This window comes from Sminthopsis crassicaudata, chromosome 2 (assembly GCF_048593235.1).
Source record: "Sminthopsis crassicaudata isolate SCR6 chromosome 2, ASM4859323v1, whole genome shotgun sequence".
NCBI lineage: Eukaryota > Metazoa > Chordata > Mammalia > Dasyuromorphia > Dasyuridae > Sminthopsis > Sminthopsis crassicaudata.
This window is the reverse complement of record NC_133618.1, coordinates 226894880-226955827: the sequence shown is the minus strand read 5'-3', so window position 1 is coordinate 226955827 and position 60948 is coordinate 226894880. Positions and strand designations below refer to the sequence as shown.

The following is a 60948-nucleotide window of genomic DNA, read 5'->3' as shown; positions in this document are numbered from 1 at the left end:
GGGAAATCTATTATCAGCTGATTTGGAAGCAACTCTGCCCTCCCTTTCCACTTGCTAACTGGTTCCCACAGACCCAATAGCCACAGTGGCTCCTCCTCCTCTTCCCTCTCCTGGGATGCTAGAGGGAGGGAAGGAAGAGAAAGAAAAAGAGAGAAAGATGAATAAAGCAAATGCTTGGGTTAGGGGACATCTTCCAGTGAGAAAGAGCCAGCTTTTCATTCTAACTGCTGGAAGTAGAAGAATAAATATCTGTAACATCTGGAAAGAAGCTTCCCATGAGTTCTGCAGTCTCTGGGCAGTCACAGGAAAATTGATCTCCTTGCAAAACTTCACTAGCCATTCTGGATGCTGAGCCAACAACCCAGAGAAAAAAACCAGCACACAATTGGATTTGATTATTTCTAGTGTTCTTCCTACCTTGCTTCTTTCCAGACCCAAACCCCTGTTCTCTCACCATTTGATGCTTTGGGGAAAGAAGAGATCTTCCAACAAACATCCGCCTCTTAGAAGAACTTTCAGCATCAGTCTAGAAGGCTCCTGCCAGACAGGTCATTGATAATCTCTAAGTGACCAGCTCTCTTTGATGTCCCCAGGTAAGAATGACACTCAGCCTAGGTCCCCTTTCCTTTTGGAAAGAGATGGGTCTGCTATCAGTAGAATATTCACAGTTCTCCAGCTTCCAGCTGCTGAGGAGTAAGTATGTCAGCTGGGGTTCAGTATCAGGGGGATAGCAGCCGTACTCTCTGGCCTCTAGCTAAATAGGAGATAGGGATGTTATGGGGCAAGATATAAGCCAGCTTCATGCTGTCTACTCCTAGCAAAATGTCAGAATGTTTGTATGATGGTACCTTTCTTATGACCAAACTGTACTATTCACCTTCAGGGACTGCATTTCCCCTTCACTGCATTTGTCTTTTAATTAATGTTTTCCATTGCACTTTAATGAAAACAAATAGATGTTGGCTAATTAATTGAACATGATTGGTGCATGGATGTAGAACAGATGAAGACCTTAGAGATCCAATACCCATATTTTACAGATAAGGAAACTGATGAAGTCCTACAAAATAAAGTAATATGTTCCAGGTCACATAGCTAAGAACCAGAAGAGATAGAATTTGAACCCAGAACCTCTCACTCTGGATCTAATATTCTTTCCTTGATACCACACTTTTTCCTTGTCCCCAAGGTGTCAATTGAACAAAATAAGATGGAAAAGTAAGGCTCTTTTTTTCTCCAACATAGGGGGATTGCCTTTGGTTTCTATAAGCAGACTGGAAACTGGGGAAGAATTAGGTTAAATCATGCTCTGAGGGAGGGTTATATTATTGCCTTGTCCTTCACTTTAAGCAGGCTTCTTGGGAGAAATGGAATCAGAGGGCAGTGTTAAATCAAAGCAGAATGTGGCTTAGCAACACAGTGGAAAGTAAGGGAGGGAGGGAGGGAGGGAGGGAGGAAGGAAGGAAGGAAGGAAGGAAGGAAGGAAGGAAGGAAGGAAGGAAGGAAGGAAGGAAGGAAGGAAGGAAGGAAGGAAGGAAGGAAGGAAGGAAGGAAGGAAGGAAGGAAGGAAGGAAGGAAGGAAGGAAGGAAGGAAGGAAGGAAAGAAGGAAGGAAGGAAGGAAGGAAGAAAGAAGGAAGGAAAGAAGGAAGGAAGGAAGGATGTGTTTATTAAGGACCTACTATGTGGTAGCCATTATGATACGCATTTTACAAATATTTCATTTGATCCTCAAAACAACCCTGGGAGGTAGGTATTATTATCTCCATTTAACAGTTGAGGAAAATGGGTTAAACAAAAGTCAAGTGACTTTTCTGGGGCCTCACAACTGGTATCTGTTTGAGACCATATTTGAACTCAGGTCTTCCTAACATTTATAGCTAGTATTTCTATATAGCTTACCATGTACCAGGCACTGTGCTAAATGCTTTACAGATATTATCTCTCTCAATCCTCACAACAACCCTGAGAGGAAGGTGTTAATAATTATTATGCTATTATTATTCCTGACTTCAGACCAGAATTCCATCTCTAGTGAAGTTCAGTTTAGAACCAGAGGACCTGAGTTCAAATCTAAGTACTGTTACTTTACTCTCTTGGGTCTGTTTCCTCATCTATAAGTTGGGGGTGAGAATCATAGAGAAGGTGGATTGAACTAGGTGATCCCTGAGGTTCCTTTTAATTCTAAATCTGTGATCCTATGAAGAAATAAAGATTATATTGCAATGTAGGCCAGTGTGAGAGAATACAAAAAGGCTAGAATTAAAGAAAAGTAGAAATCAAGAGGAAAATAATTTGACTAGAATAAAACTAGGATACCAGAGTAATGGACTAGGGGGTAAGGGTAGGATGGAGATCACTGAAACTCAAGTATGGAAGGTGATGTCTGAAAAACATACTCACACTCAGTAAGGACCTTATTTTGATCATATAAAGTGTTATGTGTACTAACATTCATATTCTTCATCCACTTTATTTAGTTTTATTTTTGGACTAGGTGAAAGAGGAGACTCTTTTCTCAATTGCTGCCTAATATTAATCACTGAATAGGTGCAGCTTCAGTCAAACTGAGACCTGTTGAAAACCTTAGCTTAAAAAGGCCACGGTCTCCCATTGCATCCAAGACCAACTCCAGTCAGCTTGATCCATATCTGATCCCTGCATCACAGATGGCTCTGGAGGGGAAAATGAGGTAGGTGACTTTACACAGACCTCCCTCACTTAAATCCAATTCACTTGCCTATCATGGAATCATCTCCCTAATGTCATGATCCTTTTGAGAATGAAGCACAAACAGTAGCAACAGCATATTCCTCATCCATACATATGCAGAAAATAGTCAATCAAGATTCTCTCCTTGAAGGATCAAAGGAAAGTGTCCTAATCCTTCTCATATTTTTTTTGCTAAATGCAAGAAATGAAAAGGGCAGCTTTAATTACTGCCAAAGATCTGGAACAATTTCCACTTTGAGTTTCCAGTTATAATTTAATTAATTTGCCCTCATTGGTTAATCATTTGAGACTGGAGAGGGAGAAGATTTGACTAATACGTTCTATATATACATTAGCTTCCTCATTTGTAAAAAGAAGAGGTTGGATGGGGTGATTTCTAAAGTTCCTTTGAACTCTGTTCAAATATTCTGGGAGTCCACAATTTTCAGACTGAGATTACTCTGGTGTGAACAGAAGTTTGATTCCTTATTAATCCTCTTGAAGTGCCTGAACTTTTTACTTTTGCTGGTTCTCCTTGGAGCATAATTTAACTTATTCGGCTGTTAGTCCTCATCTCACCTCACCCCCCATGACAAGTTCAACCCCATCTTCCAACATACAGAAATGGAAGGAAACCAACATTCTAATCTAGCTGCCATAGCAGCTGGTCTTAGAATCAGAAAGCTTGGGAGGGAGTTCCCAGGTTTATTGTTAACTCTCTTAATTGCTGAGTAGCTGTGAGCAAGTTATTTCCTCAGCATCATAATCTTGAGGGTGAAGGTGAGAATGAAGGGAAGAAGTGAGTTAAATGAATTGAAGTTATATGATCCAGCTCTGACAGGTCCAGCCCCCTCATTTTATAGATGAGTAAATTGACACACAGGGAGGTAGTCTTTTATCCTAGGATATACAGGTGTAAGATGCAGAATTAAGATTGGAACCAGGTCCTAGAAGTAAAACTTTATCATACAGAAGGAGGATACATTCACTGCTCACTTACAGCTTCAGCCAACATGGTAGGGGATTCTGGAATCTCTTTCCTTCAAGGTAGCTAAAGGAACAGGTCACTAACTCCATTTTCAAGGAGAAAATAAGAGAGGGGAAGAGAGGGAAGGGGGAGACAGGAGAGAAGAGGAGGAGTGGGTAGGAGAGAAGGAAGGGAGAGGAGTGGAAAAGATTAGTGAGAAAGGGAGGGGAAGGGAGAATAAAGAAGAGGAGAGAAAAACAAGGTAGAGGAGAAGAAAAGAGAAGGGAAAAGAGAGGAAGAGAAAAAAGAAGAGGAGGGGAGGAGAGAGAAAAGAAGAAGAAGGGAGGAGAGGAAGAGAGAGCAGGGGAAGGGAGTAGAGAGGAAAGGAGAGGAAAGAAATGGAGAAAAGGGTAGGGGTAGAGTGAGAAGGGAAAGAGAGAGAAAGGAAGAGGAGAGGAAAGAAGAGAGAAGGAAAGGAGAGAGGAGAAGAGGGGAAAGATTTAGAAAGAAAGGGAGAGAAGAAGAGAAGAAGGGGAGGAGAAAGAAGAGAAAGAGAAGGAAGCAAGAGAGAAAGAAGGGAATGGGGGTGATGACAAGAGAGGAGAGAGCTTCCAATTCTGAGAAATTTCAGGCAATCCATCAACAATCTATTTGTCCATCTATTCATTGATCCATCAATGCATTCCAGGCACTGTGTTATATGCTGAGGAGACAAAGACAAAATACACTTGTCATTGCTTTTAAGGACTTTCATCAACTAATATCAGCAAATTTTCCTTGAACAGCTATTAAATGCTGTAGTAGGCATGCAAAGGCACTATTCCTGTCCTCTACAAGCTTACAGTCTAGTTAGATAGAAAGGATCTCTTCCCATGAAAAGATGTTTTATGGGAGGATGACAAAAAAAGTGATGCTATCCAGGTTTGGCGCTAGATTGGTCAAAAGCCTAATGGAACAGGAAGGACTTCAATTGGGTCTCGAAGGATGAGTAGCCATCAGGATGATAGCATAGGAGAACATTTCAGCATGGGATGAATAATATAAGCAAAGGCTTGAAGGGAGGAATGTGTACAAAACTTCCTAACTAAAAAAAAAAACAAAACAACCTAAAATCTAACCTATTCTATTGATGTATCTAATGCTATTCCAAGAATTCTCTGAGGAAAAAAAAAGTCATTCTCTCATTTTCCTTGGTGTTCTATTTCAGCATCTCCAGTTTGGTGTGGTGAAAAGAGAGATGAATATGGAGTTAGTGAACCTGGGCTAAGGTTGCACCTCCAGCTCTTCTTACTTGGATGATCCCTGGCAGGGCTAGTTGATCTCTTTTGGTCCTTCTAGTTCTAAACCTCTGGTTCTATAATAACCTACTCTGTCTGAAACCTGTTCAATTAAAGACTTGTTCCTTAAACAAAATGTGGGGAAAATATAGATTTCATAGAGAGCTAGAAAAAGACAAACCTCCTTATTTGCAAGTTAAGGAAACTGAGGCTGAAACTCACCCAATATAATGCTACTGGTAGTCAATGAAAGAGGCAGGATTTGAATGCAGGTCCCCTACCTCCATGTATACACCATAGTATTTGCTTGTATCTTGCATACCTGGTTGCCTATAGACAAGTGATCTGAGAGTCTGTGGTTTTCTTCCTCATTTGAATTTTCTTGACCTAAGAGAAAACAGATGAAGAATATGTTGACTTTCCACAAGTTTAAATAAAAATTGTGGTCAAAGCCTTTTAGGGCAAACAGTCATCCTGCAGGATTCAGGGAAATCTTTAAACAGGAACTTGAGGGCCTTGTCTTAGGACATAAGCTAGTTGCAAAAGATTTCCATCCACTTCACCATTATTTGAATTTTTACCATTAAATTTATTGCTCTGAGTCAAGTTTTGTCCTCGCCACTCACTGCTCTTTGAAAAGACAAATAAATGACACATTGAGTCACTTACACTTTACTATGAATTAAGAGAGCTTTGACAATCCTCCTCTGAAGCAGGGAGAAGGAAAGCAGTGAAAGAATGTGGAAAAAGAAGAGAGGAATGTTAGACTGCATCTCCTTAGATTTAGAATTCGAAGGAACTTGAAAAACCATTTTGGCTGATTCTCTAATTTCACAGATATGCTGAGACCAAGTGAGATTAAATGATTTGTTTACCCATCTACTAAGCATCTGAATGGGGGTGGGGTGATTAAATCCAGTTTCTCTTGACTTCAGGCCTTGTGTTCTGACCATTATTGCATACTTACCTTTCTCTATTTAATCCTAGCTCTGGGTATCAGAAAAATTAATCATTCCAATTCCATTTTGAGGTATATAATTCCAGAAGGTGTAGTCTGAGAAGATACAGACAGAAAAGGAATGAAAGAGATAGGAGAGACAGAAAGGGATTTCACAAAATCTATTTTTCATATTAATTCTCTGAATCATGTTGCTTATTTGCTTGAATCCAAGTGTAGGACTTTGGATTTCCTTACTCCAAATGTAATTGTGGAAGGATAAGAAATCTAGATGGACATGATCAAAAATGCAGATTAGTTATAGACAAGCCCTTAATTAAATTAGAAGGAATAAAGGCGAAATGAAGGAAGGGAATAAACATATTTAACAACTACTAAATGCCAGGAACTTACAAATTTTCTCATTTGATCTTCAAACAACCCTGCAAAGTATATGCTTTTATTATACCAATATTACAGTTGGGAAAACTGAGGTGCATAGAGTTTTCATGACTTGCCAGAGTATATAGCTAGTAAGTGTCAGAAATTGAATTTGAACTAGAGTCTCCCTGACTCTAGGCCCAGCAATCTCTCCTTCAACACTTAGGTGCCTCTTGTCTTTGATAACTAGATGAAGACAAAGAAGACACACAAGAAACATCTTTTGACTGGCTGAAAGAATCAGACTGGTCTCTAGGTCAATGTATATAACACAGCAATTCAATTTGAAATCATGCAGATAAGTCTAGTAATGGTCAAATCCAACAGGGAAGATGGCTGAGTAGGAATTATCCTTTCAGGGATTGAGGTGGGGGAAGCTTACAGGAAAGGGAGGAAAAAGGAGAAATAACTTCACCCGCCCCTTCCTGCCTCACTATTGACTAGGTGATCCCCTTGTGTATTTCCAAAGATGATACCTATGAGCAGCAGTGACTGGCATCAGGGTCTACATTGGGAACTAAAATCATTGAAGAAAACTAGTTTTGGGGCTCTCATCTTGGAATCCAGTAGAGAACTAGACTTAAGGAGAACTTCTATGAGAATTTTATTAAGGGAGAAAAGGACTTTTAATATCCCCAAATTGTTTACTCTTTGAAAATTGAACCTATTTTCCAGGGAATCTTGTATGGAAAGGAAGGATGTATCCAATTTGAATAGGATATTTATTTTTTTTATTTTAACTTTTTAATTTTATATTTTAATTTAACTTTTTCAATGAACAAAAATCTATTCTTTCTACCTCCCACCTCCCTCCTCTCCCAACAACAAAATCTTCATAACTAATATGTATAGTCCAGTCAAACAAATTTAGGGGAAAAGTTCCATAAACACCATTCTAGCTATACTTGCTTAGTAAAATAACCTTTTAAAAAACTAATTAATTTTGGCTGATTATCATCAGGTGGCATATCAGTCGGGAGCTCCTGAGGAATATTATTAAAAATCCCAATTTCTCAAGGTGACCTTTATATCTCTGAGGGAAGTAGTGGTCATTGCCTTTTGAAGATTTGAGCTGTTAATGCTTTTGGGAATTGGGTCAGTGATCCAAGAAGAGGGCACCCAAGTAATCTCTGTTCTCTAAGTTTGGTATTCTTTCCACCACACCCCATGTTTTCAGTCTTTTGGAGAAAGCTCATGCTTCAGTTAAAGTCAGATCCTCAGAGACCTCTTACTCTGCCTATGAGTTTCCTCATACCTAGGTTGAAAGAAATGACATGGATTCCTAAGGAAACTTGAGAGCTCCATGGAAATCTTTAGAACTATCTTAAATGCTTGGATGAAATATTACCTCCCAGTAAGGCGAAGAATTAAATGATTAGAAAGGAGAATTTAGGGAGGACCTTGCCAAGTATATCCCTTCCTGTGACCTGTTGTTTACCCAGTTCTGTTTCTCAACAGTTTTGTTTTGCTTCTTCCTCTGAAAAAGGCATCTCAATTACCAATAGAGTTTCTCTGCCATATCCTTATTTGCTTCTGAAATAGAACTTGGCATGTTATATCAGGATCTCAATCAGACTTCCCAAGAAGGGGCAAATTAATAGCTGACATTTGTGTAAGATTTAAGGCTTGCAAAGCACTTAGTAGTCAAAAATTTAGAGCTGGAAAAGGCCTTAGAGGTCATCAGATCCCACTTCTCCATGTGGATTAGCTTCTCCATGGCACTGCCCAATGGTCCTGATATCTTTTTTTCAGTCTATAGCTAACAATTGTCAGTTGGATGAATAGCTCCACAAATAGCTCTCAGGTGGGAATGGAGAGAGAGTTTTCTAGTGATAATGCAACTTACTTTGATCAAGTCCTTTCTAAGAAGATTAGAAGTCAGGTTGATGAACAGAGGTTATGACCATATTCACATTCAGGTGTGTCCTCAACCATCAAAACAGACCACAATGCAATTAAAATTACATTTAATAAAAAAGCCAGGGGAAAATAGACCAATAAAATAATTGGAAACTAAATTAATCTTATACTAAAGAATGATTGGGTCAAACAGCAAATCATAGACATAATTAATAACTTCACCCAAGAAAATGACAATAATAAGACATCATACCAAAATGTGTGGGATACAGCCAAAGCAGTAATAAGGGGAAGTTTTATATCTCTTCAGGCCTACTTGCATAAAATAGAGAAAGAGAGGGTCAACCAATTGGACTCACAAGTAAAATTGCTAGAAAAGGAACAAATTAAAAACCCCCAGACAAACACAAAACTTGAAATTCTAAAAATAAAAGGTGAGATTAATAAAATTGAAAGTAAAAAAAAAAAACTATTGAATTAATTAATAAAACTAAGAGTTGGTTCTATGAAAAAACCAACAAAATAGACAAACCCTTAGTAAACCTGATTAAAAAAAGGAAAAAGAAAAAGCAAATTGTTAGTCTTGAAAATGAAAAGGGAGAACTCACCACTAATGAAGAGGAAATTAGAACAATAGTTAGAAGCTACTTTGCTCAACTTTATGCCAATCAATTTGATAACTTAAATGAAATGGAAGAGTACCTTCAAAAATATAGCTTGCCCAGATTAACAAAGGAAGAAGTAAGCAGTCTAAATAGTCCTATCTCAGAAAAAGAAATAGAACAAGCTATTTACCAACTGCCTAAGAAAAAATCTCCAGAACCAAATGGATTTACATGTGAATTCTACCAAACATTTAAAGAACAACTAACTCCAATGCTATATAAACTATGTGAAAAATTAGGGATTGAAGAAGTCCTACCAAATTCCTTTTATGACACAAACATGGTACTTATACCTAAACCAGGTAGATCAAAAACTGAGAAAGAAAACTATAGACCAATCTCCTTAATGAACTTTGATGCTAAAATCTTAAATAAGATATTAGCAAAAAGACTTCAGAAAATCATCCCCAGGATAATACACTATGACCAAGTGGGATTTATACCAGGAATGCAGGGCTGGTTTAATATTAGGAAAACTATTAGTATAATTGACCATATTAATAATCAAATTAATAAAAACCATATGATCATCTCAATAGATGCAGAAAAGGCATTTGATAAAATCCAACACCCATTCCTACTAAAAACGCTTGAGAGCATAGGAATAAATGGATTATTCCTTAAAATAATAAGGAGTATATATTTAAAACTGTCAGTAAATTTCATATGTAATGGCGATAAACTGAAACCTTTCCCTGTAAGAGCAGGAGTGAAACAAGGTTACCCACTATCACCATTACTATTCAATACAGTACTAGAAACACTAGCCTCAGCAATAAGAGCCCAGAAAGAGATTCAAGGAATTAGAGTAGGAAATGAGGAAATCAAACTATCACTCTTTGCAGATGACATGATGGTATACTTAGAGAACCCCAAAGACTCTGCCAAAAAGCTATTAGAAATAATTCAGAACTTTAGCAAAGTTGCAGGATACAAAATAAATCCACATAAATCCTCAGCATTTTTATACATTACCAACACAATCCAACAGCAAGAGATACAAAGAGAAATTCCATTCAAAATAACTGTCAATAGTATAAAATATTTGGGAATATATCTACCAAAGGAAAGCCAGGAATTATATGAGCAAAATTATGAAACACTTGCCACAAAAATAGTCAGATTTAAATAATTGGAAAGACATTGAGTGCTCTTGGATAGGCCGAGCGAATATAATTAAGATGACAAGACTCCCTAAACTAATCTATTTATTTAGTGCTATACCAATCAGACTCCCAAGAAACTATTTTAATGACCTAGGAAAAATAACAACAGAATTCATATGGAACAACAAAAGGTTGAGAATTTCAAGGGAAGTAATGAAAAAAAAAAATTAAATGAAGGTGGTCTAGCTGTACCTGATCTAGAACTATATTATAAAGCAACAGTCACCAAAACCATTTGGTATTGGCTAAGAAATAGACCAGTTGATCAGTGGAATAGGTTAGGTTCACAGGGCAAGATAGTAAATAAAAATAGCAATCTAGTGTTTGACAAACTCAAAGATCCCAACTTTTGGGATAAGAATTCATTATTTGACAAAAACTGCTGGGAAAACTGGAAATTAGTATGGCAAAAACTAGGCATGGACCCACATTTAACACCACATACTAAAATAAGATCAAAATGGGTCCAAGATTTAAGCATAAAGAACGAAATCATAAATAAATTAGAGGAACATAGGATAGTTTACCTCTCAGACTTGTGGAGGAAGAAGGAATTTGTGTCTAAAGGAGAACTAGAGATCATTATTGATCACAAAATAGAAAATTTTGATTACACCAAATTAAAAAGGTTTTGCACAAACAAAACTAATGCAAACAAGATTAGAAGGGAAGTAACAAATTGGGAAAACATTTTTACAGTTAAAGGTTCTGATAAAGGCCTCATCTCCAAAATATACAGAGAATTGACTTTAATTTATAAGAAATCAAGCCATTCTCCAATTGATAAATGGTCAAAGGATATGAACAGACAATTTTCAGATGATGAAATTGAAACTATTTCCACTCATATGAAAGTGTGTTCCAAATCACTATTGATCAGAGAAATGCAAATTAAGACAACTCTGAGATATCATTACACACCTGTCAGATTGGCTAAGATGACAGGGACAAATAATGATGAATGTTGGAGGGGCTGTGGGAAAACTGGGACACTGATGCATTGTTGGTGGAGTTGTGAAAGAATCCAAGCATTCTGGAGAGCAATCTGGAATTATGTCCAAAAAGTTATCAAAATGTGCATACCCTTTGACCCAGAAGTGCCACTACTAGGATTATATCCCAAGGAAATACTAAAGAAGGGAAAGGGACCTGTATGTGCCAAAATGTTTGTGGCAGCCCTTTTCATAGTGGCTAGAAACTGGAAAATGAATGGATGCCCATCAATTGGAGAATGGTTGGGTAAATTATGGTATATGAATGTTATGGAATATTATTGTTCTGCAAGAAATGACAAACAGGATGAATACAGAGAGGCTTAGAGAGACTTACATCAACTGATGCTGAGTGAAACGAGCAGAACTAGGAGATCATTTTACACTTCAACAATGATACTGTATGAGGATGTATTCTGATGGAAGTGGATATCTTCAATATAGAGAAGAGCTAATCCAATTCCAATTGATCAATGATGGACAAAATCAGCTACACCCAGAAAAGGAACACTGGGAAATGAGTGTAAACTGTGAGCATTTTTTTTTCTTCCCATATTATTTTTACCTTCCAAATACAATTCTTCCTTTGCAATAACAACAACAAAATTCGGTTCTGCACATATACATTGTACCCAGGATATACTATAAGATATTTAATATGTATTGGAATGCCTGCCATCTAGGAAAGGGGGTGGAGGGAAGGAGGGGAAAAAATCAGAACAGAAGGGAGTACAAGGGATAATGTTGTAAAAAAAATTACCTATGCATATGTACTGTCAAAAAATGTTATAATTATAAAATTAATTTAAAAAAAGAAAATAAAAGTCCATAGTTAAAAAAAAAAGAAAGAATGAAAGAGATGGTATCAGAAAATCTTGGGGGCACTTGCATGAACTGATGCAAGGTGAAATGAGTAGAATCAGAAAAAAACAATTTATAGTACACAATGACTGCAATATTATAAAAGAAACCAACTTTAAAGACTTAAGGATTCTGAATTATGCAATGACTAGTCATAACTCCAGAAGACTGATGATGAAGCTGCTTCCCACTTCCTTACAGAAAGAAGTTGAACTATAGGTGCAGTGTGAGCCAGATGTATTTAGAAAAGATTATGGGCAAATTTGTTTTCGCTACTATTTCTACTTGTTACAAGGAAAGGTTTCCATGTTTTCAGGGAAGAGCTGTGAAGGAGTACTAGGGAAGATATTGATAGACCAAAAAAAATCCATATATTAATTGTTATGCTAGTTCTATTTTATTGTTCTGACTCAGTTTCCCTAAATTGTCCTGCCTCAGTTACCCTGAATTGTTCTGCCTCAGTTTATAATTGTTCTGCTCAACCACCCTTCCCTCCTCATCATGATGATCCAGATAAGGAGAAAGACCTTCTATTTTAGGTACCATCAGAATGTTGGGTGCCTTTCCTCACTCTAATCCCAATTATCAGATGTGCCCCATGCCTCCTCTCACCCTGTTAGAACCGGATTGTTAGTCTCAGATATAGGGGGCAGATCGAGGCAGGGGCAGAGTCAGGATGCTGAGAGAGGGACTCTGCCCCTGCCTCGATCTGCCCCCTATATCTGAGTCATATGTATATATGTCATTGAGAACTCTCATCGTTTGCTGGATTCTTGGAGATCTTAGTCTCATTCAGCCCGGGGACCAAACCATGGATCCATTTAGTCTCAGTAAATCTCTCCCTTTCAAATAAAATATTAAAAAATCTCTAATATCTATCTTGCCTCAGTTTCTCCGGCATTACATAATGAAGCATTTAAAATGCATAATAAAGAACAAAAGGCAGTTCAGAAGGGGACAGAGGAAAGCTGGGTTTAACTTGATATACTCTTTACTTCTGTTTATATGTATGTGTACGTAAATATATGTATGTATATATATATATATGTGTGTGTGTGAGTATATATGTACATATACATATATAAAATTTCCAGATACATGTAAAATAATTTTCTTTACTTTTTTTTTCTGCTGAGGCAATTGGGGTTAAGTGATTTGTCTAGGATCACACAGCTACAAAGTATTATTAAGTATCTGAGGCCAAATTTGAAAGTAGGTCCTCCTGACTTCAGGGCTGGTGGTTTATCCACTGCACCACCTAGCTGCTCCTACATTTGTTTTCAGACTTTGAGTTCTAGATTTTCTCCCTTCATCCCTTCCCAACTCCCCTTGAGAAGGTACATGTGAAGTGATGAAAAAAAATTTCTATATAAGTCATGTTGCAAAAGGAAATATATCTCCCCTCAAAAAAAAAAACCCTTAAGAAAAGTAAGGTTGTATTTTTAAAAGTATGTTTCAATCAGTACTCAAATCCATTTAATTCTTTCTCTGAGTATGGATAGCATTTTTCATCATAAGTCCTCAGAACAGTCTTCAATCACTGTATCACTGAGAATAGCAAATTCATTCACAACTAGTCATCTCACAACATTACTATTATTTATACTCAGTACATTCATTTTGTATAAATTCATAGAGGACTTTCCAGATTTTTCTAGAGCATCTTGCTCATTCTTTTCTATAGAAAAGTAATATTCCATCATAACCACATATCACAGTTTTTCAGCCACTCCCCTATTAATGGGCATCCCCTCAATTTCCAATTCTTTGCCCCGAGAAAAAAGCAGTTAAAAATACATTTGTACATACAGGTTTTTTTAACATACTCTTTAAAACAAACAAGCTATATATAATAGATTCACAGTTCACATAGTGTTTTTATTATTCTTTTATATAGAAGTGTTCATGCTGTCAACTTTTTAATTTAAAAAAAAGGAAATTTGGACAAAAATCAGCATGAGATTTTAAAATACCAAGTTTGAGGAGTTTGTATTTTATTCAAGATGCATTAGAGACCTGCAGAAGCTTTTTGCTTAGGGGAAATGACATAATCAGAACTATAAAAATATCAATTTTGTCACTATTTGGAGAATGGGCTGGAGTAGGCAAGACTTGAGGCAGTATGACCAATTACAAAGAGATGATAAAGGTCTGAACAAAGGCAGTGAATAGAGACTAGACAGCAGGTGATACAGTCAAGAGATGTTAGCTAAAATGTGGCTTCTGGATTTTTCAGGAAGATCTTTTTGCCCTTCTGGAAAACTGAGTCACCCCTAGCCTGACCCTTGGGATCGCTGCAGAGGCAGCCTTGCTCTGGAGAGTTTCTCAAAGACTACCCAGGAAAGTTAGACTCAAGCATAGGCCATCAGCAAAGACCTAGCCATCCAACAATTCATGTATTTTCTGATCTTCCAGAGAAACCAGCTCTCTGACCTTCCAAAGTATGGATCACCTCACCTTTAGACTCCCATCCATCATGAAACTTGTGTTCTGGTGTGTCCTTTTGACTTCCCATTGCTTGGCAGGTAAGAGGTCTTAATGAGCTTACATTTCAGAGACATGTATTCTATAATATAAAGTAAGCTGGCTTCAGGGTCAGGAAGACCTGAATTAAAATTCCACTTACAACATAAATTACCTCTGTGCGCTGGACAAACCAGGGCCTTCACCTTTCGCTGCTTCTAGAAAACTCTGAGAATATAATATAGAGAATGGCTATATACATTCTTTGATAGAGGAGTTTTCTCACTGAAAACTTATATGGAACACTGAAATTCAGGAGTATGTGAAATCATTAATATGAACAAACCAAATATACAGAATTGTGTTTGTTTGTTTTCCCACCCTTCTCCCTGATCTTGTGAAGTAGGTAGGGGACAAGAATTATAATCCACATTTTACATTTGAGCAAACTAAGTCTCATTGAAGTTGGATGATTTACCTGTGATCACCCTTCCAATAAGTATCTGAAGAAGGATTTGAAAATTAACTTCATTCTTCTCACTATTCTAGTATAACTGCCTTTACTTAACAAAATACTGAGATTTCCAGAAGCACAGTGTGGAATAGCTAAGAGCCACCCCTAAATACAGGATAGCTGAGGTCCAAGTCCTGTCTGTGAGTCAGACTGATAAAGACATACTGGTGAAGTCACTTAACCCTTCAGTGGTCCAGACAATCCTTGGAGATTTAAATTTACAGTATCTATATCTCTTCATTGGTAGAGGTGCTATGCCTTGAATAAAATTATTATGGCCAACCCCAGCTCCTTGCCATTAAGCCTGAGATAATTAACACCTTGAAGCTCTGGCCACTTTACATTTAATTGTATCATAAAACCCCAGGTGGCTTATCTCAAATTCTTGTTGGGATAATCTCCCCTCTATTTGAGTATTGTCCCTTGCCCTACTGTCTCCTAACCTCAATCTTCTTATCTTGTCTGCTCACCCAGTATTCTCGCCCCTCTTACCCTTATCCTGTCAGGACTAAGTTATGATACTTTCCTGGAACTATGGCTTTTCTGCTCACTCAGTATTCTCTCCCCCTGCTTTTGTTTCCCCTTCAGCTAGAGCCCTATAAAAGTCTTCTGCATTCGTTGCTGGCTGCTGAATGTTTTGAGATAAGAGTCCCATGTAGCCAGTTAGTCCCAGCTAGTCTAAATTCTCCATAATTAAAATATTAAAAACCAATATCTGTCTTGACTCAGTTTCTCCAGCATTACAGAGGGAATTTCTTTTCTAGGAGGGATGAAATCACAGGTGTAGACAAAATGTGTGTGTGTGTGTGTGTGTATACTCACAGAGAATCAAATATTTTTTCTCTAGAGCTACCTACAAAGATTTAGTTAACATATTTATCAGTGTCAGATTTGGTCTGTAGCTAACTAGTAACCATCTGGAGGCTGACAACATATTGACCCAAACAATGAAGAATACCTAGAGCTCTACAGAGTGTAAAGCATTTATCTTTGTTAAGGATCAATCAGTCAACAGCAACAATCTTTGCAATGAGTACCTATTCTCTTTGTGCCTGGAAGAAAGTACCCTTTAGCCCAGTGCCTGGTGTATTTCTTGTTGCTATTTTTCAGCTTTCAGTCGTGCCCAATTCTCTGTGACTCCATTTGGGGTTTTCTTGGCAAAGTTACTGGAGTGGATTGCCATTTCCTTCTTTAGCTCATTTTACAGATGAGGAAACTAGGGTAAAGACCAAAGCAAAAACCAAAATCACACAGCTAGTGTGTGTCTGAATAAGATTTGAACTCAGGTCTTTTGGCTCTGGGCCTAGTGCTCTATCCATTTGGCAGCCTAGCTGCCCTACCTAGCATACAGTAGGTGCTTAATAAATGTTTATTAACTGACAATTAGTCTTTCTGAGCCACTTTTTCACATCTACAAAAGAGGCTGATGATTTCCATGCTATTTACTTCTCAAAGTTGTTGAGAAACATAAACTTTGTTGAACTATAATGTAGCTATTCCCTTATCATTTACTCTTGAGAAGTTTAATATATTCAAAATAATGATGATCCCAAACTTAGATATTTAGGGTTTGAAAAAGTCAGTCATTTTTAATATTTTGATAGACCTATCTATGCCTAAGGGAGATAGTTTTGACTGCTTCATGGAGAATGTATTCATGAGGGGAGAAGATGAAAGCAAGGATACCAATAGGAGATTGATGCAAATAGTCCAGGGGAGAAATGAGAAGGAAAAAAAAAAGATCTGAGATGGGGTCATGGTCACATGAGAGGAGACTATATACAAGAGATATGGAGGACATAGAACCAACAAGATTTGGCAACCAATTAAATGTGGGGATGGAGGTAGTACTAAAGGACAGAGAGGATAGTGTATAAGACAACTTCAAAAGAATGGATTTGCTTGAATAAAAGAATGGCAATGCCTTCAACATCTACAGGGAGGGAAAGCAAGATTTTTAGGGGAAGAAATTAAATTTCATTTGATCATTTGAGTGTATGGTGCTTATAAGTCATCTAGGAAGGGATATCCAATAGATAAATAATGATGTAGAATTGAAATTGAGGAAAAAAATGAAAATCTAAAACTAAAAGTAGCCTGGGTCTAGGTAATACTTACACCCATGGGAATATATGATATTATTAAGTTAGTGAAGAAAAGAAGATCCTGGGGGAGCTCTAAGGTATACCCACACTAAGGAGGGAGGAGAAAGTGGGTGCTAAACTAGAGAGATGGTGGAGAAGAAAGGAAAACCCTCAAGATCTAGGATTTCCTTTGTAAAATTAAGGAGTTGAACTATTAAAGTTTCTTCCCGCTCTAAGCCTATGCTTTCCTCTTCCTTCCCTTATAGCTCCAGGAAAGCATAGCTACCATGCTCCTGCTGAAGACCGCCTCTTCAAAAACCTCTTTAAGGGTTACAATCGCTGGTCCCGCCCAGTTCGGAACACTTCTGATGTGGTGATCATCCGCTTTGGGCTCTCCATTGCCCAGCTCATTGATGTGGTGAGTCTCCTATCACAACACAGGACTCTCTTGCCCAGCCTTACCAGACTGGCCTTCTACTTTGAACCTAAATGAATTCTCTGCTCTCATCCATATAGTTCTTCCTCTTCCATTCTGGCTTTTTTCTTTTCTTTTTAGTTCTTCCCATACTCATTCAACCTAGACCCTTATCCCTACTCCAATTCTACCCACTGGCAACTAACTTTACAACTCAGTGTCAGTAGCTTGGATTCCTTCCCCCTAAAAATGTAACAGACTGTTGAGAAATCATCTCTTTTCCTTCTTTTTTTTATTGCTATTTCTACAGATGTTGTACTTTTTTATTACATTTGTTAATTGTGTTAAATTGTTTTTCTATTTTTTTAATTCTTTATTATAAAGTGGAAGGGGAAGAAGGTAATGGATAAACTATGGCATATAGGTGATATAAAAACATATAAATAATTTTTTAAAAGATATAACACATGGAAACATACTTTAGGAAGGCAAAGAAGGCAGACGATCATATGAATGAGGAAGAAACTTAAAAATAAATGGCATAGAAGTCATGATACTTCATGGCAACCACTCCTGTTGGATGTACTCATTAATAGAATAGAAAACATTGCCATTGTGTTCACAGGAGATATGAAGAATTAGCAGTATTGATCAGGTTGAAGGTGAGGGAATCTGTTATTAGCAATTATACCCCTTTTCTTAGTTTGGTTCAATCACCTCACACTGAATAAGCTCTCTTGTTTCTTCTCACCTAAAACTAGGACGAGAAGAATCAGATGATGACGACCAATGTGTGGCTGAAACAGGTGAGAATCTGTCCTTTGCAGAGGTCAGTTTATCCTGCTAGGGAATAAACCCAAAAGAAAGAGCCAAGAATCCCCAAACAAAGCTTTTGGAGTTCTCAAGAATCTCATGGACAGTCATCATGCAGGCCTATTCTTCATTTTTCAATTCAGTTCAAAAGTATTTATTAAGCATCTGTTATGTACTAAAATACTGTATTAGTTCTGCTGATACAAGACCAAAACTCCATTTTAATTAGTTCCCTCGTCTGTGACTTCTAGATAAGGAAGGAAATGTCTTCCAGAGAAGGAAGAAGACATCCCAACCTTCCTGGGCTGGCCATTCCCTTTCATTCCCTCCCTTCACCCTCTCTAGCTTCCTATCATCCCACAAATTGCTTTGTTTTTGTCTGCCCTAGAGCTCCCCTTTCCAGATACACACTGCTGCCTGATATCCTGGAATGACTTTGCCTCTTAGAGATAAGCTACATGAACTCATCTCTCAAAATCAACAACCTCCCACCCTGCCATACCCTCCCCATTGCCATGATTCAGAACCCCTAGATATTATTATTCCAGTCCTATTCTCTTTTCCACTTTAACTGCTCCCTTATTACTATTACCTTCAACCCAGCCTCTCCCTGTCTAATATCCTATTCTAAAGTTTCCCATCCTTTCCACGGTGGTCTCTGGAATGCCTGCTCCATGGGTAACAAACTTATTTTCATCTTTTCCTTTCTAATTCCTGCTATTTCTTGTACTCACTAAGACCTCACTTTCTCCTGAAAGCAGTTCTCCTGACCATCCTTTTCAGTACTGGTTGGAATAGACCTTGTTCCTTATTGCCACTTCCAGCCTCAACCCAACTGTGTCACTCACTCTCTCCTTCTCTGAAGTTCATGCAAATCTACATTTATCACCCAATTAAGATTCTTATAGCCTTTGTCTACTAACTTCCAGGATGCTCTCCTTCAGGAATCCAGGACATGGATCACAGTCTCTCTCCTTCACAATTCTTCCCTTCATACTAGGGGATTATTTGACATATGGGTGATATTCTGACCTTCTTGCTGCTCAATATATTCATTTTCTAAGATGCATTGGTCATACCCATAATCTTGCCATTCATCATTCACAAGTGTTTCATGTTTATGAATTCTGAAATTCCTGTATCTTCTCATAATCTGTTGTCATTCTATTGTTTTCTCTCCCTCAAAATTCCAAACTCTTCTTTATCCTTACTGCATCTTCTAATACCTTGATCTTTTAGTTCTTTCCCAATGCATTGGCTATACTATCCTTCCTACCTCATCTTGACCCTTGGATGAACCAGTTCTTCTCTACAATGTTCTCTTCTCTTGAATTCCTCCTCTCTATTATTTCCCAGATATGTGTTGCATATTAAGCCTCAAATTTGAGATTTACTTCTATCATCTGCTTCCTCTAATCCTATTCATGTACTACTGAATGAAGCTGGAGAAAATCACAAAACCATGCTGACAGGGCTCACCGCAAATTTGTATATGATCCCAACTGAGATCTCATTGAGACAAGGCAATGTAATCATACTTCCCTAATCAACTTGCTAATCACAACAGCAGTTCTAAAATTTTTCATTTCTTCTCAAACCTTTCATGGATCCTCCTATTATAGTTCAACCCATCCTCTCAGCTGAGAATCGGTTCTCAAATTTTATTTTATTTTATTTTTTTTTATTTTTTATTTTTTTTATTCATTTTTCCAAATTATCCCCTCCCTCCCTCCCTCCACTCCCTCCCCCCGATGGCAGGTAATACCATACATTTTACATGTGTTACAATATAACCTAGATACAATATATGTGTGTAAATACCATTTTCTTGTTGCACATTAATTATTAGCTTCCGAAGGTATAAGTAACCTGGATAGACAGACAGTAGTGCTAACAATTTACATTCACTTCCCAGTGTTCCTTCTCTGGGTGTAGTTATTTCTGTCCATCATTGATCAACTGGAAGTGAGTTGGATCTTCTTTATGTTGAAGATATCCACTTCCATCAGAATACATCCTCATACAGTATTGTTTTTGAAGTGTATAGTGATCTTCTGGTTCTGCTCATTTCACTCAGCAACAGTTGATTTAAGTCTCTCCAAGCCTCTCTGTATTCCTCCTGCTGGTCATTTCTTACAGAGCAATAATATTCCATCGGTTCTCAAATTTTAGTGAAAAAATTTAGTACATTCTCTGAAAATCCCCTCTTCTTCATCTCATATTATTCAGATACTTTCTGATACCATTTGCTACCATCTCCTTCTTGACTCCTTGAAGATATGGTGCTTATACTTACCAAAGCAAATCCTTCTACATGTGCAAGTGTAGATTTCTCCTCTTTAAACCCTTCTTGCTAATCTTCGATCTCTGTCACTAGGTCCTTCTCCATTTTCTAGAAACATAATAGTGTTTCTAGAAAATGTCTTCCTCATTTTCAAAAATCCATGCTATTTATTATCTATCTGTCCTCCCTTTGGGAGATAAATTTCTTTAGTAGTTTGTCTACAAGTGATGTAGATTTTTAGCAGCTCTCTGTAGTCTGGCAACAAACCTCATCATTCCACTAGAAATGGTTCTCTTTAATCTTCTAGTTGTTTTTTCTAATTGCATACCTATTTCATTGATCTGCTCCTTCTTTTTTTGTTGAAGAAAAAGTTTAAAGATAGAAATTAATTGATTGTTATAGTGCCTTTAAAGAAAATGACATTTTTACTTGATCTCTTTATTGAAGTTTATTTTTTATTTTTAATTTGTCTGAAACCATAATTGCTATTCTTGCTTTTCTGAATTCACTTGAAGCACAATAGATTTGTTTTAGTCCCTTATGCTAACTGTGAATTATTTTCTATTCTAAGAGTCTTTCTGGTAATTAAAAAATTGCTTTCTGCTGTATAGTCTATTCTGCTTTTCCCCCATCTACTTTTATGGGTGTGCCCTATTCATATTTAAAATTATGATGCTAATTGGGTATTTTCTTCCAAAATATTTTTATACATTCTTTGAAACCTAATTCTGTTTTACTACATATCTTCTTTTTCCCACTCCCAGTCCTTGATCATAGGCTCTTGCCATTTGTTTCTTTCCTTTTATGGTATACTTCATGCTTTACTTTTCAAAGACAGAATTTATTTTTTGATTAATTCTTGGCCAAAACTACCCTTCCTCTCAGCCTTCCTTCTGTCTCTCTGGCCCTGCCTGATTTCCTATTAACCTTAATGCAGTTTTATATCAAACTCTTTGTGACTGTATGTGTATTCAGCCCTCTTTTATCCAATTCAGATGAACATGAAATTTTGCTATAATTCACTCTCCCAACCCTTTCTTCCTTGAATTTAGACTTAATTACATAAGATAGTAAGTCCATCCCTTTCTTCCCTGTTTCTTTCCTACTATATTTTCCTTTCTTTCTTTTTTATGTTTTTTATTTTAAGAACACCAAAATATAAACAAAACTTCTCCCATGAACTCTGCCTTGCTTATTCTCCTTCTATGATTCTTGAAGATAATAAGGTTTGGGGAGAAACTTTCCCCCTATTAGAAGATAAATATTGTACCATCATATATGCCTTCCAGTTGCTTAAATACAATTATCTTTTTACTTGTCTTTTAATTCCTGTCTTTGCCTCCCAAAATACCTATTCAACTCTGGCATCATCTATTCTCCCCTTTCCCCCACAATAGTATGTTCTGTTTTCCAGGTAAATTATTTAAAAGAAATTAAAATCTTTATATTTTGCCTTCTGAAATGTTACATTTCAAATACTACTTTTCATTATAATAATAGCTAAAAGATCTTATGTTTTCCTGACCAAGTTCCTTAGTACTTGAACTCTTTCTTTATGAATACCTATATTATTTCTACTTTGACCTGGAAACTATGGATTTTGACCAAGATTTTTCTGGAAGTTTTCATCTAAAGAGTTTCCCTCCCCAGAAGGTGACTAGTGTATTCTATTTTCACGTTGTCCTCTGAGGTGTTTTAACTTACAAATTCTTGAAAAATGGCATCTAGAGTATATTTTTCAGTGAAGATTTTTAAGTCATCTGATGATTTTTAGATCAGTTCCTATGGGTCCATTTTCCGAATCATCTGTTTTTGGTAAGAGATACTTTATGTTTTCTGGTATTTTTTCAGCCTACTATTTCTTGTTATCTCGTGGAGTCACTGATTTCTATGCAACACAATCTAATATTCAAGGAACCTTTTATTTGGGCAAGTCTTTGAATTTTCAATACTAAACTATCTATTAATCCTTCCAATTCTTCTCTCTGGAGCTTTCTTTTCCTTTCTCTTGTTTCCTCTAAAGTGCTCATTTCATTTATATCATTATTCTAGGAATGTATGTATGTAGGGATTAAAATTATCCCACCTACAATAAAAGAGTCTGAGGCAGAAGTCTGAGGTAATAGCACTTTATTAAAGGGTCCATAGTCCCCTCTAATTAAGTGGACCTCAGATATTCCTTATGATCTGAGATGCCACCTCCTTCCAGGGCCCTATTTTTGTAGGGTTATATGTCCAATCATTCTGGAATAGGTATACCAAATATAGAATAATTCTGTTGCTTGACATGTGATACAAAAGCTAAAGGAAGCTGTCTGTCCGCAGTGACAAGTTGGGTGAAGCAAGGAATATCTCCATATAAGATGGATAGTCTTCTATTACCTTGGGCAGGAGGAAATGGTAAAACGCTGTCATAGTCCTTGACCTAAGTGATCATAAGATGATCCTCTGCTCCTATTGATCAAGTGACTGGTCCAGAGATACAAAAACATTTTGGGGAACTTTCCATGTAATTGTGGCTCCTGCCATGCTGGGTTTGATTACCATAACAAGGCAAATTAGCTTTCAGTTAATTTCCTATATAGTTAAGGTGTGAACTTAGAATTTGCAACTCATAGCTCTGGGGCCTTATATACAGAACTTTGTTATAATTCTATTAAATTAACTAATATTGATTGGAATATAATTGGGGTCCAAATGAATTATTTCTCTATGTAAAATCAATAATTTTCTTTGAGATTTTATTTGTGAATAAGGTGGTATTCTTTTCTTTTCCTGAACTTGTGCTTTGATCATCACTGACTTCAAAACCTTTATTATCTGTATTTTCTTCTTTTCACTTATTTCTTCAATCTTAGTTCATTAATTGGGACTTTGTTTTGGGGCCAGGAAGAAATAGTGAGGCTTGCTTTGATATTGATATATTATTTGGGATATGGTTTATGGATGCTGTGTCTTTCAAGGACCTCAATGCATGGCATTAGGAAGTCTACATAACAGATAGGAAATGGGACTGCACAGAGTAGAATACTTGGGGTGGCCTGCATCAGAGTGGGCTGATCCATTGAGAGCCATGATAATGACATTTTGATCATCAGAGTCTGAGCAATGTGGCCTCTCTCATCTCCATGCTAGAAAACTGCTATACACCATATTCCTTGAATAGACTGTTCTATTCTGTCTTGGAGGCCTTCTTTAGGAAGTTTTTTTTTAATGTTTCTTTATGCACACTTGGGCAGACAAAATGCATTTCACTGTAATTTCTCTTTGGATTTTTTTTCTTCTCTTTGGATTTCTTGCATTTCTCTGTCTAGTACTCCTTTTACTTCTCCATGTGGAAATAGTTGTGAGAAAGCTGGTCTTCTTCCACCTACTCAGATGTTTTTCAGAGTGTACCACAGTACGTGGCACATAGTAAGAGTTTAGTAAATATTTGTTGAATTAAATTGAATTGCACTTTCCTTTCCTTCTTGCTTAGGAGTGGAATGATTACAAGCTGCGCTGGAACCCAATGGATTATGGCAACATCACATCGATCCGGGTCCCTTCAGAGATGATCTGGATTCCTGACATTGTTCTCTACAACAAGTAGGCAGCCCTTCCTTTTAAGCCAAAATCTGGATTTTTTGTTCAGGTTTTGCCCTGAATTTGAGAGGGGTTAGTGCATGCAACAGCTGCAATTAGAGCTGCTGCTATTTATGGTTTATCTCCCCAGCTATATTGCCTTGGTGGCAGGAAGAGTGTCTTTTTCATCTTTGCATCTCCCTTAAGTGCATAACAGCAGGCTAGTATATAGTAGGTGTCCAGGAAATACTTGTTGTTGTTGGTGATGATGATGATGATGATGATGATGATGATCTTAGCCATCAGATAAAGAAAATGAGGGACCAGTCCAATCACTTGTGAGTTATTTTATTCTTTGTAGCTCTGTAGTCCCTCTGGGCTTTTCTCTATTCCTATTCCCAGAATCAGAGCAAGAGGGAGAAGGAAGAAGACACATCTATGGCGGCAGATCTGACTTCCTTAGAGCCCTAAAGGAACCTTAGGGTCACCTATGAGATCTACATCTTGTTCATTGTACTTTGACTTTAAATGTGACCTGTTTAAGTGAGGTTGGGGGAGAAGCAAAGGTAACAGGAGGAAAAGGAGCAAAACTTTACATATAAAATCCTTCAGACAGATAATTTTGGAAGAGTCCTCTTTTTTTCCAATGCTAGACTAAATTTATTGTATTTTAGTGTTAGAGGTGGAAAATATCCTAGACTCCAGCCTCCTTCTCCTACTCCTCTAAATCCCAAAGATGTGGTAGAGCAGCTAGGTAGTGCAGTGGATGGAGCTCAGGGCTGGCAGTCAGGAGAATCTGAGTTCAAATTTTATCTCAGACACTAGTTGCATGACCCAATTCTTCTATTTAACCTATTTCTTCATCTGTAAAATTAACTGGAGAAGAAAATGGCAAACCACTCCAGTATCTTTGCCAAGAAAACCCCAAATGGGACAAAGAGCTGAACATGACTGAATTCAGGAACTCTGGCATTCAGTTGCGGAGCTGAATTCTAATTTAGTTCTTCTGACACTAAAGCCAACAATCATTCCATTACACAGTCTCTATTACTGTATGAAGTCTCAAATCCTTAATCTGGCATTTTAGACTTATGTGCCCAAATTTCCAGTATTAGTCCAAAGGAAACTATACTTTCCCCCCTTCCCTTGTTTATAATTATATTAACAATAGCTGATATTATATTAGGCTTTAATGTTTTTCAAAGAACTTCATAAACAGTATTTCATCTAATCTCAATAGCCCTTGGAGATAGTTGACATTATTGTCCTTATTTTACAGATGGGAAAACTGAGACTGAGAGAGATGAAGGTTATTTATTCAGAATGACACAACTAAGAGTCTGAAGCAAGATTTGAACCAGGTCTTCCAAGACCAGTGTCCTAAACACTAAGTCTTCTATGTTTGTTTCATATATATTTCTTGGACCCTCATAGTCACAGAATCATTTCTCTATTGATCAAATTGTTGGAGCTCTCTACTATAACAGTCCCTGGGCAGTGCTTGATGTGTTTCTAGTCTTTCCTTAAAGCCTTTCCACATAAGAAGATCCTTCTATAGTTCTGACTTTGTTGACATAACCTTAGAGATGTCCAAGCTACAATGGGGCATTGAAAGGAAAGAAATATATTACAATTTCTTTTTACAGTCAGATACTTAGCAAAGTTAGCAAAAAATCTGGTTTGTACTGCCATCTAGTGATATGTATGTATATTTAATTGTTCATCTTTAAGCTCATTTCCATGACTTCTGGAAGGGTCGTATAAAGGGGGGGAATCTCTCCCAGGCACTCTTGAATCTATTAACTTTGGAAGAGTGGGCACCCTGATGTATGTTATCTCGGACACATTACTTATGTCCTTGGACAAGTGACTTCCCTGCTCTGAGCCTCAGTTTCTTTTCTAGTAAAACAGAAACATTCGATGGAACAATCATTAAGCTTCTTTTCAGCTCTTGCTCTGTCTTTCCCGCTTCCTAACATTCCTATTACTGTGGAGATCTCCAACATCTTTCTAGTCCTCCAGACTGGTAACATATGAGTGTTCCTTGACTCCTCACTCTTTCACACCACTAGTGCTCATCTACTATGGCACCAAATCCTATTGTTTTTACCTTCCTACCATCTCATATATTCCTCTTCCTGGGACATTGTCACCACCCTGGTACAATCACTCATCATCTCACAGCGAGACCATTTCAGTAGCCTGCTGGTAGCTCGGTCAGTTTTAAGTCTCTTATCTTCCATTCAGCCATTAAGTGATTTTTCCTAAATTACATATCTTGCCCTTCACCCATTTGATAAAATATAATGGTCTCCTATTACTTACAGGATCAAATATAAAATCCTTTCACCTTTTTAGTCTTCTTACATCTTCTTGTTGAAATGTTTTATTGTGTTCAATTCTTCACAAGCCCATTTTGGAGTTTTTATTGGTAAAGTTACTGGAGTGATTTGTCATTTCTTTCTCTAGCTCATTTTACAGATGAGGAAACTGGAGTAAATAGAGGTAAGTCACTTGTCCAGGGTCACACAACTAGTAAGTATCTGAAGCTCGATTTGAACTCAGCTCTTTCTGACTCCCAGCCCAATGCTATCCTCTGAGCCACCTAGCTGCTCCTACATTTCACTCTCCTTCATATATTCTTAGACTAAGACACATTGACGTCTACATAAAGACAACCCCATTTTTACTTGCCCCCCCATGCCAGGAATTCTCTCTGTTCACATCTCTTCTTCCTGGCTTTCCTGGCTTCCTTCTACTTTCTGCAATAATAGTATCTTCTCTCTGATGATTGTTTCTGATTAATCCTGTACAAATTTTGTTAGTACAGAGTTGTTTGCAACTGTCTCCCCTATTAGATATGAGCTCCTTGAGGTCAGGGACTGTTTTGTTTTTGGTTTTTTGCCTTTCTTTGTATCTCTAACACTTGACACAGTGCTTGACACTTAGTTGTTTAATAAATGCTCTTCTGACTTGACTTGATTCTATAAAGTGGATAATTAGAGCTTTTGTTAAGAGTTGAGTTTGGCATTTTCTCCCAATATAAAATGGTTCCCAGATTCCTCCAAGGAGAAAAATCCTTCTCTAGGATCTGACCCAGAGCACCTCTACCTTTTTCCCAGACACGTCCTTTCAAAATCTTGGAGTCATCCTTTTCTCTTCCCTTATCTTACCTGCTACATTCAGTCTATCACCAAGGTTTATTGGTTCCGTATTCTGTTTCTTGAATTTCTTCCTCACTTTCTATTCCTGTTGCCTCAGAACCTCAAATTAGCTATTATGCTACCTCCCAACTACTCTGCTTGCTCCTTAAATTATTTCTCTCCCTTCTAATGTCCTCCTACACATCCTTGCAGATTAATTTAGAAACATGATTTGATTCATGTTACTCCATTAATGACTCCTAACAAATAAAGTTTAAGTTCCCCTAAACTCTCTGCAATTTATCCCTAACCTGTCTCTCCAACCTGACTTCATGATGTTCCCCTAAATACCCTGACTCCATATGTCAGCCAATCTAGACCACTTTCTAGTTTCAAAACATGTGTTGTGGTTGAAGGAACTTCTGGAGAAGAAGTACCCTCTCAACAACCTACATAGGTAGAACTTAAGTGACCTGCACAGCTTCACAGAACCCATAGGTTTTAGAAGAAGGACTTGAAACTAGGTCCTCTTCAGCTATTCCAAAACAAGACTGGTTTTCTAATCCTCACTCCTTTTTTTTCCAGTGCTGATGGGGAATTTGCAGTGACTCACATGACTAAGGCTCACCTGTTCTTCACAGGCACAGTGAAGTGGGCACCCCCAGCAATCTATAAGAGCTCCTGTAGCATTGATGTGACTTTCTTCCCCTTTGACCAGCAGAATTGCAAGATGAAGTTTGGCTCCTGGACCTATGACAAGGCCAAGATTGACCTTGAACAGATGGAACAGATGGTAGACCTGAAGGACTACTGGGAGAGTGGGGAGTGGGCCATCATCAATGCCGTGGGCACCTACAACACTAAGAAGTATGATTGCTGTGTCGAGATCTACCCTGACATCACCTATTTCTTCATTATCCGGAGGTTGCCTCTCTTCTATACCATTAATCTCATCATCCCTTGTCTCCTCATCTCCTGCCTCACGGTCCTGGTATTCTACCTGCCATCAGACTGCGGTGAGAAGATCACCCTCTGCATCTCAGTCCTACTGTCTCTCACTGTCTTCTTGCTTCTCATCACTGAAATCATTCCCTCCACTTCCCTGGTCATTCCACTCATTGGTGAATACCTTCTCTTCACCATGATCTTTGTCACACTCTCTATCGTCATAACAGTCTTTGTCCTCAATGTCCACCACCGCTCTCCAGGAACTCACATCATGCCCCACTGGGTGAGGGTTGCTTTTCTGGGCTCTATACCCCGATGGCTTTGGATGAATCGGCCCCCTCCTGTTTTGGAGCCCCATCAGCACCCTGGCCAAAAGCTCAGTACCAGTCATTGGTTGGAGACCAATGTAGATGAGGATGAGAAAGAGGGTGAAGAGGAGGAAGAAAGCTGGGAATTTTCGACCCATTCATCACCAGTAATAGATACTCTCTCTTGTCACTGTGGCCATCCCCATCGCCCCCCATGTTTCAAGGCAGGGACTCAGTTATCAGAGACTGGATTTCTTCTGCCCCAAAGCATCCAAAAAGCCCTGGAAGGTGTGCACTATATTGCTGATCACCTGAGGACTGAAGATGCTGATTTTTCGGTGAGTTGGGAATAGGAGAAAAGCAAGGTGCCACCAGGTCAGATTTCATAGTTTTTTAGACCTAAAACTAAAAGGGATCTTGGAGGCCAACTTAGAAGCATTTATTTTATAGATGAACAAATGAAGCCCCGAGAAATGTAAATGATTTGTGCAAGATCCTACAGATAAGTGGCAGAAACTGGACTAAAACTCAAATCCCCATGACTCCAAATTTAGCAATCCAAACTCAGAACTCTTCTCATTGCACCATGTTGCCTTCAAAGACACTATCAGTCAAGGGTATTGGTATTATCGTTCTCAGTCTTCTCCTTTGGGGTCCACTTCTGCACTCAATCACACACAACCCTGCATTACGAACTATTTTATGTCCTATTTCTTCAATTATGTTGTAAGTTTCCAAAAGATAGGGTCCATACGTTTTCTCATATACTTACTGGCATCAAATGTAGTGTCACACATTATCAGGTACTAGACAAATATATGTGGAATGATTGAAACAATCAGTAGTTTCATCATAGAGCTATCTAAACACAGATTAAAAAAACAACAAAACAGAATAGTCCAATGGCAATAAAACCATTTTGTATAGGTGTGATATATTTCTACTATTTATGAGAATGAAGAAGGCTCAGTTTGCTGCTATTGAAAGCTTGATTCCATATTCTAGATCATAGCTAGATTTTCTTCACTTTGACATCTGCACCCAAGAGAGAATGTTCATGATTCTAGATGATACTGAAATATCCTTGGAGAAAGCTGTACCTTATCTCATCCAAAACTTAAAATCACAAATGTAGAATTTTGAAGTTGGAAGGGATTGTAAAGCCTTTAGGACAGGGGTTCTTAACCTGGGAGCTTGGGAACTTATTCAGAATGTTTTAGCGATTGTATTTCAATATAATTGGTTTCTTCTATAATGTGTATTTTATGCTTTTTCTGAGAAGGGTCCATTGCCTTCACCAAACTATCAAAGGTTTGCAGGACACTAAAGCAGTTAAGAACTTCTTATGTAGGAAGCAGTAGGGGTGGAATATAATGAGATGTTTGTGGAAAAAAATAAGGAATTGATTATAGAGATTATTAAACTGTTTAGATCTTGATATAGTTACTCAAGGTTCTTTGAAATAAAAACTGGCCACTGGCCTTTGAACCCTTCTTTCACTAGTTGTTATCCTTTCCAAGACCCCAATATGATAGACACTCACCTAGGCTATGACCAAGATGAACCTTTTATTCTTATTGTCATTTGAGGAAATATTCACGTGCTACCTTTATCTAGTTCTGCCCTTTTCAAGATGCATTGTTTTTCTGCCATAGGTGAAGGAAGACTGGAAGTATGTTGCCATGGTGATTGACCGGATATTCCTTTGGATGTTTATTATTGTCTGCTTCCTTGGGACCATCGGCCTCTTTCTTCCTCCACTTGTAGCTGGCATGATCTAAAAGCACAAGTCCTGATCCAAGAGTGACATTTATGATGGCCGGTAGCTTCTCTGGATATCTAAAACTATATTTGCATTTTTATTAAGACACTGGGGGAAACAGGAGGTACTGATTCAGCCAATCATTTGAGAGTTGGTATAATGAGGACATTAATTATTTCATTGTGGAGTTATTAAACCAAACCATTCTAGGACTTATCTGCCATGAATCTGTTGATTTATATAGTGATCAAATATTGAGTAATTATTGCAAACAAAGCATTATTCTAGGTATCAATGGGAACATTAAAAAAAATGTAGTCTCTGCTCTCCAGGAATTTACACTCTGGTGGAGGAGAGACAATATACAAGAAATAATTAAGATACAATAGAAGAAGTTGATTAGAATTGAGAATGAGATCAACTTCAAGTTCTATGGCAATGAAAAGGGTGGGAGACTGTAAATATAAGCTGGAAGAGAAGACAAAGGTTTGAAAAAGAGATGTTTTGGGCAAGTAGAAGAAGGGAATTCTAGGACTATTGGTGTGAGGGAAACTAGAAATGAACTGAGATTCATTGTAGAAACAAGCATGGACTATAGGAGGATAGATTTAGACTTACCTTGCACATCTTCATATTATACATGAGGAAACTGAGTCCTACAGAGGTTGTGACCTGTCCAAGGTCATCCAGATACTAAGCTGCCAAGTCAAGGTTTGAACCCAGGCCCTCCAAACCCAATACTCTCCACTGAACTACTCTGGGCCAGTCTTTGCAGGAATAGGGATTGAAGGATGGAGAATAATCAGAAGCACCACTGGAAAGGTAGTTTGGGGATTCATAATAGAGAAGCTTGAATATCATTTGAAGAAATGTGGACTTTTAAACAGTGTGCAAACATTGGAAGTGATTAGACAAATAAGTGATGTGGAAAAATTGGTGTTTTAAGAAGCTTTTCTAGTGGAGAGACAACCTTGAAACCGGAAAAAAAACTTGAAATCTAGTCCAATGCTCAAAATGTACTGGCTATGTGAGCGACCATGGGGCAAATCAATTAAATTCTCAGCTCTCCAACTCAACTCTCTTAAGATTTTAAGTTTCTAATCTTCATTTCAATGTAGACTCTTAGAAAGCTGCCAAGAATGTCCATTCTAGGTTCTGAAGTCCTCATTGATATCATTCATATTTGACTTCTCTTCTGGTTTGTGAATAAAGAATCTAAAAGATCTAACTCTGAGCCAATTTTGATGCCATTTTCACCTGATGTATCTTTATAAATTATCATCCATACTCTACCATCTTGATAAAGCATTTCCTTCCAATTGTTATTTGATGACATACACTCATTCCTGTTTCCTGCCCTTGGTCCTGCAGCAACTCCTGGAATCCCAACAGAATTAACACTGAAATCAGGGTTAAAGCCACCCATCCTTATCAAATGTTTCAGGACCAAAGGCCAAAGAACACCTCAATAATCCTGTGGCCAATTCACTGCCTGCCCTCTGATTCTCTTTCTGAAGAGAAGAGAGAAATACTGAATATTCAAACTAATTCATTTCTTCCAAGGTCACACAGTTCAATATCAATAGAAATGTCACAGAACAAGTTGGGGATGGGGTAAAGAAGAGAAATCAATCCAACCACAAAACAAATGGTACATTTTTAATTCAACCACAAATCAAATAGAAAGAAGATGGTAGAGTGTTTTATGTAAACAACCAAAAAATAAAGGAAGGGAGGGAGAGGGGAAGAGAGGAAAAGAAAAGGCGGGGTGAAGAGAAGAAAGGTAGAGAAAAGAATGGGAGAAAAGAGAGAGAGAGGGAGGGAAAGAGGAAAGAAGAAGGAAGGAAAGGGGAAAGGGAAGAAAAGAAGTAGAAAAGGAGAAAAGAAAGGAGGGAGGAAGGAAGAAAGAAAGGGTGGGAGGGAGAAAAAGGAAGGAGGGAGAAAGAGAGGAAGGTATGGAGAGAGAAAGGAAGAATGGAAGAGGGAAGAAGGAAAAAAGATATGAATGGAGGGCAGAAGGGAAGAAAGGAGACAGAAAGGCAAGAGGAAGGGAGGGAGAGAAGATGAAAGGAAATTAAGAAGAGAGGATGGGAGGTATAAAGAGATGGACAGATGGAAAGAGGAAGAAAAAAGGAAGGTGAGAGGGAAGAAAAGTAAATTATGGCCAGAATTCCTGCTCTGGCCTCTTTCTTCTCCCACCTTCCAGATCCAGTGCTTGTATCATTCACTCTAACAGTCTCCTTTCCCCTTCAGGCTCTTCTTTGCTTGTTCCGAGTCCCTTTTAGTAAGGGACATTTCTAGCTGAGACAGATGGCAGTCAGTACAGACCAGTCTGCACATTAAATAACCCCCTTTCTCTATACACTATACAAGAACATCAGTTCAGTCTGCATCCTTGCAAGGCCAGTCCCTAGAACAGGGCTCCCCTGCTTCTCTACTCCATCTGGTACCTCTGCTGTCCCTGGATTTCTCCAGGGAATCACTAATTAGTCACAGAAAAATAACAGCTTAACTCCAGCCCCTGCCTGCTATGTCCATGCATGAAGCCAGGGCAGCTTCTACAGGCACTGGGGATCCACTGATAAACACACTATATAAAAGAAGGGGGGAGCTGGGAAGGATAGGCTGGGGGTGGGGGTGAGGGCCACAGGAGCAATTACCCTCAAGCTCCCCTTGCTATCATCCCAGCTTCTGTAGTCCAGTGTTCTGTATGTACAAATGCCTCCTTGGCTTAACAGTCTGTGAGGTGTGGGGAGCCCTTATCTGGCTGGGGCTGATGGAACAGGGATCAGGAAAGGGGGAAGAAATCGTGCAAAATGGACCCCAGGTCAGCCCCCTGAGAAAATAAACGTAACTAGAGGCAAGACAGGAAGTAGGGGAAGAGGGATGCATGACACGAAAGTTGGAAGTGGGGTCACATGGGCCGGGGAGCCATCCTAACCAAGACCAGTGCCTCTTGAGGGCCCTGTCTGCCATTCACTCGGCTGGGGGACGGGCCAGATTGGCGACCATTTTGGCCTGGTCCACAGCATCCAGAAGGTTCTTGGCGTCCACGGCCAGGGTATGGGAAGCTGTGAGCATCTGACGCTTACATTCTTCACTCAGTGAAGTCACTGCATTCTGTTGCGCCAGGCGCATCTTGTTGATTAATTCTGCTAGGTCTTTGTTCAGCAACTTCTGTGTCCCCTCAATCTGCAAAGGGTTAAAAAGAAAAATTTAGGGTTTGGAAAGCTGAGTGATGGGAGGCTAGACAGTGTACACAATCCCTGCTAAATCTCCATGCTTGTCCAATAATAATCATGGAATCAGACCTAGATGCAGAATTAACCTCAAAGAATACTTAGCAATCCCCTCATTTGATGTTCTGTATGAAAGGAAACTCAAGTCTGAGAAAGTTAAATGGATTGCCTAAGATCACTCAGGTAGTATCAGAGGCAAGATTTGAACCCAGGTCCTCTGACTCCAGAGGCATTGTTCTTTCCATTATAACTGGTTGCCTCCCAACTTGTATACATTATCCTCTTTAATTCTCTGATGCTCTGTGAAGCACAAGCTATTAGACCCCCCTTTTATAGATGGGAAAACTGAGGCTCAGAGAGGCTAGGGTCACACAGATCTTCCTGAGTCCAAGTACAGCGCTTTATCCATTACTCTATCCACACTGATTTTTTTAACACCCTCCACAATTAACCCCAGTCACCAGCCTGTTAACTGAAGCTCCTGCCTCGGATAGACAGACAAACAGACATCAAATGTCTATAAACAAGTGGGTCTTTAGCTGCAGAGCTGGAAGAAATCTCAGAGATAGCTAAGTCCAGACCTTTACAGGTTTATTTATTTACAGCAGAGAGGGACCCAGAGAGAGGAAAGAACTTATAGACTGGCTGTTAGAAAAACTTTTCTCAGATTATTAGTCCCTAGAGAACATACAACACCTCCAGCCTCCACCATTCTACCTCTGTACCATTGCCTCCTATGATGCTCCAGACAGACCAGCCCCAGGAGAACATGGAGGAGGAAGGAAGCAAGTTAACAGAGTCCTCATGAATATTTCTTTGAAAATAACACATCCCAGGACAGGAGAAGACTAAACAGCAAAGTGTACAGTCCAGTCAGATCCTAAGAAACTTACTTCTGTTCGGGAAGCCAAAGGTAGAGTGGGCAGAAGGTCATCCACACTTCCAATCAGTTTCCGCAGGGTTAGACCAACATTCTATGGAAAGAAATTTCCCCACGTGAAGGTAGAATACCCCACCAGTCATAGTCCAAGGACTTACCCTGAGATTCATCTTGGGTAAGACTCTTAGTAGAATGTTAATTCTTTGAGGGAAAAATTGGTTTTGTCTTTTCATCCCTCATCCCTAGCATGGAGCCTGGGTTTAGGAGCATACTTCCCGAGAGGTCACCAACAATTGGGATGGGGTAGGGAGTTGCTTTGCCCCCAGAATGGTCCTCTGGACCATTGCCCACATACCTTGTAGTGTACCCTGCACCTCGTGGGTTCCACCCTTGTCCCTCAGCCTACCCTCTCCAAACTCACAATGCTTGACCTTTGTTTGCCTTTCACTCTCCTCTGTCCTTCTTTTGAGGCCTTGGGATCACTCAGTACTTACACCTTCCTCAATTAAATTTGCCTTGGGTGCTAGAATTCCTGTCTATGGCTCTGCTTGTTGGACTAGATTAGAATGGGTTGAGATATTACCTCTTCAGAAGCAATACTGAAAAATGTAGCTCCAGCAAATCATCTTGGGAGGCAGTTCCAGGGATAAATGACTAGAAAGTCACTGTTCTCTAAATCTTTCTGAAATCTCACAGAGAGCTTTGTTTCTATCTCTCCTATTCACTTAACACATTCTAATGTATAATTTGGCCATTTTTCTGTCTGTCATCATCCTTACTAGGACAAAAGTTCCTTGAGAGCAAAGGGCTATGTCTTTGCATGGGCCAGAGGGTACCATATGTTATGGGTACTTTCATTAAAAAGAACTGCTCTTGTTAACCCACACCGCCCTGTTTCCCCCTTTGGTTTCCCACCTTCACCACAACAACGTAGCCTTCAGGTGGCAGCTGGCTGAGTTCATTTTTGAGATCCAGAACAGCTCGAACCAGCTCCATGACGTTGATGTATACCATGTCATCTGTCCTGTCCAGATTGGCTGTTGGCAGGATTGACTGAGAGGAAGAAGTCAGGAAGAAATGAAGAAAGAATATCTATGAGAAAGGATGGTGTTTGAACCCACAGCTGCATTACCTTCCATGAATGGGAAGGAGAAAAGGGAAAGCAGAGGCAGGAAGGCTCAAAAGCCAAATGGAGCTATCTCCCCATCATTCTGCCTTTTCTCCCTGCATGAGTTACAGTAGTTATACCTCCAGGCTCTAGCCACCTTGTTCTTCTTACACTACTCTTTTGGAACACCTTAGACCTAATGTTCCCAAGCCCAGATTATATGGTCTCTCCTAGACCTTAGTTCTGTCCCCCAGTAGATTTCTGGCTTTGATCTTTGAACCGGCCTAATGATGGCTCGTTCCATTGCTGGAATGGTGAATTATATGCTTTGATACTAATCCTGGTAGTCCTATTTTCTACCATTTTAATTGTTGAAATAATCCCCATACAAAACTGACCTCCTCCCTAACCAAAAGAAGGCTCCCTCAGGGCATATTGCATCTTCCTTGGACAAAAATCAGGCTCAGACTGATAGTATTATGAATAATAATAGCAACTACTAACATTCATAGTGTTTTAAGGTTTGCAAAGCACTTTCTTGCTCTATATACATATATATGTTACTATACATATATATGTGTGTGTGTGTGTGTGTGTGTGTGTATGTATATGTGTGTATAAATGTCATTTCATCATTACAACAACTCTTTAAGGGAAATGCTAGTTCTCATTTTACAGATTAGGAAAATAAAGTTAAAATGTTAAATCATTTGCCAGGCTCACACAGGTAGTAAGTATTTGAGTTAGACTGAAATTCAGGTCCTCCTTACTCTATTACATATATATACATATATATATATATGTATATATATATATATATGTATATGTATATATATATATATATACTCTATTGCTATACCATCTAGTTACCTAGAATCCATTGTGCATTAAGTTTCTATTCCAGATTTAAAAACAGTTATTTTGTTGTTTTTCAGTCATTTTATTTGTGTCTGACCATGACCCCATTTGGGGTTTTCTTGGCAGAGATACAGGAGTGGTTTGCCATTTCCTTCTCCAACTCATTTTATAGACAAGGAAACTGAGGCAAACAGTTAAGTGACTTGCCCAGGATTATACAACTACTAAGTATCTGAAGCCATATTTGAACTCAGGAAGAAACCGGTAGAGGGAAATTTTTTTGTATGTGGTAACCTTTCACCACTGATCTTCTAGAGAGGAAAAATACTATCTCCTTGGATACTGAAAAAAGAGGAAGGTTCAGGGAAAAGGTCTTTTTTTCTCACTGTCATCTCCCTGGTCAATCATTATTACTTAGTAACAAGTACCTGGCTCAATCATCTCCCCTGATTTAAAAAAAAAAAAAGTGGTGTGGGAGAAGAAGGGGAGAAAATGTTGTGGTATAAGGGAAAAAACATTAGGCTGAAAATATAAAGACCTGGGTTCAAATTGTGTCACTTGGTATCTGTATAACATTGGGCAATTCACAACATCTATGGATCTTAGTTGAGGACATCTGCAAAATGAGGGGGTTGGATTAGACGGTCCTTTGTAGCTTTGAATCCATAAAATATGTAAAAATGATAGACAAAGATGAACTGAAAATTATTTTAAATGCTGAAAAGTTTTTTTTTCTAAAATTACACTTTAAAATTAATGCATTAAAAATGAGGCATCTGTTCCTATAAATTTCAATAAGGTTTGCCAATTTTTGAGACTTGTCAGAATGATCTCCCTAGGACTAAGTTCCCTCATCTGTAAGATATGGGGACTGAATTTGATTATTTCTAAAATTAGACTGATTAGATTGTGACTAGAAAAGTATGAGTTCTAAGTCCCTTACAGGTTGGGTCCCCCAAGGTAATTTACCAACTATTGTTAAACTCACCCACCTGAGCTCCCAGCCGTGGTGGCTTCTGAGGAGGTCCTGTGAACTCAGCTGTGAGCACAAAAAGAGAAAAGGGGAAATAAGTGGGGAGCAAGTCCTATCATCCACACTCTATTTTAGTCTAGAAATTCTTTTTTTCACTTCAGTTAACTCAGGAACCCTTCCCCTACTTAAATTCTAGAAAAGTCAAGGAAAGATTTCCATGTGACCCAAATGAAGAAAACAGCAAAAAATTGTCAAACTTCTTAACTTGGAAAAACATGACTTTTCTGACTCCAACCCAGCCCTTTCCCACATGCTCCCTGAGTATTTCCATCTAGAAAAGGTGGAGTTTTGATCTTTGATCCTTCTAAGATTTAATATACTAAGTCTGATTTTTAGTTGTACTCTGAACTCTGGTGGAAGTTAAGCAGCCTGTACCATTTATTCTTGATTTTCCTCTATTTTCCACATAGGCTCAGATGATGTGAGGGAGAGAAAGAAGGGAGACTAATTCTATTTCCTAATCTGTGGCCAGGAACCCCAAGGTCCCCCATACTTCCCACTTCCTTCTCTTCCATACTCCCATGAATATGTAAGAGCAGGAGCAGGAGCAAGCAGAACATATATCATTCCTTAACCTTCACAAACCTGGTAGTAAAAAATAGGTGTGATAGGAGAAAGGCTGTGACAGAACGAGAGACAGATAGATAGATAGATACAAATAAAGGGAAGAATAGAGAGAAGGAGGTGAAGAGAGAGATGGGGGAAGGGAGGAAGACAGAGGAAATATATACACATCTTTAGATATACATACATATATATATTTATGAGAGAGAGACAGAGAGAGAGAGAGAGACAGAGAGAGAGACAGAGAGAGAGAGAAAGAGAGAAAGAGAGAGAGACAGAAGGAGGAAAGGAGGGAAAGAGGGAGGAAAGGAGGGAGGGAGAGAGAATGAGGAAGAGAGAGGGAGAGACAGGCAGAGATACAGAAAGACAAAGAGACAAACCAAATTGGAGGGAAAGAGAGAGGAGAGAAAGGAAGAAAGGAAAGAAGGAGGAAGGAACAGAGTCAGCGAAACAGGAAAAAGAGGTAGGAAGAAAAGAAGAGGAGGAAAAATCATAGATAAATGGAAAAAGTACTGAGAGAGAAGTAAATGCCAGAACATAGGACTCAATGAGAGAAGGGAACTTAGGAAGATATAGGCAAGTGGGTAAGTGGATAGAAGACATAAGAAAGATGAGTGGAAAATAATGGACAAAGAGGAATTAAAAATCACTTCAAATACAGACAAATTTTCTAAAATTAGACTTTTAAAAAATAATGTACTAAAAACAAGATAGCTGCTGTTTCTATAACTTTCAATGAGGTCTGCCAATTTTTTGAAACTAATCACTAGTAAGACCATCACACTGACATGAGGAACCAGAAAGGGCAGACTTCATTAAGAAGTTAATAGTAAGATTGGAGGAAAAACTTACTATAGCCAGCTTCCTTCTCCGGGGTCTACAGGAAAGAAAAAGAAAATCAGTGTTATGAGCATGACTTTGAGAAAACCATGCCTTCCGTTTCCTTCCCTGTCTCCTTTTCCGAGAAGTCGGTACAGTTCTGACCACAGACCAAGGGAGAATTCTAGGGAGCCAAGCAGTGATTGCTCTCTGACCACTTGCAGCTCATGGCCTCTAAGGTCTGCTGGAATTTTAAACACAAAGATCTTAACACATATCTGTTGAACTGAAAGCTAAGCATCCCTGAGACAGAACAGTGAGAATTCTAAATTACATATTCTATTCAACAAATATTTGTTGAGGACTTACTATGTACAAACTCATTATATTTGTCACTAGAGATATAATCCACAGTCCCTGCCCTTAGAACCCTTACTCTGAAAAATGTGATGAGGGGAAAAAATATTTTCAATCAAAAGCCTGTGTGTATACGTGCACAAATGTAAATTTTGTTCACTCATTCTTTATATATTTATATATGTAGATCTTGTGCCCCTCAATAGACTACAAGCTGTTTAATGGTGTTTTAACTTTTGTTTTATAACTCTACTGCCTAATATAAGAACAGGTACCTAATAAATGCATGTTCTTTGATTGGGGAAAGTCAGGGAAATTTCTTTGAGGAGGTTTTCTATCAGGTAGGCCTTGAAAGGAGATTTGGGATTAAAAGAAGAATCTTTTGCTCTATCAAGGGAATAGATGTTGCATTGTTAAGCTTGGAAAGGGAATTAGCTCTCTGTGCTTGGGCTCATAGAACAGCTGGGTTAAACTTCTGGGTTAGTCATAGCAATACTCCCAGCACACATGATCTTGGTTTTGAGTTTGAGTAGCAAGGGCCCTGGGCTTGTCACTTACCAGTGGAGACTTATCATTCATGTACAGCATAGGGTCCTAGAAATGAGAGAACCAAAGAAAAAATTTCAGACCTTTAGTTTGAGTGAAAGAAGTAATCTTTTACAAAGTATGGGGAAGCAAACTGGGCATTGGATTAAATTGATTTTTTATTAATTTTTTTAGGTGATGGATATAACTACAATAGAATCTTTTATGAGGTCTATTTAACCCTCCCCTTAGAAGGAAGAAGACATGATTGCTTAGGGATTACAATGTTCTACAATGAGTAGAACAGCAAAAATCTGAGGTCTCTTGATTGGTTAAGAGTGAGTTTTGAAATGGAAGCAAATATATCAGCATCTAAGTGGGCCCATCCCATTCAGGCGGAAGGTATTCTAGAGCAAAAGGTGTCTTTCTTGATTGGGGGGATAGGCAGAAGGGAGTAGCATGCCAGAGGGAAATTGCTAGGCCTGTAGAATCTTAAACCTAGACTTGGAGTCTTTAGATATAGAACAGTTTAGCAATTTTGGACTGCAGTCATTTATTTTACATACACCCACATATATTCAGATATATATACATATACACTCCCTGATATGCTGTCATTATTATTCCTATATGAATAAATTCAAGAAAGCATACATTTCTGGGTTAGGGTGTGTGAGAGCTGAATTAAAACAGGAAAGTCAGAAGTGATAGAACCTAATATCAAGACACATGGGCAGCAGTAGCAGAAGGGGAAAAAGTAAACCAAGATTAGTGTAGGGATGCTTAAGAATATGAACCTAGATAGACCAGAAGGCTACAAGTAGCCTAGCAAAGTCACTAGTTCAGGAATGAGAGTGAAACACTAAACATTAGGCAATGATAGTTGACTTGGGAGTCAGAAAGTATCCAGTTCAAATTCCAGTAATAAAAATAAGCTAACATTTATGTATGATTTTAAAGCTTGGAAAGCACTTTTCATATATTGTTTCACTAGATCTCCAGTACGATTCTGTGATTTAAGTGCTGGTATTACACTGGGTAATTTGAATGTAATTTTTACTCATTTTAAAATTGAGGAAAATAAAACTAAGAAATGTAAGTTGACTTGCTCTGCATCACACAGCTACTAAGTGTCTGAGGCAAGATTTGAACTCACATATTTCTAACTCCAAGTCCAGAGCTCTATTACTATGTTATCTAGCTACTATTATAAATAATTAAAAGGAGAGAGAGAGAGAGGGAATGAGAGGAGAGGAGAGGAGGAGGAGGAGGAGGAAAAGGAGAAAAAGAAGAGAAAAAGGAAGAGAAGGAGAAAAAGAAGAGGAGGAAGAAGAGGAGATGAAGGAGAGGAAAAGAGAAGTGAGTCCTGGTTTGGCAATCCAAAAGTTTTAGTTTTAGTTTGCACTCGGACAGTTAAAAACTGGATGACCTTAGGCAAAGCACTTCATATCTCTAGGTTTCAGTTTTCTCATCTGTAAAATGAGGGGATCCTTGACTCAGAAGATATGAGGAACTATGGATCCCCCTTCATTGGCAAAGTTGGGGACAATGAGTATGGAACATGGTAAAAGCTGATGAATATTGGATTTTTGGCAGTTTTTTTAAAGTAATTTTTTTCTTTTTTGAAAGACAATTTGCTGGAGAAGAGGTGAAGGCATACTTGACAATGACTGTGATACAAAAACAAAAAGTGACAGTAAAACTTTTTTTAAATAAAAAATAATTATAGAAATAGAATTGTATAGTCTCTGAGGTCTCTCTCCAAAGCCATTTATAACTTATTATTGGGTAGGAAGTCAGATCGAATGATTTCTAAGACTTCTTCCAGCTCTGATTCTATGACTTTTTTTAAAATATGAGAAGCTCCTTAGAAGTCTTAGAGGACAATTCCCATTTCAATTTCTACTCACCAAGGACTTTTCTTCCTGCCTGAGCCACTGATAATCTTCCACCATCTGCTTCTGTTGCTTGTCCAAGATCTGACGCATCTTTGCTCTCTCAGCTTCCCATAGCTGCTGGGCCTCCTCTCGACTACTAGGACGGACAAAGTCCTCTTCCTGAGATGTCCAAAAGGAGAGAAAAAATGGATTCTGAGAACCAGTCCTTGGTCCTGATGAAGGCTAACCTCAGGATGGGCACCATAGAGCTACAAGCCACAGACTTGGTAGAGAGTTTTGGTCTAGGTAAAGTAGCAAAATGAGGGGAACATAGCAAGTCCTCCCTCACCAAGAGGCACCACTTTTATCCCAGATAATTGGAGACTCCTTTGTCTTTATTTGCTTTAGGGTTATTAATAGTTGGACTACAGGTACAGACCTATTATTAGTATTTCTGGAAATCACATACCTACTTGTGTGGTTGTGATAGCATTAGGAAACTAGCATTAGGGAATACTATAACCCATATTCAAATAGTTATATGTTGCCTTATTGAAATTTGCATCATTATCTTAAAGTGAGTGTTCCACTTAATACTGTAACTTAAGGAGTTAAAGCACTATATAAATATCAGCTATTATTTTTAAAAGTGTAACCTATTTGATGTGTGTATATCAGATTCCTTGCTGTTTTGGGGGAGGAGAGATGTAAAGAAGGGAGAGAAAAAAATTTGGAACACAAATGTTGAAAATTATCTTTCCATGTATTTGGAAAATAAAATACTATTGAAAAGTTTTAAAAATAAAATAAAAGGCCAAGGTGATTTCCACTTGGACACCAGGCTTTTAATTCCAGTGGTAACTTAATGGGCCCTTATTAATGCTTTCATAATACTGATACTAGGCTAATATTAGGCTCCTACAGATCATAGATAACTGAGAAATAGAAATAGTACACAATCTGCCAAATAATGTATTTTTCCATAAAAATAGAATTCTTTATTAAAATAAAAGCATTACTTAATTAAAACCTCAAAATAAATTTCTAAATTAAGATATGTAATATAGAGCAAGATTTCAAAACAAACAAACAATAATTAAGTTCAAGTTAAACACTTTCTCCTAGGCATAATTAACTGAAGTATTGTTTAATTTAATTCAATCCTGATTTAATTTTCAATCATTTACAGTGCTTCCTACCAGTTCACAACTCAATTTCTTAGGGGGGAGAATGGCCAAAATGTGTAGTTCAATCTACTCTCCATTCCCCACCTGCCAATCTTTGTTTAAAGCCCCAATTGGTTCTCCTTGTTTCTGGCAATTTTATTTTTCAAATAGCACTTCAGGACCTATTTCCTTTAACAGAAAATATAGTCAATTGTCACCTCTTAACTTTTATCACCTCTATGTAAGATGAAGGACTCTGCCAATCAGGAAGAGGTTCTTCTAACATACAAGACTTCCTTCTTTTCCCTTTGAGCTTCCTATTGCCATTCAAGTCATTTTGAACAGAATACTCAAGATTATATGTGAGCTAGCCTAGCTGTGAATGGGATGGCTCTCAGCCTGAGTCCTACTTGAGCACTCTCCTGTCTTTGATGTTACCAGCTCCTGTTTGGTGTTCTCTTGATCCCTTTGAAAAGTTATCCTAACCTGACTCCTGCTATGATTGCCTCCAGAGGCATATTTAAATTTCTCTGTTACTGCTTCTGAAATAATATGCTCTGGATCTTCACTTAGAATCTGGACTTAGCACCTCCCTCCACATCCCTAATTTTTTCACCCCAGATATCTCCCATTTTTTTTGAACAAGTCAGTGGGAGAACAAACTCTCTTCAAAGGAATTTTGCTAGAATCTATCTACAAGCACTTTGGAAAGAGCAGGACTATTTTTATCATTTGTTCTAGATCAAGAACTGCTTGTCCCATTTATAAAGCAGCTAATATGTCCTTTTGGCAGTTATTAGTTACATATTTAAAATTACCCTTAAATGTCTACATACAATGTGAGGAGTTAGACTATATCACATCCATGGACCCTTCCATTCCTTGGATCTATGAAAAATAGATCTGCAAGAACTTATAGCAAGCATGTTCAGAGGAACAGCTTATAACTGACATGTTCCTAAAGTAAAGTAACAGAAGAGTTACTTTGCCTGCTAGGCAAAGTACAGAGCCCTGTTAGGCTCTGCCAAATGATACCACTGCTTAAGAAACCAGCATTCCCATTGGCCCCTCCACAAATAGTACTGCTTGCAAGCAAGAGATAGCGGAACCAAAGAAATAGATTCTTTGGGTAACTTAGCAGAGGTAACCAATGGAAAGAAACAAGAGGGTTTTCCCCTTGGGGCAAAGAAGAATGACTATTTTGAGATCAGTTCCTTGACTTACCTGGTTTTTGTTGATCACTGAACCTATGCCATTCCTTCACTTTTCATGTCACTGAGACACAAAATGATGAAAGAATGGTATCTGACTGGCCACACTAGAGGGAATGTCCCTGAGAAAAGCCGGCTTATATCCTAGATTCCACTATTCATACTAACTAGAAGGTGCTTTCAATAGGAACCTCCAGCCCACTTAGTGCTCTGGGCAATCCCTGGAGTGAAGGCTTCAGTGGGAAGTCATGGGAACCATAAAACTTCCTGTGAGTTACATCTTCATCAAAAGCCAAGTCCCAGCATGCAGATAGTTCTTACCCTCATGCTGTGACGTTTGAAGACATTGTGCCGGTGGAGAGGTGGGGTATGTAAAGAATTAACTGGTGATGGATACTCAATGGGGCTGGTGAGCGTAGGCGAGCTGGCACATAGACCCTCTGGTACCTGTTTGAGAAAGCAAGGCGGCAGGAGGCACGGGGACAAAGCAAGCAAACATAACAGTTAGCAGCAACACATATGCACACACACACATACACACAAACCAACACAAGCCAAAAGGAAACACCAGGACAATTCTCAAGAAGGACTTCATCCAGCAGAGCCAAGAAAGAACTCTTTTCTTTGACCCAGCACTTCAGAAATAGATAAAGAGCTCATTAACCTAGAAAGTGTATCCAATGTGTAACCTTTCTCACTAACTTTTTCATAGAATTGCAAAAGCAGCAGTATCTCTGTCTTTGCCTAGTCAAAGAATAGAAAAACCTAATGCTGCTGCTTTTCCTCTTCAGAGGACTCTGTACAGAGAGGTATGGATACCCTCAAAATGTTGCAGATTGAATAAGATACTGCCTATATTCTCAGCACTCCTGAGAAGTAGATTTGCTTCATTCTCCAGGTGCAGAAATCTTTATAAAAACCTGGTAAATCAAGTCTGTTCAGGTACAAAGTAAAGCTTGATTCAGGATTCCTAACACCACAAAACTAGTTTTAAAAATAATGATAATTTGTTTTAAATTTGACAAAATTTTTGTCTTGATAATTTTATTTATTTTTAAGGCATAAAATAATGGAAAGAACATTAGTTTTGGAAATGGAGAATCCAATTTCAAATCCTACTAACACTTATTAGAGCTTGAACAAAATTATTTCAATTTTTTCTGTTTTCCCATTTGAAAAATTAGAACATAACTAGATGAGCTCAGGTACAAAGTTTTGATTCTAGTATTTCCCACTGTAAATTAACAAAATGGCACTTTTGGTTTATGAATCGTTTTCTTGGAGGCACACAGGAGTGGTGGGAAGAAGGCTACATTGTGAGTTAAAGAATCTTAGGGTCAAATTCCAGCTGGGTTGCCTACTTTCTGTGCCTGTGTGGCCTTGAGCAATTTGCTTCAATTCAATGGGCATTTATTAGGAGACTACTTTGTACCCGGCACTATGCCAGTTACTGGGAAGCCATTGTTACAAAGACAAAGAAATGAAACCGTGAGTGTCCTTGAGAACCTTACATTTAAATGGGAGTAAAACAACATATTCATTTCTTTGGGCCTCAGTGAGTTTCTCCAATTATAAAATGAGGGGGTTGGATTAGAAGACCTATAAAGTCCTATCTAGTTATGAACCTAAATCAAGCTGTTGTTTTCCTAAGGGTAAGATAAACCTATCGATTTATTTCTCCACACCCCTCCCCCAACACTTAAAAAATGTGTTTTTTTCACTGTACATATACTTTTCTTTCTCTGTCACCCCTTCCCCCAAAGAAGAAAATAGAAACAAAATTCTTATAGTAAATTCTTATAGTAAATATTCTTAATATTTCTTAAGGAAAATCTTCCATTGGACACACCTAATATATAGATAGATAGATATAAATAGATATTAGATAGATATGTATATACACATATACATATACATGTGTTACATATATACATGTGTATATATGTGCACATGTTTGTGTATATATGTGAATATAAATTATACACACATATGTGTATATTCATGTATGCCAATTTGTAACTTTGTTCTTTTGAGCCAATGGGTAGATGGGTAGAGATTTGAACTTGAAGTGAGATGCCATTCTCCCTAGAAAATTGTGGGAATAGATACTGTTTCACTCAGTTATGTTTGCCAGAGCTTCTGATGTACCTAGCACCAAAAGATTTTTTCAGTTAGAGAGATAGGTTGAGAGGTGGGAAAGATCAATCACATGCCCAGGAAGATATGATTGGTATAAGACAATGTAGCAGTAAAGGTCAGAAGAGAATATGGGATTCCTCCTTTCCTACTTCACACTCTGTGCCTAACCATTCAATGCCCCTAGACTGATCAGTATGGTTATACAGTCTACAGCACCAACCAGGAAGCATCAGGGTTACTCTGAGAACAGAAAAGGATCCTCACAAGACTATTGAGTGTAGTAGAGAAAAAGGGCCCCAACTCCTTGCTTAAGATAACCTTTGTAGATTCCCCTAAGAGCTAGTGCAGTCTAACTTCAAAAAATAGAATGTTGGATCTAGAGTCAGGAAAATCCAAGTTCAAATTCTGCCTCAGAATTTTACTATCTGGGCAAGTCTTCTGAAACTTCTGTTTGCCACAGTTTCTTCATCTTTAAAATGGGAATAATAATGACACCTACTCTCAGGATCGTGATGATGATCAAAAGACAATATTTGTAAAGTGCTTTGCCAAACTTAAAATACTATATAAATGCTAGCTGTTGTTATTATCAGTTCTCTTGTGCCCAATTACTGCATTTTATTTATCTGTGAATATGTTGACTCCCTTTTAGTACATTGTAAGATCTTCAGAGACCGTTTCATTGTTGTCTCTTTATCTACCACAGTTTTGTGTAAATAATGAAGAGTTAATAAATATCTATTGATTCACTGATTGAGGAGGCCTAGGTTTGAGTCCTGTTTCCAAAACATTTTCTGTGAAAACTTGAGCATGTCTGAAAAATTCTCTAAGCCTCAGTTCCCCACATGTAAAATAGGGACAACAATTCTTACATTTTCTCAGAATTGTAACTAGGACTTCTAGCACCTGTAGTAATGACTCCAAAATGTGCCCAGTCAAGGAATATGGAAGGTACCTGAAAGTATGTTCTGAAGCAAAATCAGACAGGGAGAAATCTTAGGGAGAATCCATGTACCTCTGAACTTCATGAGTTGAGAGACTCCAGGACTCTAGCCTCCATGAGCAGAGATATTGGGGACCCTAATGTATTGCAACTGGAAAGCTCACTATAAGTGGAGGGAGTAGCATGGGAAAGTAGCTTACCACCCCATTACTTCTTATTTCAATTAATTATTTTGGTTAATTTGGTATTAATTCTAGTTGTTTCCATAAGCTAAAATACAAATGCTGTCAGTTCTTCTGAAGTCTTGATAATGTTCCGAGACAAGGTCACAGTCACCTCACCCACATCAAACCAACTCCATTTTGTAAATGACCTTCATTCTAACTCATCAGTTACAAGTTGACACTACTGATATCACAGGGCTTTGGGGAGAAAAGTGATCTATAAAGCTTAAATGATATATTCTATAGGCTAATATAGAGATAGCATGGTGAACTAGAAAGAACACTGAATCTGAATACCAACCAGGTGTCTCAGTGGATAGAATGCTGGGCTTAGAATCAGGAAATTATACATTCAAATCCTACCTCAGACTTACTAGCTATGTGACCAAGGGATAATCAATTGACCTCTCCCAGCCTCAGTTTCATTATCTGTAAAATAGAGATTGGACTCGATATTCCCTTTTCAGATTTAAATCTCTGATCCTATAATCACATATGACTTGTGTGATCTTGGATAGATTCTCAAATATCAATTTCTTCATCTTTAAAATAAAGGAACTAAACTAGATGACCTGAAAGTTCCCATCCATCTCCAAATATATGACCCAATTTTTCATCTTCGCATGCTACTAGATACTACAGGAGATGCCCGGCCATAAGAAGTAAGCTCAAATGGAAGAAGGCACTTATTTAAAGCAAGCAAACACTGCAAGAGTTCCCTGAGAGCAGAGGAGTGGATCTCCATTCTAGCTTTCTAATATGAGGCCCCAATCACCACTCAGTGGAAGAAAAGGGAGTTGGTAACTACCAGTTGTTTACTCTTAGGTTCTTGCATGACTCACAACCAAGTTCTGTCTTGGTTTCCCCATGCAAAACAAAACGGATCCGGACGTCAGCTCTTCTTATCTCACCCTAATGGGTGACTTGCTCTTGAAAGACACCAAACCAGAATTTCAGGCATGATTCATGGGTGAATGAGCCTGAGTTCTCCAGCATATTCCCTGCAGATGCAATAATGCTGTAGTTACCTGGAACTGCAGCTTGGGAGCCAGAAGGTTGGTTTGTGGAGGCAGCTTGTACTTAGGTCGACTAGGCTGAAAAGAGGAAACAGATGAGTTAGTGCCTGGCATTTTTACTGCTTCTAGAGAGGGAGAGCTGAATCACAGAGGAGGGAAGGAATCCTGGGTTCTATGTGAAAAGGGTACCTTCTACACAGGGAGGGTTTATTAACTGTCAGTAGGGATCGTTATCATTATGAAAAAATATTCACTGAATGCATATGTGCTGTGGGGATACAAAGAATTCAAAGTCATGATGCCTGCCCTCAAAAGGCTCGAGAGACAGAGCACATGTTAAAATATCATAGGGTAGGGCAGAATGTGAGCAACTAGGTGGTGCAGTGCATAAAACGCTGGGCCTGGAATGAGGAAGACTCATCTTCTTGAGTTCAAATCTGGCCACAGACATTTACTAGCTGCAAGACCCTGGGTATGTCATTCAATCCTGTTTGCCTCAGTTTCCTTATCTGTAAAATGAACTGGAGAAGAAAGTAGAAAACTATTTTAGTGCCTTTACCAAGAAACCCCTAAATGGGATCATAAAGAGTTGCTCACAACTGGAAAAGACTGAACAACAACAATTCTCCATATAAATGAAACCCCAAGCACATGGGTTTTTAAAAAAATGAACTGGACGTAAAAGATCAAGATAAAGTAGGGAGGTATGGTAGAAGAGGAGAGAATCCAACCTTTCTGATCTGTCAGAGCATCTGGTCCAATTTTTGCCTCGTAGTACAGAAGTTTAATGGTCCCCCAAGACTTGTACCTATTGATCCCTAGAAAGAAAGGGTCCCTAGCATCCTAAGGAAAGCTGATCTTATGTATTTTACTGATGTAACTGTCCCATACAGTCACCTGCTGGATATGATTGGTCCCAAATCTTCCGTGCACTTATATGAGAGGAAATAAGTGTAGACCATAGATTGAAAGGTTAAGAAAGAGAAGAGCAAAAATAGAGAGAAAGTATCAATCAAGCTAAGGCCTCACTTACCTTGGGTGGGGGTTCCTGGAAGGCTATGGGCTCCAAAATTTTGGGTGTCCGGTAGCGAATATTTCTTTCTTGTTCTTTAGCAATCTCCTTCTCCATCTGGTAAACATCACTGCCACAGGGTTGATGAGATTAAGAGAGACAAGCTATAAATCATAGATAACATGAAAGTAGCTCTCTTGCTCATCCCCCTAAAGCCAGGAAGAACTTAGGGTGAAGTGTTAGATTCCCTTCTCATTTTCACAAAGTATATCCTCAGTTAAACCACCTATGAAAATAATTGCCACTAAGAGAAACTTGTTTTCATAAAGGTAGGTTAGAACTTGTGTATAACAAAAATGCTTTATCTATCTATTTAAAACTTTATACAATCGGTGTTTATTTATTAGGAGTCTATTATAAGCAAAGAGGCTGATAGGTGGTTCAGTGGTAAAAAGACAATCTTGTCTTTTGGAGCTGTCCACCACTGCCTCCTACAGAGTCAGTCTCTTACCCTTACAAGTCCTTTGCCCAAAGCTTCCCTGGCTTCCCACTTACCTAAGGCTGCATACAAGTTCTGTGAAGCGAGGTCGGTCGCTGGGGTCATAGTCCCAGCATCGGGTCATGAGAGTATAAAGGACAGGAGGACAGAGGTCAGGTTTGGGCAACCGGTCTCCTTTCTCTAAAACTCCAATTACATCTTTGTTCTCTAGCCAGAAGAAGGGCTGCTTTCCAAAACTCAGGATCTCCCACATGCACACAGCTAGGAAGAAAAAGGGTTACAAAAAGGGAAGGGATTTAGCTACAAGAAGTAAGGTATTCCTACTTGAAGACTTCCTCAGGAGTTGCCTTGATAACTGACATAGACATCCTAGGCAGAATGCCACAAAACAAAGGGGATATGAATATAACTAGACCATAAGAAATGAAAAATATGAAGAATTTAGAGAAAGCTTGGAAGATTTGAGTGAACTGATGCAGAATAAAGTAAGAGAACAGGGAAACAATTTAGATGATAAGTCATTGCAAAAACAATTAATTTTGAATGACTTAAGAACTCTGATCAATTCAATAACCAACCATTATTCCAGAAAAGTGATGAAGAAATGTACTATATTTGCCTCTTAACAGAGTCATGATGGACTCAAAGTAGAGAATAAGACAAGTATTTTTCGACACAGACAATAATGGAATTTGTTTTGCATGACTTTACTTCAAAGCTATGTTATGCTTAAGCGGCTCAAATGCTTGTTTCTCCCCTTTTCAAGTTGGTGGTTGGGTAATGAGGAGAGAAAAAGATTTTTGACAACTGAAAATAAATTTAATTTTTAAAAATGCGCTAAGAAATGTCAAAGATGAGAATTTCAGAGGAAAGTGAGCTGAGTCAAAATGATTTACATAACAACTGTGATAATTTAAAGAAAAATAGATTTCACTCTGATCCAATCAGGACTTCTGGAGACTAATGATGCATTCCTCCCACTTTTTGGCACAGAAGTGATGGATTAGAGAGACAGAATGAAGTATGCTTTTCTGGATATTGTTAATGTATGGATTTAGTTTGCCTAATCATACTTGTTCGTTCTCTCTATTCACACAGCTGTCATCTTAGTTTAGGTCTTCATTACCTCTTGCCTAGTTCATTTTTATTGATGTTCCTGACCCAAGTTACTCCCCATCCCAGGCCATTCTTCATACAGCTGCCAAAGTGATGATTAAGTACAGATATGGCCATGTCATTCCAGTCTAGTGGTTCCCTATTGCCTTTAAGATATAATATAAATTTAAGTTACCATTAAAAATCCTTTATAACCTGGCCCAAATCTACCTTTCCATCCTTATCACACATTATTCCTCCTGCACTTTGAAATCTAGCCAAGCTTGCCTTCTCTCTGTTCTCCATACAACTTGTTATCCATCCTTTATTGCTCTGCTTTTGTACTGGCCAGCCCCATATTGTAAAATTTGTACCATCTGTCTCTTAAAATCTTTTCCTTCTTTCAAGATGAAGTTCAATTAGCCCCTTCTACATGAAGCTTCTTGTCTTCAGATCTATATGCACAAAATAAGACATAGTTTTTCTAAAATGGCCAATGTATGGACTATTTCTATTTTATCATAATTGTTTGTTACACGGATAGGAGAAGATCATCACTAGAGAAAGGTAGCAAAGTAAAGGAAAGTATTCAAAAAGCATAAGTAGAAATAGAAAAAACCCTAAAGAACAAATAAGCTTTTTAACCAATTGATTGCTTGTATTTTTTTTTCTTTTGGCGGCAACTGGGGATAAGTGATTTGTCCAGAGTCACATACTAAGAGGTGTGGAGTATCTGAGGCTGGGTTTGAACTGAGTTCCTCCTGACTCCAGAGTTGGTGCTTGATTTCTTGTTCTTTACCAACACTCTCTACTGACCTTATGTGGCAAGTCATTTGCTTTTTTAAAATCTCAATTTATTCATTTATAAAAAAGGAGGTTTGAACCAGATAATCTCTGAGGTCAAGCTTCATGATCCTTTATTGAGCTCTGAATATGGAATTGCTAAGAATAGGGGGTTAAAAGGAATGACCGTAAGGTCTCAGATCTCTTCTCTAAGGAACTTCTTTCAACTCCCTTCTCCAAAGTGACATAGTTCTATTCTACAGCTTTTCACCCATTTTGAATCCTCACAGTATTCCTAAGCCTTAACTTAGTTCCAAAATGACCTTCCATTCATAATGATTATTTCTCGGAGGAACAGCAGACACTACCCATGGTCAGTCCTTGACTTTACCTAAATCCCAGCCCTCCTGGAATTCATTAGTTGGCATGGCTAAGCAGGCAGTACAGGTTTGAGACGTGCCAGATTCATCCCTAGCATGAATCTAGGATGCCCAACTGATCACCATCAAGGAAAGAAGAGCTAAGAAATATCTTCCTGAGTTTCTCTATGCTCTTACTCACCAAACATCCAGACATCACTGGCAGTTGTGAACCGACGGAAGTTGATGGATTCAGGGGACATCCATTTAATTGGGAGGCGAGTCACAGAAGCTTTAGGGGAGATGAGTATTGAATAAGAGTTATTTTTAGAACTGGAAAGATCAGAGATGACATTTCCCATTTCCAAAGACCCTTGACTTGGATTCCTTCCCTATCCATCCATCTACTAAAACCAGGTATTGCTGATTCTGATTCTGGGTTTCATTAACAGTTCTTGAATGGCAACATAGAGATTAAGCTACTTCTCACCTTTATAATACTCTTCATCTTCAATGTACCGAGAAAGGCCAAAATCTCCAAGTTTCACACATTCAGGAGAAGCCACCAAAATGTTTCTGACTGCAATGTCCCTATAGAAAGGATGATAATGATGATGACCAGAATGATGTTAATAGTCAATATTTTCATCATATGCCCATCAAATAGAGAATGGTTGAACAAATTATGGTATATTAATGTTATTGAATATTGTTCTGTAACCAGCAGGATGATTTCAGAGATCATGGAAACAACAATACTATGTGACGATCAGTTCTAATGGACTTTGCTCTCTTCAACAATGAGATGATTCAAATCAGTTCCAATTGTTCAGTGATGGAGAGAGCCATCTACACTCAGAGAGAGAACTGTGGGAACTGAATGTGGTTTACAACATAGCATTTTTACTCTTTTTGTTATTGCTTACTTGCATTTTATTTTGCTTGTTTTTTTACTGGTTTGATTTTATTTTTCTTGTGCAGCACAATAATTGTGTAAATATGTATGAATACATTAGATTTAACATATATTTCTACCATATTTAACATATATCAGACTACTTGCCATCTAGGGGAGGGTATGGGGGAAGGGAGGGAAAATTGGAACATAAGGTTTTGCAAGGACTAATGTTGAAGTATTGTTCATGCATATGTTTTTAAAAAATAAAAAGCTTTAATAAAAAAATTGACATCATGCTTTAAGGTCTACAAAGTGTTTTACACATATTCACAACATTCTTTCTTAGTCACTATTATTATTCCCATTTTACAGATGAAGAAAGGGAAACTGAAAGGAAATATTTGAACTAAAGTTTTCCTGACTCCAGATTCAACCCCCTATTCATAATAGAAAAAAACTTCTTGGGATGGCATAAATGGAAATGAATTCTAGTCAGACTCTCTGGTTTGTGCTTCACATGTCACAGAAGGATCCAATAGCCAATTATTTCACTCCAAGGAAATATAGTCCCAGGACTTTGATGTCTGGCTCCAATGCTGCTTCAGCATTTTATTTCCATCACCAATGAATGTAAATCACATTTCTCTCTCCCAGGTTATCTTCTCTCTATTTAGTATGTATCATCTATGTACCTTCATATATATATATATATATATATATATATATATATATATATATATATATATATATATATATGTCCTCCATTGCAATATTAATATGCAAATCAGTAAGCATTTATTAAGTGCTAACTGTATAGAAAGTGCTGTGTTAAACAGATGGAATACAAAGAAAGACACAGGGTTCCTCCCCCAGAAGAGGAACATTTTAATGGGAGAAACAACGTCCAAATAATTTTGTGCATACATAACAGGACTGGCTCCAAATGCCTTTGATAGGTAGTGTCTTTTTATCTGGAGGAGGCTGAGAGAATTACTTCTACGAGAATTAAATGATATATGAGAAAAGCTTTAGAGAAATACTGGAGCATTTATAAGAATTCTGTAACTTGTTCTATTAACAACTAGTTTGTCAGAACTGGAGAAGCCTTCAAAAAGTATTTGAAATTTTAACCATTTTCTTCGACTAATTTTTATCTTGTTGTATCTCTCCTATTGGCTATATTCTTTTTGCTACTAGTATTCAATTAGATACAGTGCTACAAAGATAAAGTCATTAGGTTCTTTCCTCACAGAGGCCAACATATGATCCATTAATATAAGGTGAATTCCTTCCCTGCCTTAGTATGTGATATTTCTTTTTTATTGATGTGGTGTAACCCTTAGGGATGATTTAGTAATAACCCCAAGGATACCTGGCTTTGGGAAAGATGTAATTAGGAATGATATATTTTCCCTTAGGCTTTCTTGCCTTAGTTTACCTTGTCAGGCTAATATGCTAAGTTTAAAAGATTGTTGATTGTCAGAAAACAGCCTACTGGACAGTGATAATGGGATGCTTGAAGCTAATGAGCATCAATAATCGAGGTGCCTAAAGTTAATGTAGATGTAATACATAATTAGATATCTGCCTTCAACTTGATCTAGTGATGTTTCAGTTCTAAAGATATTTCTGGAAGGTTCCCCCCATGAATTCTATCCAGGGAACTATGGGTAGGTCACCTGTGCACAAAGTAAAATCCTGACTACTCTTCAACTCCATTTCTAAGCCTTAAAGTCAGCATATCAGTGACACGAAGCATTTGGTTTCTCTTTTTTCCCTCTATATATTTACTGCTTTACTATCTCTTTTGGAATTTAGTCTGCTTTAGTTGGCATTACAATTATGACAACTTTTGCCCCTTGATTTGGAAATTGGTCTAAGCTTTTTGAGATGCCGCACAACAGTGGTCTGGAACCCCTTGCACCTTAGTAGATTGGGGTTGCCTTAAACCCCAACATTATAATTTTCCAAAGATCTGGAAAATGAGTCCTGACTTAAGTATAGGAAATCAGGAGTCTGAGGTTCTAAGAATCATAATTTGTGCCAGATTTAGCAATCAACTCAGCATTGCTGCCCTAAGGAGCAAGAACATTTGGGGTCCAGATCGGTGGTAACTGAGACAAGAATTCATCCCCATTTAGACATAACCTGTGTGGGACCAGTGTTATGTGGAAACTTCACTAAGTCTCAGCTCACTCTCCCCAGACACAGAGGTAGTATAAAAGAAAATATGTCCTGAGGTATTGGGGAAAAAATGTTTGATTTTTGTCATTTTAATATCTTCAAAATAAACATTCCTTTCTAAATGCCAATTGATGTTAAAAGGATAAATTCAATTTGAGCACCTAATCAGGGAGGGACATGATGAATAGAGGAATTTGAATTGATAGTATTAGCTCTTTGAGGTACCTCTAGAATCCTGAAAATGAGGATCTGAGACAGGAAGCCCAGAAAGTACTTGCTACATATATAAAATTCAGATAGTATAAAAGGAAAGTAATTTCAAAATGTAAGTTCCCTAAAGACAGGAGTTTTTTTTTTTTAATTTTATTTTTGATCAGTTTCCTCAATACTGACACATAACAACCTGGTCCTAATTAATGTGAATAGTGAATCCCCTGAAGTGGTCACATGTGTTCAAATATGCAACATTTTAAGCTAAATTATGTAAAACATGATAATTGGTTTCAAATCAATGGGAAAATGCAGTGTGGTTTCAAATTCAAATATATGCAACCACTTCACAGGATTCACATTATTCACACTAATTGATATCTAACTGTTGTAAGGTACTTGATGAACATTGATCATTGATTGATTTTATTTTTAGAGAATCCAAGCTTTCATGGTTTTATTATATTTCTTAGAGCTAGAGTATTCAGGAAGGCAAAGAAAGAAATAGTTCCACACCAATCTGGTAGACTACTATAAGCTGGAAGAAAATCATCTTAAGAAAAGATGGTTTCTGTAGGGAACTCCAAAAGGGAGAGATGGGAAGATAAGGATGCAGATAGGAACTAAGGAAAGTTATTTCCCTCAATGCTTCCAAGATCTGTGGTTTCCTAGGTGTGAAAACTCCCTTTACTAGTGCAGATCACAACTTTAGTAGATGGTCACCATAAAATGAAGTGGCCAAACAAACAAAAAATTTATCTGGCAAACCATCTCCTAATGATGAGCCTCCCCTAATTTAGTTGGCTGGTTCTTGAATGATGAACATATAGTCAATCCATCATTGTCCCCTTTATAGAAGTTTCTCCTTTTGATCTGACCTGGCAGTGCCCCTTCTCCACCAACACAGTCTTTAGGAGCCCAGGGTCACCTCCCTGGCATGATAGACATCTATGAAAGACTTCAGCAAACCAGGATAAATGTTATCTATTCTTGGGACTTGATTCAATGGAGGACATGGGGACTCTAAGCTAGGAGTTAAAAGGTTCCTTTTCCCCAACCTACTAATTCCAGGCCTTCCCGAATGAATTATGAGAACTGATAGCCAAGATAGAGAAAGCAGATCTGGACAAGGGTAAGAGACCATCTCTAACAAATTCTTAATCAAACAAAAGATGAAGATAATTGCAAAAGATTATATTGATCATTTTGGTAGCATGAAGTTAAAAAAAACCTTTTGCACCATCAAAATTAAGGCATTTAGGATAAGAAGAGAAATAGTTAACTTTCTTTGTGAATTCTTCAAATAAGGTTTGGTATCTAAGATATAAAGAGAGCAGAAATATATATGACCAAAAGCCAATCCCCAATAGAGAAATGATCAAAGGATCTGAACATTTTTGCAAACTATTAATAACCTTATAAAAGAATATTCCAGATTACTAATAATAAGAGAACTGTACATCAAAGGAACCTTGAGGTTTCACCTCATATTCAGCAAATTTTTAAAGAAAGCAAAAGATACAATAGTCAATATTAGAAGAGTTGTAGAAAACCAGATGACTGTTGGTGGAGCTATGAATTAATATAACTATTCTGAAAAACAATTTGAAATTATGCATATAAAGTAAGTAAAATGTACATTTTACTTATATGACTGACTCAGAGAATCTTCTTTGAGGCATATATTTCAAAAAGATCATTGAAAAAAAAAAGAAAAGCTTCATATACATCAAAATAAATTTAACAACACTCTTTGTGGTAGCAAAGAATTATAAATGAAGAAGATGCTCATTAGCTGGGGAATAGCTTAACATATTATGATATATGAACGTAATAGAATATTACTGTGGTATAATATAAATGGAAAGGGCATCAACCACAAACAAAAATGAAAGTTGCAAAATTACAGTGAGCAATTTTGGCTCCAAAAAAGAGATATGGGAAAACATCTCTTCTACTGACTCCATTACACTCTTTTGCAGAGATCCATGAGTGTAAAGCATTGAATATGTTTATAGTATTTTTTGATATATTGATTGATTTTGGTGATTTTTTCTTGTTACTTGTTTTTCTTTTGTTTTCTTTAAAAATATTATTTGTAATATGGAATCGCCCTCTTGGAACAAGGGGAAAAATTCAAAAGATATCAATAAAAATGTATTGTTTTCTTTCTTTTACTTGATTTCTTTGGACAACATGGCTATATGGAATTATGTCTTGCACAACTTTAAATCATTGGCATTGTATTATTTTCTCAATAGGTGAGGAAAGACTGGAGAAAAGAAGAAAATTTTGAACTGAAAATGATTTTATTAAAATAGAATTTTTAAAAAAAATCTCTTTTTAAGAGATGGCCCTCTGAGATTTGAGAAGAGAAGGATACAGGCAGATATTTAGTTGATATAAAAATGAAAGATATCAATAAAAAATTTTTTCTAAAAAGAATATATCACAAATCAAAAGTAAATGTAATAAAATTATAAAGATTAAGTGAAATTCACATGGGGATATATGCAAAGATACTTCCAACCTCTGTGGAGGTATTATATATTGCACATGATTGGATTTTCTCAATTTATCAATCATTTATGCTGATTTTTTTCTCTCTCAAAAAATACTATTTGTCATAGGAATAGGGAGGGGGAGGAATATATAATGTGCTGTAATGATGTAGGAAATAAAAAATATCAATTTTTTTAAAAAGTATCTTTAAAAAAGAAAAATATCTCCCCAAATTAAAGGATGGTCCTCATCATAATCCTGCTCCAACTCAAACCTCCTGGAGAGTGGGCTATGACAGACTTTCTCCCTGATCCACTAAGATTCCCTAGCTTTGAATCAACATGATGAAGTGGGAAGAATCCATGTTTTAGAGTTAAAGGACCTTGATTAAAGACCAAGCTCTCAGGCTTACTATTGGGTGGTGACACTGGATAAATCACTTCACTTCCCCTCCATCTTTAAAATGAAAGGGTTGGACTAAATGACCAGATGAGCCTTCCAGATATAGACGAATCTCTGGACCTCTAGATTCTACTATACTCTTTGTTGTCATTCCTCTCTCTCCACCTACCTGTGGACACAGCTGATACTCTCCAGGTAAGCCATAGCCTTGCATATCTGCAGCGAATATAAGATGAGGGTGAGCACCGTTAGGGAATTCTTATTGTGCTCCAGGTAGTGTCCAAGCTGTAAGAAAAAGGGAAAACAAGCTATCAGAAAAAGGGGCTGGGACTCCTTTTCTAGATACAAAAGAGATACAAAGGGAGATACAAAGGCAAAAATGAAATAACTCCTGTCTTCACATTCTGCTGGGGAGAAACAACATATACACACACACACACACAGTAAATACAAAGTATAGACAAAATAAATACAAAGTAATTATGGGGCAGAGGGGAGGGATAGTAACTGAAAGGATCAGGAAATAGCTCTTGTAGGATGTAACTGATATATAATCAAAGGATCATAGACCTGTGAGCTAGAAGCAACCTCAGAGGTCATGGAATCCAACTCTCTTTGGAGAAAAGGAGTTAAGTGGCTTACCCAGGGTCACAGAGCTAGTAGGTATCTGAGATAGTTTTCTTTGATTCAAAATCCCATGGCCTAAGACTCCATACTGCCTCTCAACAGTATATGTTACCTTCTGCTGAAACTTAAAAGGAGCTAGAGTTTCCAAGTTGAAGAGATGATGAGAAAGGATATGGGGTCTGAGAGGTTGGGTAGAGAGTATCACGTACAGTCAGGGAAAGTAGAATATGTGAATGGGAGTAATAGGTCATTTGCCTAGAAAAATAAACTGAAGCTATATTGTGGAGGGCTTCAAATGTCAACTAGATGGGTTTATATTTTATACCAGAGATATTTGGGAGTCACTGAAGCTTCTTGCGTAAGGGAATCATATAGACAAACATAATCTATGAACTTAGTGGCTCTATGGAGGGTAAATTAGAAAGTGGAGAGACTCAAGGCAGTGACACTAACCGGGAGGACGCTGCAATAGTCCAAGTGACTATTGAAGTCCTATGTGATTATCTAAGGATATTTTTCCGATAGCACCTGTGAATCTAGTCACCTGGTTTCTCCTACTTAAAAAAAAAGAAGGCACAATGCTGAGTTTCAGAGCCTAGCTCTATAAAATACTTCATTCCTAAAAGGCCAGGTCAGTCCTTGTTCATTTGTAAAAACAGATTACCAAGGAGTTGATTTGCCTCTACAGAAGCTTCTTTCCTCCCCCTTCTCTGTGCTCACCTCTCCATATGGATACAGCTCCATGATAATCCATGTGGGCTCCTCTTCAATGATACCGATCAGCTTTACAATATGGGGATGATCCAAGTTCTTCATTAACACTGCAAGGTGGGACAGACAGGAGAGAACAGGGTCACAGAAAGTTGAGAACATAAATAGAAAGAAAAAAAATTTTAAAAATATTGAGTAATTATAATAAACAAATTTAAGCAATAAAAGATTATCTCCTTTCCTGCTCTATGGAGATGGAAGACTATAGAATACTGCATAAATTGTCCAAATCATAAGTTGATGTGTTCATTAGTTTTACTATACTACTCTTTCTCCCTGTCTCCACATATTCCTGTCTTTTTTATTCCTTTTTATAAGGGATGAATCTCTGGGTGGGAAAGAAAGGATGGGATATATTAGGAACTAAAAGTAATATTAAAACAAAAGATATAAATACAAGTTGAAAAAATCCATCTGAAAGACTATATCCTGCCCTAAATTAGGAGAATAGTAGAGAAGACTGAAGGGAGATTCAGGTAAAAGGGACTAATCTTCCTTTATTTCCCAAAATTCCCTGCTTGGGCCTCATCAGCAATCCCTTCCCACTCCTTCTGCCCCTACTGCTTCCTCTTCCTTCTCCTCTTGGCCTTCCCATCTCTGAGTTCACATTCCAACTTAGAGGATTAGAGATAGGATTTTCCTCTTTCAGCCAACATCTGCTTGCCTCTCTCAGTCAAGATCATCGTCATGGGAGACAGGGTGGTTTAATGGAAAGCACTCCAGAATCCTAAGACCTCAATCTGTGTTCCACTTCTGTAGCTTACCACCTGAACAACAAGTCTAGAGCCATGACACTATCATCTATAGGGTAGTTGACTTACCTGCTTCACTCATGAACTTCTCTTTATTTTCAAAACTGCAGTCCTTCTTACAGGTTTTCACAGCCACATTGATACGCTCTCCTTTCTGCAACCAGAGATGTGATCAGAGTCTCTTGGTCCAGTTGTAGTCAAGGGAAAGTTTCTCTGGCCGCCCCCTTCCTATGGCATGATCCTCCTGATTCACTGGCTCTCCCATAATTAGCTACGCATTGCTAATATCCAGAAAAAGCTCTGGCTTTTCAGTCCTGGTCTTTCTCAATTTAATAAACTATGTCTTAGCTATACCTCTTTTCCTGACTAGTATCACCTCACTTCTGGAAACTTCCTCTCTCACTTTGGGATCTCCTATAGGAGAAAAATTCTTTTTCTCATCACCCCCACTATCCCAAACATTCCAGGGTTATTTATTGTACCAAATAGGCACAAATTCAAGCCCCTTATGACTTATTAATGTTTCCCCTTACACGGTAATGGCTTGGGCCCCAGACTGTGTGGTTAAGGAAATGAGAGGATTAGAGCAACTGGTACTTACGTGGTTCTGGTAGACACCTTCATACACCTCCCCAAAGAAGCCTTCCCCCAGGATGCGGCCCAGAACCACATCCTCCCGTGCAACACCATACTGAAGACCTGAAGACAGAAGAAAACCATG

At 38.0% G+C, this 60948-nt stretch overlaps 2 protein-coding genes across 2 annotated transcripts in view; one reads left to right on the top strand and one right to left on the bottom strand.

Annotated features, from left to right (window-relative positions):
- Nucleotides 1-467: 467 nt before the first annotated feature.
- On the top strand, nucleotides 468-30335 carry CHRNA2 (cholinergic receptor nicotinic alpha 2 subunit). The gene is made up of 8 exons (XM_074288377.1): nucleotides 468-593; nucleotides 2549-2690; nucleotides 14292-14401; nucleotides 17204-17355; nucleotides 18114-18158; nucleotides 23928-24037; nucleotides 27742-28750; nucleotides 30068-30335. Exons 1-8 carry the CDS (start codon nucleotides 584-586, stop codon nucleotides 30191-30193), a joined length of 1704 nt encoding a protein of 567 aa, XP_074144478.1. The 5' UTR covers nucleotides 468-583; the 3' UTR covers nucleotides 30194-30335.
- A 1485-nt stretch (nucleotides 30336-31820) lies between these two features.
- PTK2B (protein tyrosine kinase 2 beta) overlaps nucleotides 31821-60948 on the bottom strand; it is a 168551-nt gene continuing 139423 nt past the window's right edge. Inside the window, 17 exon segments of the mRNA XM_074288376.1 lie at nucleotides 31821-33366; nucleotides 34307-34387; nucleotides 35209-35346; nucleotides 37252-37298; nucleotides 38709-38733; nucleotides 39591-39626; nucleotides 41468-41614; nucleotides 44133-44258; nucleotides 48146-48211; nucleotides 49167-49275; nucleotides 49701-49905; nucleotides 52084-52173; nucleotides 52372-52472; nucleotides 58247-58362; nucleotides 59425-59525; nucleotides 60297-60381; nucleotides 60829-60926. Coding sequence (XP_074144477.1) covers nucleotides 33151-33366; nucleotides 34307-34387; nucleotides 35209-35346; nucleotides 37252-37298; nucleotides 38709-38733; nucleotides 39591-39626; nucleotides 41468-41614; nucleotides 44133-44258; nucleotides 48146-48211; nucleotides 49167-49275; nucleotides 49701-49905; nucleotides 52084-52173; nucleotides 52372-52472; nucleotides 58247-58362; nucleotides 59425-59525; nucleotides 60297-60381; nucleotides 60829-60926 — 1787 coding nt within the window. The 3' untranslated portion in view covers nucleotides 31821-33150.

Excerpts from the sequence above, each read along its gene's own strand:
- CHRNA2 (XM_074288377.1), top strand. Across the intron at positions 2,691-14,291 it reads GCTCTGGAGGGGAAAATGAG|AGAAACCAGCTCTCTGACCT; the intron begins GTAGGTGACTTT and ends CTGATCTTCCAG. Across the intron at positions 28,751-30,067 it reads CTGAAGATGCTGATTTTTCG|GTGAAGGAAGACTGGAAGTA; the intron begins GTGAGTTGGGAA and ends TTTCTGCCATAG.